Here is a 72,089-nt window from a genome sequence, read left to right as displayed (position 1 = left end):
CCTTTCAGCGTATAGATTCTCCAAGTGACGAACACTCTGATGACAAAATAATCGCCATTGGGTGGCAATGGGAGGCACTGGAAACGCAGGATGTAAATAAAGACGTATGTAGTGACGATAACTCCCCAAATGACAAATCACAATCTCTCGCTCTGGTGGTCTTCCATCGTCCGAACGCATCGGCAGTATAGTGCAACATCCTAATTGTTGTGTGGTAAAGAGGAAAATTACCGCGTTCAATACAGATGCAGCAACAAATAAGTCATCCGGACTCACCATCCAGTGGGACTCACCACAACCCGCTCCTGCCCATTTAATACGTGTGAGGGCAGCATCAAATCCGTTCCCGTACACTGACAGATACAGATCACGGTTTTCCCGCATCTCATTCTCTATGAGAACTCTCATCAGCTTCCACTCCTCTTGGTTAAAAATGATGGCATCGGCTAAAACACGAAATCCACAATTACCATCTACTACAACATCATGGAATCCAGTAATAAATGGTACGATGAGACCTTGAACCCGATGTAAATGGTGGTAACCGGCGATATCCGCATCAAATCCGACTGAAAATATTAATATATGAAATTTATCAATAAAAATATATTTACTTTAACTTCAACATATATATAAATGAAATAAAATATACCCGGCATCTGGCTGTTATGCACAGATGAGGATGAGGAACGGCCTCGACTACGACTACTCCTCGAACCTGAGGACCGTGCTCGACCTCGTGGTGACTGACTGTACTCCCATGCACTCGGATTTCGTTTTGTTGATGAATTTCCCTTTGGTCTACCCCTAACAGTGTCTTTGACCTCAGGTTCTTTAAAGCCACTTTGTTCCGGGTTTATCTGATCATGAATCATCATCGATATGCTACGCACCATTGAAGGATCTAATTTTTCAACCTTTTCCACAAGAGATTGAAAAAATCGGTGATCCTCAAACCCGTCAGCATATACTGGAGCAGTAACTGGTATGTCACTCAACCCTTCAAACGTAAGAGATCTCCAAAAAGGATGGATGCGGTCAACACGGACCGATTCATTTATGTCAATATATGTTTTAAGCTCACATGCGCACGGAATGCCATGAGTCATGGGCAACACGCATCCGCATTCACTTACCACATCCATACTCAATCTGTGCATACGCTTGAGCTCATCATTTAGTACAGCCAAACAGTAATGTGAAACGTGTAAGTCGAGATACGCGAAAGGTTCTCCACAGTGATTCACCGTAGATCTTCTTCTCGAGTCCTCGAGTGAGTATCTGATTATATACAGTGAAGGATTACAAAACTAATGTATTAAATTTTAAAAGATTAAAGCAAATAATAGAATAAATGTATTACTTGATCGCCTCGATCTGAGCCTCAATGTCCTTGTGCACCTTCGCCCACACTGTATCGAGTGCACCAGTAGATGAATTCAACCACTGTTTCAACTGTGCATGTGAACTCTCCACTCGGCAGGTTGTGGTGTTTCTTAAGTGCAACACCTTGTTCATCCATGCTCGATAAAACTTCTCTTTATGCACTAGCCACGTGGTCTCCACGTACTGAATCACACCAGGCCAGTTGCCAGTAGTATTCTTCATGGCTACCACTACCGCCTCATATTCGGCTTCTGTCGGGGCTTCAATTATACGTTTCCATTTGGAATTCTTAAAAATTTCACCAAACTTCTTCATTCCACTCAACGTCCCAACTCTATCCTCCACATCTTTATTAATATGCCATGTGCACAATAAATGATGAGAATGAGGAAATACCTCACGAACCGGCCGCATCAGTCCTAACTCCCGGTCTGTAGCAATGGTTGTCGGATGCATATCAGGTTGGAGCAAAAGCTTCAATTTTTGTAACAGCCACATATAACTACCCTCAGTTTCATCCTTCATGATTGCATAAGCGATCAAGAAGTTTTTGTTTGAAGGCGTCATTCTAATGATTTCAAAGAATGACATCTTATACTTGTTTGTTTTATATGTTGAATCCATACCAACAAACAAGTAATAAGATCGGAACAGTGTGATCGATGTTGGATGTGCCATAAATAAGTGAGTCACGACATTGCTGCCCGGCACCGCTTGCGTCCAATGTATGTAGTCCTTATCTATAGCAAGCCGATAAAACTGACCGATTACATCCCGACCCTCAAAGCTCTCAGTCCTGATTTTCTCCCTGTAATTATAGATATGTCTTTGTGTCGGGCAATCCTCCGGATGTTTTTCTTTGATTGCAGCAAAAATAGCACAAGGCTTAGCTTGAGCTGAACTCATTTCACGAACAAGTTTTTTGGAAGCCGGGCTTAGTCCGCTCATCTGTCTGTAGCCCTGACGATATACAGCCAACTGATGACAGTGCTGTCCTCTATCTCCTGGAATCCCATTCACCACCCAACTGCCCAATTCAGCGATTTCCATAACCTTTATCTGGAATTTGCAACCACAGTACTTTGTTTTTGTATTCTTCCGTAGTATAACATCCATATCCATATCCTTTTTCCTTTTATAATTCTTAACACCACGAGCACATTTAACCAATATCCACTTTGACTTGCGCCCCGTCTTGTGCGACGCTGTGGTTAACTCAAACCTGATACCAATTGCCGTCTGTTTTGCCCAGTTAACAGCTTCATGATATGTTTGAAGTGTTTGTTTGGGAAAAAACTGCGAGCTGTAATCTATGCCGTTTCCGTCAAATTCTTCCCACGAAACCTCCTGTAAATGATAAATAACAAACATTACATTCCAAAACGTGACATTTCTACAGCGTTTCGGTGTCTAAATCCGAAAAACAGCCACAAATATGCTCGGACGTGTGAGCATCACGCCCCACCTCATGGTGGGGCATATGAGTATCACGCCCCACCTCATGGTGAGGCGTGTGGCTATCACGCCCCACCACATGGTGGGACGTGATACTCATACGCCCCACCATGAGGTGGGGCGTGATGCTCACACGCCCGAGTGCCGAACCAGATTTTTTTTTCCAATTCAAATTACAGAAATGCAAGGAAGTTAAATCGGAAAAATACCTCGAATTCGGACGTAGCATCACTCCCGTCTACTCTCGGTGATAACGGATTGTCTTCCATCAAACGTGTTGTCTTTGATTCGGATGAAAATGACTTTGAGAGAGTTTGGGAGGGATTCAAATTTTCAGTTTTTGTTCAAAGGGCGGTTAGGTCTTTTTTCGGGGCTGGAAATGTGAATATGGGGCTGGGTTTAGTAACCCACTAAAAATCTCATAGTTTTTTTATGAGTTAGATTATTCAAAAGGTTTTTATGTTTTGGATGTAAGTAATCCAATCATAAATTCGGAGCAAAATTTTCTGATTGACTCGTTTAAGGCTAATGAAGATTTGGATATCCAATAGGGTATGATGGTATATCCTATTGAACTTCATTGTGTTTTTCAAATTAACTTAATTGATTCCACTGTGCAGGAAAATAGTAACCCGAACAATCTCAAAAACATATTCAGTTATGATTGAGATGGAAAGGAGGATGAATGATTACGAATGGAAGAATGTGAAATCACAAATGTCTTACTAAAGATGTTAAATAGAGGCGCTTCTGGAAGGCAACCCATTGTTTAGCCTTGATAGAGATAAATTGTTACTATTTAGATTTAAATTCTTGCATTTAGTTTTTCTTTTTATTCTTGTATTGTCTTCTTCTTTCCTAACAGGGCTGATTCTCTTTTAATTTTTTATTTTCCAGGTACTTTATGGATTACATTGCTTAAATATGGCGCTCTGTAGCATGGGAGATAGCGAACAGAGCTTTCTCGACATCAGAGTACCACAGCTTCGCGCCCTTAAGAATGCGACTTAAGAAGTAGATGGCGAAGACTTCGTTGTCCTTTGTTTGGACCAAGACTATCGCCATTGTTTCCTCGACGACCGTAAAATATAGATGAAGGTCTTTGGTTGGTGTGGGCGCTGTCAGGAGTGGTGGCGAAGCGAGAAAAACCTTGATTGCTTCGAAGGCTTTCTGGCATTATGTGTTCCATAGGAAAACGTGCTCTTTCTTAAGGACTTTGTAGAAAGGTATGCATCTTTGTGCTGAACGGAATATGAATCTTCCTAAGGCGATGAGTCGTCCGTTGAGCCTTTGTACCTCTTGTAGTGTTCTTGATGCAGTCATCGCTAGGATGGCGGCTACCTTATCTCAATTGGGCTCAATTGCTCGTTCGAAAACTATGTAGCCCAAGAATTTACTGGACCAAATGTCGAAGAAGCACTTCCCCGGGTTGAGCGCAAGGTTTTACGGGTGGTCTGCTTTGCTCATGCTGAGGATGATCATGACATCAATGTAGACTTGTACAGTCTTGCCCGTGAAGTTGGTGAACATTTTGTCGATCAGACGTTGATACGTGGCCCTGTTGTTTTTTAAATCGAATGGCATTAGGTTGTAGCATTAAATGCCTTCGTAGGTGACGAAAGATGTTTTCTCCGCGTCGGTCGGGTCCATCGGGATTTGTTGGAATCCAGTAATGGCGTCAAATTGTGATAAGATTTTTTGACCAACTTTCTGATCAACTAGTACAACATTAGAAAGCTAATCGGGATAATGTACCTTCCTAATAAAATTTACAATCAGGAGTGTGCCGATTTCTGCTTTGATCGCTAGCTGCTTGTCCTTGACATGTAGATGCTTCTTCTGCTTGATGAGGGTGTAGGTGGGGTATATGTCAAGCTTGTGTATGGTGTGTTTCGGGGAGATCCCAGTGATGTCCACGGTGCTCCAGGCCGAAAATTTTCGCATTATTGCTGAGCACCGTCTTGATCGAAGCCTCTAGCTCGGTTGGCAATTTAGTGCTGAACTTCATGACGTACCCATCAGAGACAAAGTAGTCCTCTATTGGCTCAATAGGGAGCGGATTGTATCCTTTCATGTCCATCAGGTCACCGTCGATGCACATAGTGGCCCAGGGGTGAGTGGTTTGCCAGTGAATCTTCTTTGCCAACTGCCTGTTGTCGGCATATTAATGACACCATCTGCACTTAGCACGGTAAGTTTCAGGCTCGCGATGTTTATCGAGGCCTCCGTCGCCGATAGTAGTGGCCACCCAAGGATGGCGTTATAGTCCAAAGGAATGTCGACCACCACCCATTCAGGTTCCAGCACTGTCTCCTTCACTCCTTTTGAGAAGATGATGGGTAGAGAGATCATTCCTTGGATGAAGACTTCGATGTCAGACAGACCGACCAAGGGGAAAGTTCCTTCCCAGATACCAGTCGTGTGGCCTTTCATGGCTGCCATTGCTCTCAGATTCAGAAGGTTGACAAAACTTCCGGTGTCCACCAGGATCCTGTGGACATTGAAATTTGCTATTGCTATGGTGACCACCAGAGCCTCTGAGTACGGTGTATGGAGCGGGGGTTGTACTGTCAATATCACGTTGGCGTCTTTTCTTTTGCTGGAGGAGGTGGAGGCTCCGCCATGGGCAGGAGCTCTCTCCATATATAACTTGGATTTTCCCTAGTATCGTGCCCTCTTGTTGTCTTCTTACATGGGTGCTGGGTCACATGGCCTGTGGGACGGCTCTGGTTGTCGGGCAGCTCTGGGCGGGGCCCCGAGCTCGAGGAGCTTCTCAATCTCTTTCTGCAGCTAGTTGCAGTTCTCTGTAGGTGCCCGGTGGATTTGTGATACTTGCAGTATTGTTCCTTGTCGATCTGAGGCCTTAACGCCTTTTCAAATGGAGGTTGTTGATGCCCTCTTCTGTGCGAGTGCTAGTGAGTGCCGCGATCAGTGTAATGCACTTCTCTTCATAGGGCTCTGTCGTGTTTGGGTGCGCTCCTACCTTCGGCATGGTCAGGCTCTCTCCGAGGTTGATATGGTGTTAGAGCTTCGTCTCTCCTGCTTCTTGTGTTGTCTCTTGGCTCTACGAAAGTTTCCCCTTATCCTCTCGCTTGGAGCCGCCCTTATCCTTGTCTTTTTCAGATTCTTCATACCCCGGAGGGCGGTCCCAGTCGTCATATCGAACGAAAGTTTGGGCCATAGCCATCAGCTCCTCAAAAGATTGAGGCATCTTGCGGAAACATTTTTGCTTGAGGGGTTCACAAGAGGTGCCATTTGCCAATGCGTCGTGGGCGACTTCCAAATTCAAACCTTTGACCTGAGAGGCCAGATGGTGAAATCTTGACAAGAAGTTTCTGAGTGGTTCCATCGCAGATAATTGAGGTCGGAGCTGATTTTTCTAACCTTCGCCGCCACTGCAAATCTTGACAAGAAAAGGCCTTTCAAGAGGTCAAAAGAGTCGATTGATTTAGGTGCGATCCACGGTACCATTCTTGTGTGCTTCCGAAGAGAGTTGTAGGGAACACCTTGCACATTATGTCATCATCTTTCAAGTATAGGTTAATGGTGCTCAGGAAGGAGGATACGTGATCATTGGGGTCTTCGATTCCCGAGTAGTATGCTAGGGGGCGCCTTCCAATCTCTTGAAAAACGAGTGCCAATGATCCGGTGAACTAGAGGTGTCTTGCTAGAGGTGGCGTTTCCTTCCGTGACCTCGCCCAAGGCTCGCTTACCGAGGAATCACTGGATTTTGGACTTCATCAAGTCTTCCACCTCCTAGGGTGCCATAGTTCGGGTAGCATGTCAGCTGATGGGCGCCAACTGCCCCGACGTGTTTGCAGTGATCTGGAGTGGGTCGGTGGCCGCATGGTTCCAAGCTCCGCCACGTCTAAAGAGCCAAGGGAGAAAAGTTGCTCCGCCACGCCGATTTTACTTTTGAGGAACTGCCAGATCTTTGCGTTTTCTTCCAGCAGGCTCCTTTGTTGCTTGATAATTTTCATTTGTGTTGCGGTTTGAACGACTTATGTAGTTTGAAAGCTTCGTATGAAATTAACCAACTGATCGGCAGTGCTAGCCTCTTCCTCCTCCGGCCCTACTTCTACGAGTAGGGGATTTAGGTTTAGTGGTGCAACCACGGGGCTTAGGAGCGGTTCCTCCTGCCTGCTGTTGGAGGTTCTGGCGCCCGTAACCAGCATCTATTTTACAGGAGTTATCGCTTGCGAGTCGCCCATTCTTAACGGTTGATTCTATTTCGTCCGAAGGTCACTTGCTCTCCACGTTCACTACACCAAATAATGGAGATGTGGGGTAGCATGTGATCTTCGAGGTTCTTTACGTCCATGCGCTGGGTGCGGTCTCTGGGAACACTCTGACGGCCAAATCAGTAAGCAAGAAAGAAAGTAAGTTCGAGTATTAAAGTAAAGAGGGAGTGTTCAGACATGTTCATTGGGGGTTAGGGGTCTCTTTATATAGTGATTATGTGATGCAGTGGGCTTATGGACCTGCAGGCCTTAGCTGATGCGTTTAGGTGGGTTTTGTTTAACCCATATTCCTAATCACCTAATATATAACCTCTTATCAATGGGGATTTTTAATTTCTACGAGTTTAGCTCATGAATTTTGAGAGTGTCACAACTCCTTCAAGTTTAGTTTGAGAATACCTTTGATAGTTTGCGATTGAAAACTATGCCTCAAACCCAATCTGTGTCAATTAGTCATCAATCTTCTCTCCTTCCATTTATTTTCATCGGTTACAACAGAAATGATGTCTCCTTCGAGAAAAGTATAACTAGATCTACTTGAAAAGGAAAGAGGAAACCAATTGTTTTCCCTCTTCCTCGTCTCATCTATATGTCCATCCTCACACTTCTTATGTATTTTTCTCTATTAGTGGTTTCATTTTGATTGAAATCCATATATCTCATCAGATTTCTTTTTATGCCTGATTTACATATGTTAGCTATAATTTTTTCATTTATAACTTTTTTGAGTTTAGTAAGAACAGAAACATTTTATTTTATTTGTAGATCACTAGATCTACATGATAGCAATAAAAAAAATAGAAAAAAAACTCAAATCCGATTGTACGAAAATACTCAAATGACGAAGATTGAATTACAGCAATAACGCTGCGAATTTGAATTTATGAAAGTATGTGATTTATAGTTTTTCTTTCGGATGTTCCTTTTATAACCTTTGTGATTCTTTTTCTTTCCTTCAACTTGTATGACTTTAGTATGTATTTAAGTGGAGTTTCACAGGTTAAATAATATTCTAAGCAATTTTAGTTATTGAAATTTCCTATTTTGAGGTTATTTAAGTGTTGAAAAAGAGAGCGATTTAAAGAGAAAACTCTAAAAACGATGATTTGAAAAATCGAAAGCGATGGTTCCATGAAGAATGTAGTTCTAAACAACTTTAATTCTTAAATTTTTGCATTTTGCAATTGTTTACTTTTACAATGGAGTTTTATATTAGTAAAAGGCAATGAAGGTAAGACCTAAGAGGCAATGAGTCTAGTTTACCTGTAAATATTTGTAACTCTAGTTGTAATAAGCCCTACGAGATATTTTAAGGGAAACCATTTTTCTCAAATTTTCAAAGATTTAAAATATATCATTATCACATACTAAGCTTTATAATCCACAATGATTACACGTCCAGGTTCAAATTTTCTTTGGGTTTCCAATTAAACAAACCAAACCCTCTTCAATTCTATTAATTTATTCTTGATTGTTCGTAAAGAAAGTTGTTCTTGCACTGAGATCAAACAATTGCAATACCTAAATATACAACTGATTGAGTACTCCATGTATCTAATTCTACAACAGCCAACCCTAAGCATCAGGAAGTAAAGCCAACTCCGTCAAAATTGACAAATAATGACAAGCTTCTTCCAATTCAAAAGAATAAGCTTGGTTTCTAACCTGTTGAAATCTGTGTTACTATTCATCATCTGCCACAATATCAGCAAGATTTATCTCTGATTTCAACAAGGTTTTTCTTCTTTAATCCATTATCCCTGGACATAGCCTAAACAAAACAAAAACAAGAGATTACAGCAACTGTTTCATCAGTAGACTGAAAATTCAATATTCACAGAAAAAAATAAGGCACTGACAATTACAATTGCGTTCGCCAAACCAGTTTTCAGATATCATACTTAGTATATAACCCTTCTGCTTTATTATGGTTCTCCAAGACTCCATTGCTAATGCCATACTTCAAGACCTAAGCCTTATACAGACTCCGCACATGATTTTAAATTGACAACTAAAACTATCAAGTTGCTTGCGACAATAAGGTCATCAGAAGCTTGACTGGAATACTGATCCCATATTATAAATCCTTCTCCACATACCAAGAATACATTAGTCCAACATCAACAAGTGCAGCACAATCATATTCTACTCTAATATACCAATATACCATAGTTATTAAAGGTGCAAGGCGCAAGGGGGGTCCTGGAGCCTTGGCGCAAGGCGCAACTTAAGGCGCACGCCCGAGCGACTCGAGGCGCACACAAAAAAAAAATATCATAAATTCATAATATTAGTCACAAATAATCACAAATAGTCAAATAACAACAATAAAACCACAAAATGCATGAGTTAAGTTCTAGTTAACTACTAAGGCATGAGTTAACTGTTGCGATATCTGGAGTAAAAACTGTCGATCTTTGTCTATCCATGCTTTTCTTTTATTTTCTGAACTTAAAAAACCCTAAAATACCCTAACCCTAAAATACCCTCAAAACCCTAAATACCCTCAACCCTAAAATACCCTAAGGTAGCTGAGGCGAGCCTGACTGACCGCACCCGCCTTTGGGCTCCAGAGGCGCTAAGGCTGGAGCCTTAGCCGAGGTGCGCCTTTAATAACTATGCAATATACACAGATTTTGAGAGGGTTGCTAAGAACATGAACCGTGACAAATTCAATGCTGGTTGCTGTCATAATGTGCAGCTAATAGTAAATTTTCATAACCAAAATTGGATATAAGAACAAAGTGAAATGGATAATCACTTCTTAATGTCCTTCTTGCAAGACTCAATTTCTTATTTTTGAATAATGTCCATGTTAAATAGTAGAGCCACAAATGTCAAGTTGTATCTCTCCATTCACTCAATTAGTTTAGGCCACTGTTATTAGAATCTTACAATTCGATTCGATTCCGCTTTATTTCAAGCCGAATAGATAGGGAGAATCTAAATTATAACATAATCTTACGATTCACTATTCGAATCATACAATTCAATTCAGCTCTATTTCGAGCCGGATTTTCATCACCGCTCATCAAAAACTTCAACAACAGTAACTACTAAACTCACTCTCCTCTAGTCCGATTATTATTTATCACATCATCAACTCAAACTAGCTCCATTCCATCATTATCAAGCTGACAACAAGGTGCGGTGAAACTCTTAGCCTAGTGGTTGAGAGCTTACCTATGCCTTGGGAGGTCATGGGTTCGAATCACATCCGGGTCTGGTGGAGATTTTTTTTTCTTCTTTAATGTAAGCGCATTGTGCGCAATTTTAAAAAAAAAAAAAAAAAAAGCTGACAACAAGGCAAAAAAAACAGAGTAGAAATTCAAACTCTCCATCTCCATTAAGTTATTACTAAACAGAATCCGATTTGTGAATTAGTTTTATTAGGATTGTATTTCCATTGGATTTAAATTGTAAGTACTTGGTTGATATAATTTCTTTTTTGATATTAAAATTGCATTTCTAGACTAGTATTTGATATTATTTTGAGTTCAACATGGTAAATATTTTATTTTTTATAATATTATGAATTTAAACAGAGGCTTACCATTCTATTCACGAGTCACAATTCACAAAATGAGGGTTTCGGTTCACAAAATGAGGGTTTCGGTTCCCGAGTCGAATTTCGATTTGACAACTATGATTTATGCTAATAGACATATACTAAAAGAAAATCTCCAGATGATAAAACTAGAGGTTGGTTACACTAGTCAATGTTCTCTCTCGTTCAGGTCTCCAAGTAACAAAATATCTCTGGTTCATGTCTCCAAGTAAGAGATAACGCAAGCTAATTAACAGCTAATTTCGCCATCAAATGAATGCAATCCTAAAGATGACTAAATTTTAAGATCAACTTGTAAATTTTTTCCACAGAACTTTATGCTTTGCGAATTTGATTGTTTGAAACCAAAATAAGGTAGACAAATACAGAAGACTCACCCCTCATTCCATGGAAACTTTGGCGCCAATCGCCTTCATTTTCTCAATAATCTTCTCTGCTTCCTCTTTAGTCACTCCTTTCTTCAAAAGGGTGGGAGCCTTCTCTACCAAGTCCTTTGCATCCTTCAGCCCCAAATCAGTAAACCCTCTCACTTCCTTAATCACCTTGATCTTCGCAGCTGCATCGAATCCTTCGAGCTTGACATCGAACGCCGTCTTCTCCACCTTCTCCTCTCCCTTGGCTGCCGCAGCACCAGCTCCCTTCCCGGCACCTTTCAGTCCACTAAATCCCATTCCAGGCATCATCATCGCCATTACAGGCATATCATTGATATCCAATTTGTTGCGTAGAACCTCGGTTAGGTCGGAGATTTCGATAAGTGTTAGTTGGGAAATTTCATCGACAAGACCACTAACTCTATCAGATGCGGGTGGTGTATTTGTTTCTTGAGCAGCGGAAGCACATTGACGAGTGAAATTAGGGGTTTTAAGTGTTGATTGAGGATGGAGGGAAGGGTTCTGAAGGAGGGTTTTGTGGATTCTTGACAGATGAGGAGAAATGGAACGTAAATGCCTCATTTTCGAATTGAATGCAAGAAGTTAGTACGTATTCAATTGCGTATTTAATTCAGATAGTGTTGTTCCTTATACGATCATAACAGGAAGTGGAAGAAGAGATCAGAACTTTCATGGCTTCCAAGCATTAAAAACAGAGTGTAGCATATGGTAAAAGCATAAACCCTACCACCCCCACCGGAATGAGGCTTTTGGTACACTCTGATAAATGTAATGGGCCAAGTTCTCTATGGCCCAGCTTATTTTTTGGGTCCAAATTTATAAATAGCATGGCTTTATATGCAAGTTCAAATTAGGGTTCTTTACATAAAAGTTATATATACTAATAATAATATTAGCATTTAATCAATATTGATAAACTAATTCTTAATATATCAAAAACATCAAAATTTATTTTACAAATATCAAACAGTTACTGATTCTTTTTATTTAAAAAAAAAACAGTTACTTATTTTCTACTTCAGATAAAAACGTGGGTGTTAGGATTTGACAAAATGAAAAGAAGATTTTTTCAATTGATAAAATTAAAAAATAAGGCTGATCTAAATACCTTTTAAAACTTGTAATTCCATGTAAATTTCTCTTCAAATTACTACTTAGATTGTTTTTCTTTTGGGTAACTAAAAAGCTCTTAAAAAAAAAAAAAACTAACAAGTAGGTTAAATTAAGCAAATAGAGATTTAACTCCTTACTGTCAAAGCCAACGCTAAGTTAGCCTTCAAATAGAGGTAACAATCATGTATAACATAGGATAACACCATATGGAATCTATATAAATTTGGTAAGTTAGTGTTTTAACCATTCATTTTTTTATAGACACAAAGTGAGATATAAATTTGTAGGTTGGTTAGTATTCATCTACTAATATAAAAATAATATAAATAATTCAAATTATTATTATATTTTTTCATATTTTTACACATGATTGTCATTTATAAAGGTAACAAAAATAATAAAATTAGATGTAATTTGTTATACAACGGACATAATATTAACGAATTAGAGATATTAAATAAATTTTAATTCAAACTTTTTAATAATCAGACTTAGATTATTAATCAAATAATAAATATTCAAAATTAGTATTATATTCTTTTCCTTTAAGAAGTATTATTATATAAGAATTAAACTTTATAGTAAATTTACATGGAATTCATTTGGATTGATACCAATATGATACACTATTTTTTTGAGTTAGGTTTAGAATCACGAATAGACACTAATCCGCCACCCATAATCAAATCTATATATATTATAAAACAGTAGTGATGGAGCTGAGGTATCACTTCATCCTTTTTAATGATTAAAAATATAATATAATTTATATTTTTTTAAACCAAATTCCATTAACGAGCCTCAAGTGGGCAATCAGTGCACATTACTAAGAAGCTCGAGTTTAAATGTCGATGTGTCATTTTTAGTAAAATTATTCTTAGAGTTTAAATGATGATATTAAGGTTATACACAGAATATTCATGTTAATATGCTTGAATTAACAGTATATCAACTAAGCAAGAATGCAGCCGCAGTCTTGTAATATCTAATATCAAATGAACACCAATTATGATTTTTATTGGGAGAAGTATTAAATCTATGAATAAAAAATTAAAACGAATGATTGTAATTTGATTCTAAAAGTAGTATGAGACTGCATATTGTTGGAAATTGGTGCATGTATGTTTTTATGTGCATAATAAATGAAGCATTTAATATCAAGAAGACGGAGGATTATGCTTTGAACCTAGTCAAGAAGTTAAAAGGTTACCTTGATCTCTATGACACATTAATTGAAGATGGAGATTACAAAGCATCACATTCTATTTATAGGGTTCTTTGTTTCCTATAAATAGACTCCATATTTCTGGAGAATGAAGAGAGAAGAGTTGTAAAAGGCTGAGAGTGTTTGCTTAGAAGTATTGCAGGAATTCTCACTCTGCACATCTGTGTAAATTGTGTGTGTGATCAAAACTGAGTAGGGTGTACTTGGGTTTTGGGTAGTGAGTGAGTGATTGAGTGTTGTAATACTTGTACTCCATTCTCATATAGTGCAAGGAGCTTCTTGCAGTAGCTCCAAGGATTAGCCATTGTTTTGTGGTGAACCTTGTAAGAATTCTTGTGTTCTTTCTTGTTTGTTTAGTTCTATATTCCGTGTTTTATTTTCGCGTTTTGCCGTTGTGTCCTAGAAGAGGAATTTGGTATTGTGATCGTTTTTTTTTTCAAATTCCTAACAACTGGTATCAGAGCTATCTGGTTTGGACAATGACAGGGTTAGACGGAATAAGTTCTGGAATAAACAAGTTTGATGGAACTGACTTTTCATTCTGGAGATTACAGATTATAGACTATATGTATAGCAAAAAGATGCACTTGCCGCTTTCAGAAGTGAAACCAGTAGACATGAGCCAAGAGGATTGGGAACTTCTCGATCGACAAGTGTTAGGCGTAATCAGATTGACGCTAACACGGAATGTATGATGAGACTTTTATCAGATATGTACGAGAAGCCTTCCGCAAATAACAAGGTACATCTGATGAAAAAGTTATTCAATTTAAGAATGGGTGATAGTTCTTCAGTTGCAGAACATATAAACGAGTTCAATACCATTGTTACTCAACTAACATCGGTTGATATTACCTTTGATGATGAGGTACATGCTTTAATTCTTTTGGCTTCATTACCTAATAGTTGGGAGCCTATGAGGGCTGCGGTTAGTAATTCTGTTGGCAAAGGAAAATTGTCATTTAGTGATGTAAGGGATCGAATTCTTGCTGAAAAAGTGCGAAGGATTGATTCCGGTGAAGGTACATCGACAAGTTCTGCCTTAAATGTTGAAAATAGAGGTAGAAGCAATGAAAGGAATTCTAATCGAGGACGAGGTAGATCGAAGTTGAGGCATGGTAGATCCAAATCAAGAAATGGATGGAAATTGGAGTGCTGGAATTATGGAAAGCCCGGACATGTGAAGGCTAAATGTAGACTTCCAAAGAAGGAAGACAATAAGAAAGCTGCAAATGTTGTAGTTGATGAGGTACAAGATGCCTTACTTTTATCTGTTGATTGTTCTATTGAATCTTGGGTATTAGATTCAGGTGCTTCTTTTCATACGACATCAAACCGTGAAAATCATGGAGAACTATTCAATTGGAAACTACGAGAAGGTGTATCTCACAGATGGTGAGCCATTGGAGATAGCCGGAATAGGTGATGTTCATTTGAAGCTAGAAAATGGAACGGTGTGGAAAATCAACCAAGTAAGACATGTGCCTAGGTTAACAAAGAACCTTATTTCAGTTGGACAGCTTGATGAAGCAGGTCACAGTGTGCACTTTACTAATGGATCTTGGAAAGTCAGCAAAGGAGCAATCGTTGTTGCTCGAGGTAATAAAACTGGTACTTTGTACATGACCACTAATTGCAAAGATACTCTGGCAGCTATTGATGCAGGTGTAAACTCAAGTCTATGGCACTGTAGACTTGGTCACATGAGTGAAAAAGGGATGAAGTTGATGCTATCAAAAGGTAAACTCCCTGACTTGAAAGGTGTAGAACATTGCATATGTGAAAGCTGCATCTTTGGCAAACAGAAAAAGGTGAGTTTTTTGAATGGTGGAAGAAAGCCTAGAGAAACAAAGTTGGAGTTGGTTCACACGGACGTTTGGGGGTCATCTCTTGTGCCATCCCTTGGAGGTTCAAAATACTATGTTACATTCATATATGACTCAAGCAGAAAGGTATGGGTTTACTTCCTCAAAAATAAATCTGATGTGTTTGATACCTTCAGGAAATGGAAAGCTTTAGTAGAAAATGAGATGAATTTAAAGGTGAAGTGCCTGAGATCTGATAATGGTGGAGAATAGGAAAATAGTGAATTCAAGAAGTATTGTGCACAGATGGGCATCAAGATGGAGAAAACTATCCCAAGCACACCTCAACAAAATGGGATAGCTGAGTGGATGAATAGAAGTATGAGGTTACATGCAAGTTTGCCAAAATACTTTTGGGCAGATGCAGTTAACACTGCAGCTTACTTGATAAACAGAGGTCCCTCAAGCCCGCTTGATTTCAAGATACCAGAAGAAGTATGGAGTGGGAAAGAGGTAAACCTTTCTTTTCTAAAAGTGTTTAGTTGTTTATCTTACATTCATGTGGATTCTGCAGATAGGTCTAAGCTTGATGCTAAATCAAAGAGGTGTTATTTTATTGGCTATAATGAAATTGAGTTTGTCTATCGCTTTTGGGATAACGAAAATCGGAAGATCATAACGAGCAAGGATGTGATCTTCAATGAGCAAGTCTTGTACAAGGACAGCTTGGCAGAAGTTGTACAAGCTGATTCTGAAGTTAAAAAGTCAGAAATAATTCTCCCTGAAATTCAAGTTAATATGCCAAGGCATGAAAATAAAGAGGTGATCATAGAAGAGGAGCCACGTACTCCTGAGGTTACCTTAAGAAGATCTTCTAGAAGCATCAGACCACCTCAGAGGTATTCTCCTGCACTTAATTACATTTTATTGACCGACAAAGGCGATCCAGAAACCTTTGATGAGGCAGTACATGTGGATGATTCTAGCAAGTGGGAGTTAGCCATGAAAGAAGAAATGAATTCTCTATTGTCTAATAATACGTGGGAGTTGACAAAACTACCACCAGGAAAGAAAGCCTTACAAAACAGATGGTTATTTCGGTTAAAAGAAGAACATGACGGCTCTACAAGGTACAAGGCAAGGCTTGTTGTGAAAGGATATCAGCAAAAGGAAGGTGTCAAGCTCCGAGACAGTGGTATAAGAAGTTTGACGGTTTTATGATTGATAATGGTTTTCTGAGATGTCAAGCTGATCACTGCTGTTATATTAAAAATTCTGGAAGTCATTACACAATTTTGCTATTGTATGTAGATGACATGTTAATTACAGGGGCAGATAAGAGGGAAACTGACAAGTTAAAAATGAAGATGTCAGAAACTTTTTCCATAAAGGATTTGGGAGCTGCAAAGCAAATCCTAGGAATGAAAATCTCAAGAGATAGGGTGCAAGGTACTTTGGAGTTATCTTAAGAAGAGTATGTGAAGAAAGTTTTGCGCAGATTCAATATGGATGGTGCAAAACCTGTCAGTACACCGCTGGCTTGTCACTTCAAATTATGCAAAGAACAGTCACCCTCAACAGAAGAAGAGAGAGCTCATATGGCAAAGGTTCCCTATGCCTCCACTATTAGAAGTCTCATGTATGCTATGGTAGGCACAAGGCCGGATTTAGCCCATGCATTGGGAGTTGTGAGCAGGTACATGAGTAATCCAGGGAAACAACATTGGGAAGCAGTGAAATTGATTTTGAGGTACTTGAAAGGTACTTATGATTATTGTCTATGTTTCAAGAAATCAGATATAGGTCTACAAGGATACACGGATGCAGATATGGCTGGTGATTTAGATAGCAGGAAAAGTACTTCTGGTGGTGTTTTCACACTTGGTGGCACAGCTGTGAGTTGGTTCTCAAAACTGCAGAAGATAGTTGCACTATCAACTACAGAAGCAGAGTATGTTGTTATTACGGAAGCTAGCAAGGAGATGATTGGTTAGAATCATTTCCTGAAGAGTTGGGGCAGAAACATGAGATAAATATTCTATATTACGACAGTCAAAGTGCTATTCATTTAGCAAAGAATCCAATTTTTCATGGAAGAACAAAGCACATTCAGGTTCGATACCATTTTATTAGATCAGCATTAGAAGATGGAGTTTTAATGCTCGATAAGATTCTTGGAAGTAAGAATCCTGCTGATATGTTAACAAAGACTGTGACTGTTGAGAAGTTGAAGCTGTGCGCAGCTTTGGTTGGCCTCAATGCATGAAGAGGTTGTTTGAGCTACTGCTTTGATTCGTTGACTTTGCACTGAAGTTGATGTGAAGACTAATTAAAATAAGTCTTCAAGTGGGAGATTCACTACAAGAAAAACGCGTTTTACCAGCGGAAAAATCCGTCGATAATCTGCCAATTTCCGTCGGTAATGGTGATTTTCGACGGATTACCAACGAACTTGATTCCGCTGGTAAAAGGCTCGTTGGTGCCGCATACCAACCAAAAAATTCTTTCCGTCGGAGATTTATTCCAGCGCAAATTTGGTTGGTAAATTCCGCTGCTAAATTTCGAATACCGACGATATATTTGCGATGCATTTTGGTTGGTGAAAATATTTTCCGACGAATATTTACCAACACATTCCGCTGGTAATATTATATTTTTTATTTTGTAATTAATTGCAGAAATATTACCAATGACTATTTACTAACGAAATTCTGTCGGAAAATTTATTTTCTTTACAATATGATAAATTATTATTATTATTGTTATTATATATTTTTAGAATGAAATTTACCATAATTGATAATATATATAAAGCAATATTACTAACTAATATCCATAAAACTATGTATAAAAAAATATATCCACAAAACTGTATATTCGATCTAGATAAAAATAAAAAACATCCTACTGCATCTATAATAAAATCTAAATGTAACTAGATTATGTTTAGTCTAAGATAAAAATATATACCTTAGCTACATAATCTAAGACAAAACCATATATATTAATTAAGTTATCTATTCTTCATCTTCATCTATAGACTCAACATGATTGGATGAATGCTGTCCATGGTACTCATGTAACTCGGCAAGATCCAACTCAAATCGGACTATAATACTCTGCAAAGATCCTAGTTGTTCTCGCATCTGCACCTCTAAATCATCTTGCTTCTTTTTAACTTGCTCAATCATTTGAGGCGTTACACCAAGATGAAGCTGGCGTGAAGCGCAATCGCCTTGTTGCATCCCCTCGTTAGGTTGCTCTTGACTCTGTGTCAGAACTTGTAAAATCTGATTCAACCTATCTAACTGTGATTGCAAATGGGAATGCACATCAGAAGATTCTGCTGAAGTGGATGCGCCATCTGTAGATGAACACTGGGATGAAGTAGATCCGTAATATCTATAAGAAGCATCACCCAATCCGTAAAGTCGACCCTTTTTGTTGCGTCCTCCAGCAACTTGATAGTAAGTGCTCAATAAGTTTTCTGCCTTATATCTTTCACTTTGAGCACTTGCAGCTAATGCACAGATATATTCTTCCTAAAAAATAATGAATTTCTGTTATAATAAGCATATATGTTGTATATACTAATTAATATCACAATTTAGTACGAACATGCAAAAACAGAGAGTTGTTTTCCTTCAAACATGGAAACAACCTTAAAGATAACTATAATTCAGGCAATTTAGATAATTACCCTAACAGCTTGTGCACGAGCATCTGACCAAGAAGTACCATCATGGCGCTTCGTGTGAGTGTATGCAAATAACTCACCCGCAGTAGGTACACATCCAAGGAGTGCTGTCTGTAAAAATAAGAGCGGCGTGTAAAAAAAATAGATATCATAATGTCCATATACTTCAAATAGCATGTAAACATTTGTTGTACACAAGATAACACAAATATAATTAAAATTTTGTTGTACACAAGAGCAGCCAAAAGCATGTAAAAATTTGCTGTAAGATAGGACAAATAGCATATAAAAATTAGCTATACATAAGAGCAACCAGGACCATGAAAAAATTTGTTGTAGACAAGATATCACAAATAGCATGTAAAAATTCACATTTAGGGGGAATTGCTAATAGTAGGCCATTCCATATTTAAAAATTCACATTTACAGTACCAAGCCCATAATTCTCCATTAACATGTGATAGGAACCCTTCTTCTCACCCATCCACCACCATTTATCATTGACTAGTATTCGAGTTAAAGGAACTTAATTGAAAAATATCTCATTAAAACATATGAAACGTAGCCAGGAAAAGATCTTCCTGTCAAGTGAAGAATTTACCAGGAAAAGATCTTCCTGTCAAGTGCATAGGTTAAACATACATTTTATGGTATGAAATACTAAAAGAAAATGCAATGTAAGCTCCTATGAACACCAACTCATGGAGGAAAAAAATAACATTAGGAAGATGGCATAGTAGATAGGAGTATAATATAATTTTCTTTTCAGTTATTTTTGCTGTGGTTCTTGTTTATACTCTCTCGCTATTGAAGCTCAGTTGTCAAGTTGGCCTTCTAAGCTATGAGCCAAGAAGGCATTGACCAGGTTCGTATTTCTGGTTTATCATTAGGGCCCTAGAGCTTATCAACTACTATCATTTAAGCTATTATCCCCAATTCAATTCATCACAAAATCACAGTTGGATAGTCAGCACAATTGATTGTTCCTTGCACAACTGAACTCTCACATATGTAGCATATATATGAACAAAACATCATTCTGTTATAATTTTGTAACAAACATGTCCATAGAATGACTTACCAAGCAACCTGTTATAATCATGTAACAAACAACATGTCCATATAATGACCATTTAATGAAAGGATAACAAATGAACACTTATGCATGTAGAAAACAGAACTAGAAACATTGTACAAGAAAGTAGTTACTTTAGTTTACAACACGCTTACCAGGTGCTCTAATGTTTCAGAATGTGAGATTGATCCTCCTGTATGTGTGGCTGCAGCAGGTTGTGTGACATCACCCCCATGTCTATTTAACGCATTTTGCTTACACTTCTCTATAAATTCTGGAGAATCCCATGCATTAGTCCATGCTTCCCATACTGCATCACTCACGAAACCAGGTTTCACAAAACCATGTTTTTTTCTTTTCAGCCGAATTTCACTCAAAACATTGCCATATCTCTTTTGAAGCCTCTTTCTAAAAGCATCGTACACTTGGTTGGTGTTATATCTATTGCTGTCCCAAGTGACATGTTTCTGAATAAGAAAAATATAAATCAGTAAAACTCAATTCCATATTAATAAAGATCAAATCCAGATAACATATTATAGCAGCCTTAAAATAATATAGGAATTTCCAAATGAAAAGAAAGCAAATACCTGAAACTCTTCCCACTACAATTGCACATAATTTGGAGGAACGTTCTTCCAAATATATCCCAATGGATGGACACGTGTCGTAAAAGCTTCCCGAATTTTTCGTGATGCTTTATTTAAGGGTTGTAAGCTAAAAATAACAACAATAGATTCAACTCCCATACATCAACAATAGCTGAAAAGCAAGTCTTTAAGTCTCATACATAGACTAAATTATATTTAAGTTTTTAATATAGTGATATTTCACTTACTTCCCTGCTGCATCAACTCTAATTAATAACATTCCATTATTTGCAGCTCCTATCGGATCTCCTTCTCCTATTGGATTTCCAGCTCCTATCGGATCACCTTCTCCTCTTGGATTTCCACCTCCTATTGGATTTCCAGCTCCTATCATATTTCCATCTCCTCTCGGATTGGGAGGTCATATGGGATCTCTTTCTCCTCTCGGATTTCCAGCACCTATCGGATTTCCAGCTCCTATCATATTTCCACCTCCTCTGGGATTGGGAGGTCCTATGGGATCTCTTTCTCCTCTCGGATTTGCAGCACCTATCGGATTTCCAGCTCCTATCATATTTCCATCTCCTCTCAGATTGGGAGGTCCTATGGGATCTCCTTCTCCTATCGGATTTCCAGTGCCTATCAGATTTCCAGCTCCTATCGGATTGGGAGGTCCTATGGAATCTCCTCCTCTCGGATTTCCAGCTCGTATCAGATTTCCAGCTCCTCGCCTAGGATTTCTTGCTCCTGCAATTAAAGATATATAAATTTTTCTAATTAGAACCATAATATCATTTTTTCTTGACCGAAGTAGTTTTCATCAGTAATCCAATTAAAAAAAACTTTATAAATTGAAACACCAATTTCTAGATTCCAATTAAACCTCTAATGATTAAATTACCATTTTGAATATGTTGTAATGACGGCTCTATAGCAGTAGCTGGAGGTGTTGAGTTTGGAGGAGAAGAAGCAGCTCGGGCTCTGATAGTTGGAGCTAATGACATTTTATAATAATGAGTACAATTATGTAATATATCCATAATTTTTAACACAAATTCAAGCAACAATATACAAACAAATTGTTTTTATTGTCTTGTAATACATCCAGTATGTACAGAAACATGACCATAATACCCACAAAATTAAATTACCATTCTGAATATGGTGTGATGACGGTTCTAGAGCAGTAGCTGGAGGTGTCTGGTTTGGAGGAGCAGAAGCAGTTGGAGCTCTACTTGATGAAGGGTCGGAACTAGGAGATGGTCTTTGAGCTAATTGCAGATTGCATGTCAATTTTATAATAATCAGAGCAATTTGATAATGAGTAAAAGAAAATAAAAAAAATTGAAAAATTATCCAAATAACAATACTTACATGCTCCTGGAGAACTTGTAGGAACAACCCTACCACTATCCAATATAGTCTCTACACCTTGTGTCAACCAGTCGGGTAGAACCATTTGACGATACAAAGGCGGTAAGCGTGGTCTATGAACTCTATGAGATGATCCAGGGCTATGTTCATCCGAGCTTTGATCACCAGATTGTGAAGATCCATGATCTGACATCCTGTATAGATCGATTAATAACATACTTTCACAAGTACATATGAACATAGCTCATTTCATCAATAATGTTAAAGTTCCAATAAAAGAACACTAATGCAAATCTAAAATACAATAATGCATTAAAATTGACAACATAATCCAAATCACTCATTCTTAATAATGAATGAGAATTTATATTATCACTTCTTTGAGTCTAAATTTGGGGAAAATGCATATGCAGAAGTGTATGCAAGAGCTTATCAGATTGATCCAAATACACGAATGTTTATGAATGAGTTTAATATGATTGAATATAGCGAAGATGAAGCTGCAAAACTGATCAATTACGTGAAGAAACTGACAGAAATTCTGTCATATCCAAGCAACAAAGGGATGTTAGCAGGAATTGGAGTTCAGGGACATTTTAGCTATGGAAAACCAAACCTTGTTTATATGAGGTCTGCTTTGGATTTTCTAGGAGCAACAAAAATTGCCTGTGTGGATAACAGAACTGGATATGGACATTGGACCCAATCATAGTAATAAATTTCAAGTCTTTACTGCTTAGAGGTTACTATAAGATATCAATGTTAAAATCTCAAAAATCACTCAATGAGAAAATGGAAAAGCAGAAGTCTATACTTGGGACTGAGTTTTTGCTATTATCATTTATTATGGCAAACCTAGCTTAGGAACATTTCTACAAACAATGTGAGTTACGGTATGAATGTAATCTTTTGATATTTTTTTCCAAATTTGGGAGATTAGCCTAACAAGACATTTGTTGAAGAGAACAAGTTAATTACCACCATTCAAACCATGCAATCTAACCTCAATTCAGGTTGGATTTTTTTTTATTGTCTTCATTTTCATAACAGTCTCATAAATATAGAATGCAATATCTTCTCCTCTCACCCTAGTCAATTATTTTTTATTTTATGTTTCATTTTCTTGATAGTGAACAATGATCGAAAGTTTGAAACCTTAATTGAGTTTTTCTCTGTTTTGGTTTTTCTGTTTATATGCAAAAAAAAATGAAGAATGATTATATATCCCGGGTTTTCGACTAGTTTATATATATAAAAGAAACAAGGTACAAGTGAAAGCGAAATGAGGAAAAACAAAAGAGTAAATTTGGGCACCTAACTCTTACAAGAGACAGAGTAAATTAATTAAGTAGAATTAGATGAAGAAAAAAGAGCTTGAATCTCTTAAATCAATAAAGGCCAAAATTTACAGTACATATTATAAATGGTATGTACAGATTAATTAAATATTTTGGCTGCTCTCAGTCACATCTCAATTAATGAATGTATCTATCTATCTATCCCTTTATATAAACAAATCCATTCATTCCTCCATATATATCATGCCATGCTTATTATCTTCTTTCTTTCTTCTCCTTAACATTGTTGTTATCTTGTATTGCTAATTTGTCATCTTAAATCTTGCATAAAGGAAGGAGAGTTGTGGTGCAGCCAAGGATGACTTCTGGCTCTATTCAGTTCATGATACTTAGATCGGGCAAGTCATCTCTGGCTAGGCAACAACCTCCTTCTTTCATGTTAGATTTATGATGATCATAACGAAGGAAGGGTTCAAGAAATTATTATCAACATATATGCCATTACATCTTTACTTTACTTTACTTTCCATACCAATTCCTTTTTCCCAAAGTAACTAAATATTAAAGCTTTAAACATATCAAATTTTATATGCCAACTACTAAGTTATTACATTTAGTCCAAAATCAAATAAAGCACAAGCAATCTTCTGTGTATTCAAATAAAGCACCAAAATCAAAAACCACAGAACTGTAAATATATTAAAAAAAACACATTAGGGAACAGAATTATAAAGATCTAAGACCTCAAGGTAGAACACTAAAATCATAATACAAGCTTCCAGGTCTGTGAACACACATGTCCCAAAAGAAAATGATGATACTAACTAAGAAATCATGCTTCATATTTACTAAATCTTGTGTAATAGCATCATCTTATTCAAATTACTTCATAGTCAAATATACTCTAAACCCTAAATCAGATTAATGGGGGAAATATCAAATTGAGGATGAAAACCCTAAACCTGTTAAGAATTAAATCGAATCGAAGTTAATAACTCACCTGTGAAGAACATCCAAAGCTTTCTAGCACACGCAGCTTCTTCCCTCTAACAGACAACCAGCTTCTTCCCTCTAACAAACAACAGGACCAAGAAAAACAAAAGAAACTAGAGCTGTAATTAACAAATAATGATAATAACGATTTGAGAAACAATGGGAGTGGAGAGAGAGAAGGGTAAGGGAAAGAGATCAAATCAAGGAAAGGAGAGAGTAGGTACCTGTTTCAGAGCAAGCATGGGTGAAAAAAATAGAGTCCGTAAGAAGGGGGAAAATGGAGAGTCTATAAGAGGGGGGAAATGGAGAGTCTGTAAAAGGGAGAACTGGAGAGTCGACTTGAGAGAAGGAGGAAAGGGGGGAAAAATTCCCGCTAATTAATATCAATTATTTTTTATTAAAATAATTATTTTTTAATTAATTTATACCCCAACGGAATTTCATTGGTGTTTAAAATATTGGCTGCTATCATCACCAGCGGATTTCAATTCGATGCTATTCTGTTGATGAAATTATAAATTACCAACCATATTTAATTTCGCTGCTGTTCCGCTAGTAATCACCAGCGGGTTTTGGTGCCGCTGCTATTCCGTTGGGATCAGAAGCGGAATTCATTCTGCTGGTAAATTCCGCTGGTAAAACGCGTTTTTCTTGTAGTGATTGTTGGAAATTGGTGCATGTATGTTTTTATGTGCATAATAAATGAAGCATTTAATATCAAGAAGACGGAGGATTATGCTTTGAACTTAGTCAATAAGTTAAAAGGTTACCTTAATCTCTACAACACATTAATTGAAGATGGAGATTACAAAGCATCACATTCTATTTATAGGGTTCTTTGTTTCCTATAAATAGAGACTCCATATTTCTGGAGAATGAAGAGAGAAGAGTTGTAAAAGGCTGAGAGTGTTTGCTTAGAAGTATTGCAGGAATTCTCACTCTGCACATCTATGTAAATTGTGTGTGTGATCAAAACTGAGTAGGGTGTACTTGGGTTTTGGGTAGTGAGTGAGTGATTGAGTGTTGTAATACTTGTACTACATTCTTCTATAGTGCAAAGAGCTTCTTGCAGTAGCTCCAAGGATTAGCCATTGTTGTATGGCGAACCTTGTAAAAATTCTTGTGTTCTTTCTTGTTTGTTTATTTCTATATTCTGTGTTTTATTTTCGCGTTTTGCCATTGTGTCCTAGAAGAGGAATTTGGTATTGTGATCGTTTTTTTTAATTCCTAACACATATGACGTATCCCTATATTACACAAACATCAAAATCAACCTAGTTAAACAGTTATATCAAGAGACGATAAATGAAAGAGATATGACGACCCAATTAAATAATTTTCATTTGAAATAAATAAAAATTTTATTAATAAATTTTAAGAATTGAAGATAGAAGTGAACATATGAAGATGCTACAGTTTAACTTATAAGTTCATATAAAACCGAAAATCAAAATTTTAGTTAGAGTTAATAATCGAAACGATTACACCTAGTAACCTATACTAAAAAGAATGCAAATATACATATTTTAGTCATTTTGAAAAAAAACAAATAAAAAAGAAAACATAGATAATTAGCTAGATGTGTAAAACAACGTAATTGAAAACAAAATAACTATTACATATGAAGAAAAACAAATCGAATAATTAACTTTGGAAACATAACGATTTTCTATAATTTTCGACACCTTTGCTTTTCCCGATTTCAGTTGTCAATGTCTTCTATGTCCATCGGATTTCAATTGGAGATGTCAAAGTCTAGATTCTCTAAATTCTTGAAGGAAATGGTGTTAATACAATTTATCAATGGAAACCTCTTCTAAATAAATCAGAATCTCTTAATGAATTAAGAACAAAATTATAAGACTATATTATTTGAAGTAAGAATAAAATTAGTAGATTATATTATAAAAGTATAAAGAACAAAATTAATACATAATCAAAATTAAAGGTCGATAAGTACTTTGATTTTCGGTGACCAATGAAATACTATTTATCATGCTTTATATATATATTTATTTATTTATTTTATAATTTTATTCGTTTTGTATTTTTTATCTTTCTATAATTTTATTTATTACTTTAGTAATTGATATAGGTTTAAAGTATTATTTGGCTCATGACCTATCCAAAATTGTGTTATTTGGTTTCTGATCTATTATTTGGTCACATTTGGCCCTTGACCTATCCCATTTAGTGAAATTTCACCCAATTTGTATCAATACTTAACGGAATCGTTATCTCATTGATAAGTAACGATATTTTGACACTTAAACTTGAAACATGATATTTCTTTAAAAAAAATTCCACATTATGTGGAAATAATTAATTAGATTAAAAAAAAACAAAAAACAAATCTTAAACTAAATCTATTAAGTTCAAGTGTCAAAATATCGTTACTTATCAATGAGATAATGATTCGGTTAAGTTTGAATCAAAATTTGGATGAAAGTTCACCAATTTGGGATAGATCATGGGCTAAATGTGACCAATAATAGGTCATGGGCCAAATGACAAAATTTTGGATGGATGAGGGGCCAAATAGTGCTTTAAGCCATTGATATATTAACATAGTACGGTACATCTCATTAACTTATTTTCTAACTAAAGTGTCGTTTGATAAAACTGAAAATTAAGTGTTGATGAATTTTAAATGTTGAATATTATAAGTGCTGAAATTATTAAATGATATAAATGTTTAATAAATATTAAAAATAAGTGCTAAATATTGTAAAATATTAGTTCATAATCTTTAACTTAAAATTTTAAATTAAATATTTTGACTCAACAAAATAAGTGATATATAATTTAATTAAATAATTTAAGTGGTTAATAAAAAACATTATCAAACATAACTAAATAAGTGTTTCAAAAGGCATTTGGCTGAGTCTGGAGCCTGTAGTAGATGCAGTGGTCATGTGGAAACCTTGTGCCATGCTTTGAAGGATTGCCCTAAGAGTAAGAAGATTTGGGAGGGGATTCTCCCTCGCCACACCCTGCCCTCTTTTATGGCTCATGCGGATGCTGACTAGTTCTCTGATGGAGCCAATGGGAAGTTGTTGGCTAATATGGAGTACGGTGACATTTTCTTCGCCATTATCTGTCACCAAATCTGGAAATGGAGGAACGAAGAGTTATTTTCTGAGAAGACTGTCCTTATTCCTGATTTACTTGGTTACTTCTCGGAAAAACTCTCTGTTATTACAAAGAGCTTTGAAGGGGAGCCCCTGGTTAGACCTGTCCCGGATAAAGTGGTCCAGTTAGTTGGTTGGATTAAGCCTAGAGAAGGGTTTGTGAAGTTGAACTCGGATGGCTCTTGCCTTAGCAATGGAAGAATTGCTGCTGGGGGAGTTCTTCGGGATGCTGGTGGCGCTTGGCTGGCTGGGTTCATCCATAACTTGGGGACGGGCTCTTCCTTTTCTGCGGAGCTCTGGGGAATCCTGTCGGGAGTTAAATTGGCCATTCGCATGGGTGTTAAAAGGCTTTTGGTGGATTCTGATAATTTGGAGGCGATCAACAGGATTTCTGATTGCCAGGCTGTTGGTCTGAAGAACCAGAATCTTATCAAGGCTATTTTGAGGCTTCGTCCTGCCTTTGATGTTCTTAGCTTCTCCCATATCTTTAGGGAGCAAAACCGCGTGACGGATCGCTTGGCAGTTGCTGGGCATGGAGGGATTTTAGGTGTTTCTACCCTTTCTGTTCCCCCTCCTTTCTGTTACCCATCCTTCTCGAGAATAGGGTTGGGGGTCAGCCATCCTAGACTGATCCCGGATTAGGTTTTTGTTTTGTTTGTTTTCTTTTCCTTCCTACTAAAAAAACTAAATAAGTGTTTAATGTATTAATTTAAGTAATTTTTGTCGAACGAATCCTTTAAAAAAAAAAAAAAAAACTCGTCCAAAGAGTCTTTAAAACATTTCTCTCTTCTTTATTATATATATATATATATAACATTTCTTTCTTCTGTTATTATACGTGGTCTGCTTCGGCTATCACAAAAGGTTATTTTTTTGTGATTTTCTGAAAAACAAATTAATAGCACACGACATCGTTTCAGTAGCACCTAATATGTAACCAGAGTTCTGCAGAAAAGGTAGCTGCAGGAAGAGCTTGCCTTTGACCGGGGACGAATTGGGATTATGGCGGCCAACGGAGATTGGTCTGAAATTCAGCTCAGTTTCTCTTCAAAAATGATTACTGAATCTAGTATCAGTCATTTCCTAAAAAAACAATATCCAACGTCAGCGGCTCAGGCACACTCTCAGTCTGAATCGAAGTGGCAATGGGAGAACGCCGTTGCCGGCGCTGCAGCTGGTTTTGCCACCGTCGCTGCCACCCACCCTCTCGATGTTGTCCGAACTAGGTTTCAAGGTCGTCTTTATCTTCCACATATGCAGCATTCTCACCCATATAAGCTGTATTTATATAATTCTTTTTTTACACATACAATTTCCCTTTTCAACTTCATTTTATGTGAGTGATTCTATAGTTAACGATGGCCGAGTTTCCAATCTTCCAACCTACAAGAATACTGCCCACGCAATTATGGCCATTGGTCGCTGCGAGGTATGTCTTCCAAAATTTATTGCTTTCGTCCTTTATGTTTTATAATATGACTTTTTTCAATTGATTTTCTACGGTTAGTTTGCATATTTAGTGTTTCTTAGTTGAAGAAAATTATGTGGGCATATAAAAACTGATTATTTAGAAGAAGAGAAGCTTGTTCCGTTCCATTATTATTTTCCATACAGCTTCTACATAGAACCTTCCTGTGAAGTGTGAACCTACTAGGAAGTTGAGGAATTATTAAGATGCAAATCGAGAGCTATAAAGTAATAAGAAATTGTTTCTTAATATATATCCTTCAAATTCTTCTTTTGACCAATTTCCTCTTGTTTACTCGAAGTATCAATCAAGTTGAGTTAGTATGTATCTTACTGTTGCCAATGTAATTATAACATAAGCTCTTGTTTGAGATAGTTGGAAACCTCCTTCATGCTAAGTTTGGTTCACTTAAACCTTCTTCCATGAAATCATAGTACAATTGATCTCTTTGTTATGGTTGAACTATGTAATGGGACTGTGACTAGAAAATCAAAGATAAATAGAAGAGGTGCTTGCTTTATTGTTCTATGACAAGGGCATTCTTCTTAAAAAAAAGTAGGACATATAAGTAACTATGAAAATGTAAATTATAAATTGGAAGATCAGAAAATGTTACATCTTAATTTTATGAGAAAGTTATATAATTAATGAGAAAAGTTGATCAGTGATGATCAATGAACCGAGGACTGATTTATGATTTTATTTATAGCTCAGTATCTATATGATAAATCTGTATCCTATGTATATTATTTATAGAGAACATCTCATATTTTATGACAACCAATTTAAGGATGCAAACAAGCATCAAAACCAAGGGAAAATTGTCTCCAGAAGCACAATGAAGCACGGGAGATTCCAGTATGCAATTGCCATTGGATTATGTATATATATATACCACAAAGTAGTTGACCAAGGTTATATTCCTAAAGCCGCTGGACAGTGGACTGCATATAGGGCAGTTTGAAGTCTAAAGCTAAACTGTCATAATTCTTGCTATGGATTGCTCATTTCTTCATCATTATTTATTGTAGTATCATATACAAATGACATGCCTACTTTAGCAATCTGATTATCTCAAAACATTTTGAGCTTACAAATCTAGAGTGAAGTTACTTGTCAATATTGGACTGGTCTTACAGCAATCTACATACAAGTATATATTTTGTATCTTATAATTTGATATTTGAGATTTGAGCAGTCAGCAGTTTATTTCGATATTATTGCATAGTATCATGTCTTCCCGTTCTGATGGTTGTTGTCGGAAAACTATGCTATGTGGAGTCTGTAATGAAACTGCGCCATTTGTATGTTTTAGACATATGGTGCTTAGCAAATCAAATGTTTTCTTTATTGATTAAATATGAGACATGCTATCTTAAAACAGATTTAGACTGCATTTTTCATTGATCTTTTGTATTTGGTTAGCATGTTCCTATTTGAGTTTTCTGCATGTTTGCTTGAAACATTTCCAATTTTGAGTAGAAGAGAATATAGAGGATTGAAAGTTGAAACTCTGTTTCAAGAAAATGGTTTTGCAGTGAGATCCCTTGGGTGCAATTTCTTTCTATTTTTGGTCAAACCACGAGGTAATCCTGGAGGGTCCGAACCATCTAGGCGGCACCTTTAAGCCATGTCCACATCCAGACTAATCCCTTGGGTGCAATAGATAAAGCTAATTTTCACCCTTATTATTGGGAGGGTGTCGCTAATTTGTAGTGGATAGAGCTTCCACACCTGTCTAATCCCTGTTAGTACACGCTTGACAGAATGTTGTCAACAACCTGATGCTTTTCGTTGCAGGGTTTCAAAGGGCTTTATGCAGGATTCCTTCCTTCAGTGCTTGGCTCAACAGTTTCATGGAGTTTATATTTTTTCTTGTAAGTCTCAATTTTGATAGACTTACTGATTGAGCTAGGAATTATGATGAATTGTTTTGTTGTCAGTTTTTAACTTATTTGGGCTGTGTGCTTGTCTGGTTTTAAAATGGTTTTGGAGATTGCCATTGCTATATTTATTTTATTTTTCAATTGGAATTGGATGTGGTTTTTTTTTTTTTTTTCAAACAGAGTTATTGCAATGAACCAGAAATTCAAGGCCTGGTAAAGCGATTTCAGCCTTAGCACCAATTCAATATAAAGTGAAACTCGTCATAAATTTCATTCAACACAAGACCTAGAAACTCTGTTATAGAAATGCTAAAATTCTACAACCTACACAGATTTCATGTTAACATTGTGTTGTTTTCTGGTATATTTGACACCACAATACATATTTTCTGGTTGCATTCCAGTTTTTTTTTTTTTTTTTTCTTATGCAGTAGGAATTGTTTCTTCTGATTAGTTTATCAGCATCATATTAAGATGTTTCCCTTTTTTATTAGTCTGGTTCTTACTGAGTGCCCATGCTTTCCAAATTATTGGCCTAACTGCCTCTGATGTAACCATTTCTTTATTCATAGTAGTCTAGGAGGTTCATTTGGTCAATTGCAGGCAAAGAGTCTGATCCACATCCTTTATTGTACTGTCAGTCCATTATGAATTATTAAGGGTTTTTTTTTTTTGTTATTCTTTTAGTTATGGAAGAGCTAAAAAGAGGTATTCCCAGAACATGGATGCGAAGTTGAGCCCTGGTCTTCATCTTCTGTCTGCTGCAGAAGCTGGAGCATTAGTAAGTGTTTGAATCTTCAATAACATGAATTAGCAAGAGTATTAATACTTTGCCCTTCACACCAGCATAAAAATGTATATTACTGAAGATAGTGCAAAAGAAAATCAGTGTGGAGATAGTTCAGGAATAATTTAGGAACACATGGAACCTGTAAGTGTTGACACAGAGTTGATCGGAAATTAAACCTGCATATATTTAGGTGTAAAATGTACCCAAAATTCAAAGAACAAAAGGCTAATGCTAACCGGTATCCCTCTCTTCAATCACTTCCTTTATAAAGAACTAGAGAAAAAATTGACATCTAATCTACAGTGATGAAAAGTTGTAATGGAGAAGTCTTGGGCCGGCACCATTGAAGCATTAATGCTTCTGTTCTCTCATGGATTTAATGGACTTGTGAGATTCACCCATTAAGATATTCCCCTTGGTCGAACTGAGATAGTTGTATTCAACTTCTGCTTATTAAATATCAAATCATGTCTTCTTTATTCCTTTTTTTTTATGATTATCAAGCAATAGCGTTGCGCCAACCAATTATTGCTACCTTTTTCAGGTTTGCCTATGTACAAATCCTATTTGGCTTGTAAAAACAAGGTTGCAGCTTCAGACTCCTCTGCATCGAACTCAACCATATGCTGGGCTTTATGGTTTGCTCTGCATCTTATAACTTGCTATTAATGTGCTCTCTGAGATATCCTTTTCGTAGTGAGTCATATCAACTTTGTTTCAAAATATTATTAGTTATCAAGTTTCATTTTATGTCATATTCCTAAAAATAGTTTGTTTTGATGATCTTTTGATATGTAGTGCACCGGGCCTCTCTTTAGATTCATTTTGTTTAAATTGGTTCATACACCTGTAGTCTTATTTTATAAGGTTTGTTTGGAAGGATGGATAGGAAGAGGGATCTATATTTTGCCAAAAAAGCAATGTTTAAGTTACTAAATAGGAGGGATACGTGTGTAGTAGACTAACACCAAGGCCAAGCTCATTCCTTTCCTCCTCTCTAGCCAAATATGGCCTAAATATGTTCAGATATTTAAATGATATTTTAGACCCAATGACATGATTGACTGCATTAACTCATCAATTAGCATTCTTGTGGATGAAAGAATGTGTATATTGTTGTGCTCTTACAACTAGTTAATTTAGGACACCTATTGTATTGGTATACCATGAATTTCAATCATGCTTCATCTTCTTTCGATATTTTCTGATTTCATCTCCACAGAAATCTTTGTCAAAGGTGCTTATATTTGTACTTCCGATATCATTAATTTAATCTGATGTTTAATAAAATTTCAGATGCCTTAAGAACCATAATGAGAGAGGAAGGATGGAGTGCACTTTATAAAGGTCTCGTTCCTAGTCTTTTTCTGGTTAGTTACTGAAATTTCTCTTCACATTTTTGCTTGTTTATCTTGTCTTCGTTACTTTATATTGTAAATTAATACATGTAGCTAGTGTCCGAGATTAATATAAGATATATGATTGGACCTTAACTATTAGCTTGAGCTTCTAGTTCAAATGGTTCCATGACATGGTATCAGAGCCAGTTTGACCAAATGGTCGAGGGTTCGAGTCCTGACACCCTCATCAATTAACTAAAATAATTTTCTCTTTCAGTCATGAAAAAATGAGGGCGAGCCTTGGCGCAACGGTAAACGTCGTTGTCGTGTGACCAAGAGGTCACGGGTTCGATTCTTAGGAGCGGCCTCTTGCCAAATAAATTGGCAGGGGAAGGCTTGCCCCCAGTACACCCTTGTGGTGGGACCCCTCCCCGGACCCTCGCTCAGCGGGGACGCGTAGTGCACCGGGCCGCTCTTTATCAGTCATGAAAATATCACTTTCTCAGCGTGGGAGTGTTCTGATTCTGGATAGTCATAACTATGTTTATTGTTGAAAATTACCTAAGCTTTTTTACTTCAATTGCTTGCTTGAAAGTGTTCAACAGCCTCTTATCCGTCTTTATGATTTACCATATTTATCTGGGTTATACTTAAAAGGTAATTAGTGAGGCAAATAAGCAACTCAAAATTATTTACCAAAGAAGAAAATGTTTGAACTTTGTTATTGATGTATGATGCTAATACAATTGAATGCAAATGGCCCAAGCAAAAATGCATGCGAACGTGGACGCACATATATTAAATTAACACAGACTCGGATAAGATAGATTTATAAGTTCATGTATTTTATTGGTGGCAACTATGGAGATTATCATAAAAAGTGAATTCAGAGAAGTACCAGTAACGTGCATGGACTTTTTGAATATACATTAACTTATCTCGGTGCTTCTTTCTTTAATCATTTTTTGATGAATTTGTACTTCTGTTGCTTCAGCAGGTTTCTCATGGTGCTATTCAGTTTACTGCATATGAAGAACTTCGAAAAGTTGTTGTTGACTATAGATCAAAACAAAAGAATTATGGAAGTTCTGATATTCATGTATTGGTAGGTATTTCTCTTGATATTCATTTGAATTTTAGGAGTTCTTCAGAATAGTATAAAGAAGTGTGTGATCATTGAATAGGTCTTTTTATGGGTTGTTTTGGTAGCCTAGGGAATTGTTTTTGCTTACAGGCTGGCCACTCTTGGTTGAGTCTGTTGAAGTTCCCCTCTCCTGTTGATGGAGACAACATCATTCATCTGATGTAATGTTGATATTAGAGTGTTTGCCCCTAATTGAGACGTGCTTTTCATGAATCGTGCTTGAGCAGCCAACACATATATTTGGAGGAGAGAGAATCTTGAGAAATACTAAATGGAAGCAAAATAATTGTTGAGATGCTTCGTAGCCTAGGACATACATGACTGGAAGTTCAATTTTACTGAAAGTTAACTTCAGTGCAATGCTAGTTTGCAGAAGTTGTGTTCATATGATGATTGACCAGGGTATTACTGATTATAAACGAAAGGATCGATTTTTGTCTGATACTTGATGCTATATCATCTTCATCCTAATATTACGGCTTCTTTTGTTAAACTTGCTAAATTTACTCTCTTTTTAGTGTTTTTTTTTTCCTGTTGTATAATGTAAAAGCAAAAAAAGGACTTAATTTAGCGTGTTAACCAATTGAAGTACATATTTATGTTTTTTTTTTCATGAACTAATTAGTGATATGCAAGTTTGTTGTCATTGTCCATACAAGTAAGTCTACTTAAATGAAGGGTAAAGAAAACCGTGAATTAGGAGGTGTTTTCTTTATATATTATTTTCTTTCACAGTTCTAAATAAAAATAATACAAGCATTGGAGTTTTAGCCTCAATTCCTTCTTGAGAAGAACAAATTCTTTCTCTTTTCTTTCGCATATACAACTTTCACTATTAACTACCATTTCCCTGTGCAGAATTCATTTGATTATGCTGTACTTGGAGGTTCTTCGAAAGTTGCTGCCATGATTGTGACATACCCTTTTCAGGTTTCATTCTTGTTGATGGTTAATATGGAGCATTGGTTGTCAATTTTCATTAAGGTGTTAAATCTAATGCATTGGGTTGACCCCTTTTTTTCTTTCGTTCCTCAGGTTATTCGTGCTCGGTTGCAGGTATGACTATTAAATCTAATTCTGTCCCCTTCCCACAACTTTCTGTCCCTTAAAACTCTACCTATAGTATTTGGATTTGAGAAGTCCCTAGCGTTTCTTTTGGGTTCTCCTGTTAGGGACAAATCCTATGCTCTTCCCCTGTTTTCAAGAATTGGAATTTTTGAAAGCAAACCAAGCTTTTCTAATCTTCCCCTGTTTTCAAGAATTGGAATTTTTGAAAGCAAACCAAGCTTTTCTAATGCATGCAGTGTTGCAAGACAACTATATTGAACTCAACACTGATGCATCCACATTTTCGGAAGAGTGATTACATTGTTCCTTTGAGTTTTAGTAGAACATGCTAATTGTCTTCTTTCTTATGAATGACCTTAATATAGGTTTGACTTTTGCAGCAACGACCTAGTATGGATGGAGTTCCAAAATATATGGATAGCTGGCATGTCGTGAAGGAAACTGTCAGGTCAGAATAAACTTTTTTTGGCCACTGATAAATATACTCGTAATCCCACTTCACCTCTGGGTTTCATTCATAGGAGGAGTTAGGTTTTATTGAGTTGAAAGGCCCTAACTTCTCTGTGGCAGTAAATTCAGCACTAAATATGGCTATCATGTTCTGGCTAAAAAGACATTGAACTGTATGACACATGGCACTTTCTCAAGTTTTTTTTTTTTTTTTGGTAGAAAAACAATAAAAGAACAAAAACGAACAGACAAGATAAAGAAAAAAGAAACTAAGAGGCAAGAAGCCTCTAACAGGGCCTGCCTGCAAGATCTTCATGAAGAAGAGGAGAAATCAAAGTAGGAGCTGCCTGTAAAACTGAAATGCCAGGCACAAGACTGAGGGCTGAATGGGCAAGGAAATCCGCACACTTATTGCACTCCCTGTAAATGTGGCACACCACAACTTTCTCGAAACAAGACATAAGAGACTTGATACCACGAATTAAAGCACGAGCCAGGTGGTGCAAAGGCGTACTCGAGTTAACAAGATTAACCGCCGAAAGACTATCAGATTCCACAATCAACGGACTGCAATTAGAGTCAAGCGCTAAACTCAGACTGGTATGGATACCCCACAGCTCCGCTGTCAAAATATCACCCTGACCCACATTTTGAGTAAACCCCGAATCCATTCCCCTGAACTGTCCCGAATCACGCCTCCTGAGGCAATGTTTCCTGTCGAAACAGCAGACGTTCCATCCACATTAAGCTTAAACCAGCCCCTCTCCGGTTTCTTCCACTGAGTATAAATCGTCCGCCTAATGCCCGGCCAGTCAACCTTGGCCAGACATCCCAAGCCGCAACAGCTCCTTCCAAAGCCCTATGAATCGAGCCGATATGATCCCCCGGGATACCCACCCCATTACAAAAGACACCTAATTTCCGCCAAGCCCATAGTTTATGAACCATAACTGCAAACAAAATCTCCCAATCCCGAATCCCAAACTTCTTTGACATGCTTGATTCTGTATACTTTTTTTTTTTTTTGTATTTTTTTTAATTAAAGAGGCTGGAAGCCGTTACCAATGATCCCGGGGCAACCTAACGAGGTCAGCACCTCCCCAAAACCGAGAACAACGGGCCCAAATATTATTAAGAAGAAAATAATGTCACGAAAAGTAAAACAAAAGAATAGAAAAATAGAAAGAATGAACTGAATATAAAGTTAAGAATAAAACTCCAAGCAGAACCGATGTTGCGGAAAACCCGCAAAATCTGCAGAAATGAAAGATGAGATAAAAGGAGGAGATTGCGGCCAGATGGTTGGATCAGTAGCTAGTCGGCCAAAATTTGCCAAAGCAAAACTGTGAAAATGAATGTATGGTAAGTTGGATTCCTTCAATTTGGGGAGCTATAAAGTGGCTTTAGCAGCAGCAAGTACTGAATTAACTGAGACCTTTCAATCCCGAAGCATCAAGCAAAACTTAGAAAAACAGATTTACTAAGTACTGAAGCACATATGATGATTCCAATTCAAACTTAATTAAATTTGTCATGAATAGAAGAGTTGGAAATGCTGCTTGTAGCACATGAATTGCTAATGATGACCTTATTGTAATGTATTCGTGTTAAATTTTAGTGGTAAAATTGGTATTTTTTTTTATCTGCTTGCTTTCTGTTGACACTTTCAGGTTTGAAGGTTTTCGAGGTTTCTACAAGGGCATCATTCCAAACCTTTTAAAAAATGCTCCTGCTGCTTCAATAACGTTTATTGTGTATGAGAATGTCGTGAAGTCACTGAAATTGATGAGAAGCAACGACTAACTTCCTTTAAACATCACTTTTATTTATGATACTCTGCAGAGGAAAGGGGCAAGAGTTCAAATGTTGACGAGTCCCCGAGAATTATGTTACAAATATTGGGATATGCATTCCATCATTTTGTTTTAGACATTAGATGGCGGATTGCTTGTTGGTGCTCGGTCAATGGAGATGGAGAAAAAAATGAAGAAACAATTCATATTCATTAAGAAAAAGGGAGGATTTGCAAACTGCACCTTTCATGGTATACAATTTTGATGGGACTAATAAAGTATCTGCTAAGAAATGAATAACTGTTGAACAGCTCCTAACTGATTCGCCATGAGTCGGACAGCTAAAAGTGAAGGGGGCTTCATCACCAGCAAAGAAAAGTTGGATGTCAATTGACAAATCCTTACTACAGTCAGGTATTGCCTTGTTATTTGTTTTCCCATCTGATGCAAAGCCCCAATAGAGAACCTATTTGCATATGTTATACAATATTCTGAACTTTGGAGTCTGATCTTCATGTTGTACAATGGGAATGAAGAATAAGGAACACAATTGTTTCTTTTGCTGTGTATGAAATATGAAGTTTGCAGTATAATGTTGGTGTGTTGGTTAAAGAATGTGGAAATGTGAAAATAATAATCTCTAGTGGTTCTGCTCATATGCAAATTGAAGATTGTGATTGATTCTTCTTCTTGTGACCAAAAAAGGGTGCATGGTTTAAGCATTTTGTAAATCAAACGTGTTAAAATTTTACTAACATGTGTTTAGTTTATGGATGAGATATGTTGATTTATTGATGTGATATGTTAATGAATTGTTGAGATGTATTAAATATGATCTATCAAATTAAAATCCAATTTGAGAAGTTCCAAATCATAAAAGTACATCGAAATACATCATAAAACTCCTATTATAGGCGTGTGTTGTTGCTTAATTGCTTGATTTTTTTTATGCAAACTTTAATTCTAAAAGGAGTTACTATTATTGTTATGTTACTATTATGGAGTTGCTTATACTTAAGTTATTTGTTGCTTGTCAAATAGAATAACTTCTAACTAACTAGCATCCTAATTTCATCAGTAAGAAGCCGTAAAGTGGCTGTAAACAACATTCATATTTCTTATTAACAAAAAAAAAAAAAAAAAGGCAGCAAACAATACCAAAAACAGTATAAGCAAATAGAAAACGTTTCAGTCTAGTTGTACTAATCAATTTGAAGTAAATTGGCTTAGAAATGCAAGAATTTGTTGCGAAACTTGCAGAGGCTTTTCTTGCTGGATAAAATGATGACCATCTAAGATGACAACTTCAAGATTTGGAACAATCTTCTTGAAACTCTCTCCTTTTACATATTCCTTTACGCCATATGTCTCAAACCCAATGTCTTTGTCGCCGATTATCAATTTTGTAGGAATTGTAACCTTTGATCCTTGCCATGCTCCACTAAGCTCCCAATTCCTATGATAATTTGCAATATATATCATTAGTATAAGGTAATTAAAAAATGAAAGGCTGAATATGTCATAAGCTCCTCTGTATTGATGTAAAATACAGATTGGTCCTTTGTCATTAACATTCTAAACTTGATTTATTCAGCTAAAACGAAATTAAAAAGCGCTGACGAGTAATTACAGGTCCATAGCACGGTAGTAGTTGAGTGGAGCAGTGAAACCAGTTTCTTGAAACTTATCAGCGTAGACCTGTAACTCTTGTTCAGTAATCCATGGTGGAAGCATGGATGGTGTGTGTAAATAGTCAATTATCTCCATACCGGGAGGAGCTACCAGTGCATCAGTCTTTGTTATCAGCAGAAATTTCTTCATCACTGTCAAGTAATCATATCTGGCAAATGCTTTCTCTGCTCTCCCACCTTCCTATTGATTAAGTAAGTATATAAAAATTCAGTTGAAAACGGTCCAACACTAATCTAAATATGTAATATGTTAATGGTGGATCTAGTGGTACCTGAAATTGAGATATGTAAAAGCCATCTCCATAGATTTTTGTAAAGAAATCAGTAACTTTGGCATCAGGATTTCTTGGGTAGTAAGGAACTGAAATTGCAACAAAGGCTTTGATTCTATCTGGCCTAAAAAGGCTCAGATGCCAACCAATATTTGCTCCCCAGTCATGTCCAACCACAAATGCCTAATTAACCCATGGAACATTCAATATAAGTTTACACATATTTTAACAGATTGTATTAGATAAGAATAGTAAATATAATTTTGACCTGGTGTTGATGAAAATGGTCAAGAATTCCTAAGATGTCAGCAGCAAGATGAAAGAGAGTATAGGAAGAGGGGGAGAGTGGAGAATCAGAATCACCGTAGCCTCTCAAATCAGGAGCAATAACATGGTATCCATTATTAGCAAGGAAATGCATCTGGTGACGCCATGAATACCAAAGCTCTGGGAATCCATGAAGGAGAACAACAAAATTAGGTCCTCTTCCTTTCTCTGCAATATGCATCCATATTCCGTTGGTCTTTATTCTATGGTGTTTTATCTCCTCTTCCATATTCTTCAGCACAATCAAATCAATCAAGACTTGTCAATATACTGATGATCACTAATTATATTTATATATACTACTTGTCAAGTTCAACTTGTCATTAGATTTCTAGAAAGTGTTTGTCAAACACGCAACTTAGGTAATTATATATTTCAAACTTTGACTTCCTCATTACTATACCCTGGGCTGTCTTAAAGATGTGTTGGAGGCTCCGGTGCGAAATGGAAGAAAAATCTGTTGTTTCTATTTCAGTATGTCCTTCTATGTCTCTTTCACAAAAATTGGTCCATTTCTATTGTGTAGGTCCCTTTGATTCACAAAATATATTATTTTAATTAAATGAGGATCACTTCTTGTGAAAGGAACGTAGAAGGGAACACTGAAATGAGAACAACAGATTTTCTTCAATGCAAAATATAAAAACACAATTCTGAATTTTCAAGTTGATCTGATTGAATAATAGCAATGACTGCGTGGATCATTCTGAGTAGTTGTTACATTTTCACTAATAACCTTTTGATTTTCAAGATGAACTTATAATTCTTTTGTAATGAACTTATCAAGAGCTCATCTTTGGGACTGAATTAACACTTGAATTTTGTTTTCCATATGTTTTTCACATCCATATTCATATATATTTTTTTTAGTTAAGGTATAATCGAAAAACTCAAAGCTCATATCCAATTTATTTGGTAAACTCAATAATCAAATAAGAAGTCAATAAAAACATGCAAAACTATATATATTGAATTAAACCAAAATTAAATAAATATTGAATAACTAATGTATAGTAATAATACTTGAATCATATTCAACCAATTATTATATTCAATAAACTTATATTCTTTGCAAATAACAATAAAATTTCAGAAAAGAAAATGTACAATAAAATTTCATACACTTATATGCCTTCGTCGTGAGAAATATATATAATTTATTTCTTTTCAATTACATAATGATAAAAAAAAATTGGGGACCCTTTCAAATTGGGAGCTTGTGCAGTTGGGTACCTTGAACACCCTCTACTTCGAACCTGTATACACTCAACTGACATGTTGGGATTAGGGTTGCAACTGGAACATGATTCTCAATTTCTGTAGAGGGATTCACTTATGCCATATTCATTCTTCAATTGAAGAAGAGTTGTATATGTTTATGTTATAAAGTGTCCTACATCAATTATGGATATTGGCGTATTGGCTATTTTAATTTAATAAGATTATACATTATTATAAACGTTTGCATGTTAGTTTTATAGTGAACAATTAGTTATTTTAAATGTACCTAGTCGCTTATTATCTTGTGAATGATAATAAATTAAGACTAGTGTAAGGGTTAATTTATGATCATGAGATGACCATGTCTATAGAGGTACAAATCAAACCCATGAGTATATGTTAGAGAATATAGTATTGGACTAATCCACTATGAGATCACAACATGGGTTTATGTCATAAGTGATCTCTATAATAGTTATGTTATTGAATCCTTAGACGGTCACCATATATATGAGGAATACTAAGCTTTGACACCAAACATTGTCTTTAACCAGATAATTATAAAGGTTGTTATTGAGCATAGTACGATTCATGTAGAAGAAGTTGAGTCATAAATATAGGATTTGTCCATCTTAATATGAGAGCGACAATAGGCCTCTCGACACGTGAGACTAAAAAATGCATGGTCATACTCAAATAAATTGACAATGATATCAATTTGATTTGTTTTACAATCTACTTCTAGATTGAGAAACAATATGATTGAATAATATAAGGGTGGCAAGGAACATGCCTAAATATCAAGAGACAAAAAAAATTGTGATATAAACAGTAAAATATGTTATATTAGATTTATTTCCTTCATATAAATTGGGTAGTCATAATGCATGCTTTTTTTAGAGAACATTGTGAATTGTAGAAAAAAATGATATTCGTCTTAGGTGGCCTTTGATAAAATTTAAAATTAAGTGCTGAAAAATAAGTATTGAATTTTAAGTGGTGAATATTATAAATGCTGAAAGTATTAAATGGTATAATTGTTTGATTTTTTTTTATATAGGAATGCTCATATTTCATTAAGTGATATGTTGCAAGTACAATATGACAATAGTAGCCTTAGTCAAATAAGGGGGTTTAGAACAAGTTTTTGAATAGCGTAGTTTCGATCTTCTCCAACTCTGCTTAATACATGATCCACTAGGATAAGAAAACGACTACAAAAAGCAACAACAAAAGCCATTAAAGGTAAATCTAATATAAGCAACATTTGAAACATATATTTAACGCAACTCTAAATTCGTAGTGAAGCAATTGTAGTCAAATCTTTATCATCTGAACTATTCTGAACCTTCGTATCTAAGTCATTTCTTTTGCAATCTCGTAGATCCAGTGATCCGCGGATAAGATCTACCGTTTCTGCCCTTGCTAAAATAGAAAGGGTTACAAAAGCAAAGATTATAACCAGCAGTGTTCCAACGGATTCAGAGATCCGATAAAATATATAGTATCCAACTAAAATAAAATGACAAAAATAAGAGGGAAACAACTAGGAAAAAAGAAAAACGGTGGGAGGAGGAAGAAGGAAGACCTCCTCCACTAGATAGTAGCTAGCCACCCGAATCGAACAAAGATGAAGACCAAAAACAAGAAAATGGCAGCCAATTGGCGTATCTGTACATTGACTGCGGTTTTCTTCTACTTTTGTAAATAACTGAAGAGCAAGTGAGAGGGAAAGAGAGCTCGGCCGGAGTGAACAGAGGGGGTTGTGTAGAAGAAGAAAGGGGAGGTGGTTTTGGGGACGAAGAAGGGGGGGGGGGGGGGGGGGGGGGGCGGGGGCGGGGCTAGGTCTAGATAGAAAAGGTGGCTAGGTCTAGATAGAAAAGGTCTCTTCCTTTGGTATATAGTATAACTATTTGATAAATACTAAAAATAAGTACTGAATTTAAAAATATTAGTTAATAATGTTCAACTTAAAATTTTAAGTTAAATCTTTTAGTTGTGTTTGATTATGTGACTTAACTAAACTATTTAAATTGTGTTATCAATCAAACTAAAACCCAATGAGCACTTAATGTATTAGTTTTAAGTGCGGAAACTGGTTATCAAATATGGTCTTACTGTCAATCTCACATGGACCTATAAATTCACACATAGAGAACAAACTAAGGTATAAAGAAAATTCTTATATCTATTGTATTTTGATACTGACAAGATATGATGAATACTATTTGGATTCAGAATCTAAAACAGAAGAAATTCATAATTAAATAAAATATAAAATATTTTATTTAATATTTTTTATGTGAATTGGGATTCTAATTAGATTAAAATTTGAAATAATAAATAAACATTAGATATTTTAATTATTATTATTTATGTATATATATGGTGGAAAATTTGTTAATTAAGGAATTTGGAACCTATCCCACATTGCTAGATTGTGGAGACCTAATATAGTTAATAAGCTAAGGTCATTTAGAGGATCTTAACTAATAACTAACCAGAAGGCTCTCTCACTTTCAGGGTGAAAATCCAATCCCAATGGGTTTGGAGGAGTACCATCATGTCATGGACGGCACGAATGCCCGATCAAATTGGACCCTCTCAGACCTCAGAGTTTAGATTGTCATTAAATATAATTAATTGGATTAGTTACATTTTAGTCAAGAAAGTGAAAATTATTTCCAAATAGGAATAATGGTGAATTATAGAATTTGTTTTGTTGTTTCTGAATATTTTTATGTCAGCAAAAACTGACAATCCACCATTGTAAAATCGTTCATTGTAAAATGAACTGTAGAAGCAAAACTTCATGAATGAAGAAACAGAAAACAATTCTGATTTTGCCTTAAATAAATGAACTTGATTTATGTAAAAACAACAATAAATAAATGAAATTGGGAATAAAAGAAATTAACAAGAAAATGAGAGGTTCAAATGTAAATGAATTTTCTTTCTAATTGAATTATAAAAAATGGTTACCATTAAAAATAAAAGTTTTAGAAAAAACAGAAAATGATAAAAGTAGAAAAAAAGATTTATAAAATTGTAAAATAAAAATGAGAAGTGATTTAATATGTAATTTCCTTTAAAAAATAATCCATCTATTTTCTTATATAAGTCATTTTAGCAAATTAATTTTTTTTTCCAAATATAAGTCATTCTAGTTTTTCAAAAATTTTAGTTTTTCCCAAACAGACACCAATATTGAATGTTTGGACCATATGTTATCCACTAAAAACATTTATTGCAATTCTTTCATTACAAATACGTCTAAAGTGTAAGTTTTGACTTGTGTCTTCTAACTTTTCCTAAAAATTGGGTGTTATTCATTTAGAAATACGCCTAAAATACGATCTTGAGGGGTGACACGAAGTGAGAAAACCGAAAGAATTGATGTACAAATTTCTACTGACTAATACCAATACGAGAATTTAAGCAAAATCTAATATTTTTTACTATAATATTGAATTTTATTATTAGTGTCGTGTAAAGTACTTATGTTAATAATACAAGCTACTAATGATTTTTATTAAAACAAAAATAGGAAAAAAATATAAAAATAAACATTGTGGTTTGACTGATTTCCAAATACAATTTTGTGGTTTAATGTTTACAAACAGGAGAGATTTGTGCAGTTTGTAGTTAAAGAATTTGTGAGTCAATTTTTCGGTCAAACAACACTTGTGCTTTAGTTAATTTACAAAGTCATGCTTTATATATGAAGTAATTTGCAAATTCATTCTTTTTTTAATTGTTCCAAATTGCTCAATTTTAGAAAAATAGTCATGGCATCAATTTTTGAGGAATTCTCTATTTTGCAAACTGCACAAAGCATAAATCCATGTTTGCAACCGTTTAAACCATATAATTTATTTTTATACTTTTCCTTTAAAAATTATTTTAAACAATTTATTTAAAATATTAAAATTATATCTTTATTAAAATAATAAAGAACAAAGGAGATGAGAGAAGAAGAAAAACTAAAAATTAAAAATATAAGTGTATTTTTTAATATTTAAAATAATACTAGTATTTTAGGTATAAAATTAAAGTTCAAGATCAAGTTTAAAATATGCTAAATTTTAAGTATCATAGATGTAATTTAGCTCTAACAAACAAGGGCAACTTAATCTTTTTAAATGGACTGAGAGACTAAACTATTAAATAAAACAAAAGCTAAAAACTTAATAATGTATTATTGTAAATATAAGGACTAAACTTGTTTGGTAAAAACCGAGAGACTATTAAATTATTTACCCATTCAAATAAATCCATCTATTGTTAGCATCTACCTAATGAATATATACACATACAAAATAGGAAAAAGTACAAATAAAACCTTTGTGGTTTCATCGAAAGTTGTATTTTTTTTTCTTTTAAAATTAGCATGTGTTTTACAAAGTTGACAAAAAAAAAGCCTAATAACCTTTTATGACATTATATATTAACTTCAATATGTCACATTGACTTATTGATTTTAATGTATGTCATATTGACTTGTTGATTTTAACGCTTGATAACGTAACAACTAGTATTAGTGAAATTGTTTTATGCGGTAACTTTATAAAACACATGCCCCTTCTTTAGAAGAAAAAGTATCACATTCTTCTATTTGTCAACTGATGTAAATACAGGAATTTTATTTATACTTTTCTCCATAAAATAAAACTCCAAAAGCATATAAATACAATTAGTGTTGATGAATTTCATATATATATATATATATATATATATATATATATATATATATATATATATATATATATAATTATTATTGTTTTTATAATAAGGATAGAGATGAAATTGATTCCTCAATTAATGATGATGATGAATATAATGACAAGGAAAAGTAATGGGAAGTTAATTGGTCAAGGAGATAATTAAATAGTAAGATACATATGTCGAAAAGAAAGAAAAAAATGATAATTAAAAAATAGAAAGTTAAAGAAACTGGATTTTTGAAACGATAGAAGATAGGCACTGGAATATCCTTCTAAATATGACATTTTTTTTTTTTGTAATTTCCCTATTTTTTATATTGTCTGGAATTATCACAGTTTATTAACATTATACTTTCAATTTTATTGTTTTGACAGTAAAAATAAATTGCTCTTAATTGTCAATTGTGATTGTTAGGAGTATTTTTTTTGTACATCATCCCAAAGATACACATCAACATAGTCTAAATATAACACGGCTGCAACGTAATTACTCCGTTGAAGACTTGGCTGGTAAATATTGTGTAGAGATGTTATCAGATCACTTCTAAGATTTGAAACCGTAACATCTTGATCACACGACAACAACGTTTACCGCTGCACTAAGGTTCACAGCAATTAATTTCATCCCAATTCGAATGTCTAATATTGTTCCCCACTCTCCATTTGCAACTCAAGTGCCAAAACACACTATGAACTTTTAGCTTGAAGTCAGAAGACAAATATGGTAAGTTGACATAGCAGTAGCTAAACAAATATGTCAAAAACTGAAACCAAATGAACAGACTCAAGTCTGCTTTCGACTCATTCGTTAAGCAAAGAACCCGAGCAGGTGGCCGGTCAAAGGCTACAAAGCCAGGCAACAAACACAATGTAGTCAAATAGTCCCTTCAAAACAGCAGCATCGCCTCTCAATATTGTATACAATTCACATATTCGACCACTCGATCACAAATATTAAAATAGTCTATATAGGAAGAGAATAGGGAAGAATCACAACTCTCATTGTTACAGCTTAAGGAACATAATAGAAACACTTTTATGAGGAACATGTAAGTTCGAAACTGCATGTGCACAAAGCTATCTGACTAAATAAATTTTTAAAAGGTTTTAAGAACAACTGAGAAAAGGGTTATAACTTTTAAGAGTTTAGATCAGTTGCTGTTTTACAATGCACCAATAATTCACCTCGCAAGGTTGCCAGAGAATCAAGTTCATTTTTCATATGTAACTACAAACATAGTTCCTCTTTCTTTTTACACACCAGAAATTGCCATTTCCGGGAGATAATGGGGCCTTCTGAATATTTTATTTTCAGAATGCACAACTCTCCTTAGGCTTTTCATTGTCATTTCAAACAAAAAGGTCATCTAACATAATTATTTGACCTAATGTGCAGGGAGATGCCTCAGTTACTACACTTTATCATCATGGAACCACCACCTAGTCTCCTTCGGAGATCTGCCATTTCTACAGTTCTTTACATAACGGTCATTGTCTTCAGGGCGTTGCTGCATGCCAAAATGAATTTAAATATGAACTCAAACAAAGATTGGCAATAGATTTCTTTTTCAGATGAAAGTACAATTCCCACCCTCAAGTTGGTATGGATGGACAAATAGCTCCAATTTAACTTTTATAGACAAATTAAACATCTAGGTTCCAATTTCTGGTCATTAAACCCCTATATAGCTATTACACACTTGCTGAATTAAAGGAAGAATGGGACTTAACGGCTACAGATTGAAACTTTGGGGTTTAATTTGTCAACTAAAAGTAAGATCAGGACTATTTGTCCATCAATGCCAAATTCAGGGTGGAAATTGCATTTTCATTCAAATTTTTCACAACCATATAGTTTACCATCTCATTTGTCATATAACCATAAAGCATACATGACACTCTTATAGTAGAATGAAATGAAGCTTTATTTCAACAATAAAATGATTTTAACTTGTAATAAGCACAAAGGAAGTAAATGAATCACGAGACTAACCTTGACAGTAGAGCTTGACAGCATCGAGAGAATGCTGATACATACAGAACTCACGGTCATGGCTGGGGACCATGAATCATATAATATATCTGCACTTGGTGATATTTAAACTGTTAGTTGCTGAAATAATAAACTGCAAATTCTGGACTCGAGCAACCGAAATATATGATACAAGATAATTGACCATCAAACCATATAACTAAGACAAATCCCCAAAGTAAAGTTAGTTCAAACTCGGTAACGAAATGTTTTATCCCTATGTTGCGAAAACAGAGACACCAAAATGCACCAACACATCATTGCTTGTTATATAATTTCAAATGATTCTCATTTTCTGGTGAAGAAAAAAGAGTTGAAGGTATCATTTTATTGTTAAAATGTCTACATTTATCATCTAATACGATTAACTCTCACAATGCCCAGGAGTTAGACTACTTTTCTAGGTGATGATCAATTATTTAGCAAATATCTACCACAGGATAAACAAAAATCTTTTTCTGCAGCTATTATCATCAGTATCAATTTCTGCTAAAATTGAGGCAAATCCTTTACGCTTCAACACTTATTATTTTCCCAAAGCTAATTCCCATCTACAACACCTAACCATTGTCGATAAGGTAACAACAAACATGTTATTTTCTTACCAAAAAAATAAACAACAATTTATCATAACTATACTTATATATGTTTAACTAGAACAGGCAGGTATAGGTGCAGAATTAAAACACCTTCCAAAGCTATCTGCAATACATATTTTATATTTATATTCAGAATTACTTAAACTAAATCCTCAGTAAAGAATAACTACTGAGAGAGGTACCTTGTTAATTACTTGGAAAATACTTGATAATTTGCAGTGCAGATAAAAATAAATAAAGTAGGTGCATAACAAAATGGGAAAGATGGACATGGAATCGGAAATGGACAATCCCCTCAGATGTCAGTCTCTAATGCTTACAAGATTACGAACTTGGAGAAAATGATTTTCTATTTAGATACTGACTCAAAAAGAAAGCATAGCAATTTAAAATAAAAAAGAGGCTCTAATTTAAAACATATATGCTTAAGGATTTCAAATTACCCAAAAACGCTAGGAGAAAAAACAAATGTTCGGGTCTAGTGATCCCTATAATGAGAAAACAAGAAAACTTGCCTTAGATTTAGGTATTGTAAATATCAAGCAACTAAAAAGAAGAATAATTTAAGTGGTAAAGTGAAGTCAATCATGTTTGACACTTTTCATTTCATTCCACTATCTTGTCCAATGATCGGAGTAGCTGCCAGTAGTACTAGCTGAAAGGCAATTTTGGTTTACCAGTCTCTTTAAGATTTTTAGGGTCTAGGCTCTGCTTGTTACATGGAATAAGTTTTATGTTTTTTCTTCAAATAACTTTATATGGGAACATAATTTTTTATGCCTTAATAATTTAACTTAGCTGAACAACCATGTGTTACTAGCACTAATAATTGACAATCTTCTGTCTCACTTAAAAGTTAAGGGAATCAAGGAACTAAAAAAATGTAAATCTCTTACAAGGAAAAAAAATCTAAATAAATAATCAAAATGAAGGAATAATAAGAATCATGAAGTCACTTTCAACAAACAAGTGAACAGAATGAATTCAGCCAAAGAAATGAACTTTATCATTCATGCCTCAACATCAGACAGATAAAAATCATCCTATGTAACCTCCAAGCAACCGTGGGCCACAGTTAACAGCAACTGTGGGACAAAATACAGCTAACGAAATCAATTACAGAATTGTAGAAGTATAGCAAAAAATGACAACAGTTTACATCCCCTACAATTACCTAAACAAATATGGCCGTTGCTATAGATATGTGGGTGCAGTGGAGCCGGATGAAGAAAAACAACCTGTTTAACCCAAAAAAAGTTACAAAAAGGATAAAAATAAAATCAATCCAACAAAATCTAGAGAGATAGTTATGCAATTAAGCAAACCTGAGGAGCTTCCATAGGGTAATGCTCAGGGAAGTCAACTTGAAGTTGATAGATCTCATTAGCATAAAGGGTTCCAGGAGCTCCAATCACTTCTATTACCCACCTATAGTTGAAAATCCAAACAAGCCACAATACCACAAGAAGAAGAAGAAGAGTATGAATTAATAGGAACTCAATTAACAATATGAACATAGAGAAAAAAAAAAAAAAAATCTACTAATTTATGTGGGTTCCCCTTCTCACGGTTTTCTCAGGAAACAAAACGGAAGCCAGTTAAAATAGTAAAGGAGAAGAGAAAGAAAACCTTTGAAGATTATCCGTGACTTTATGCTTAAAACCAGCGGGAGGGTTGACCTGCCACTCAACAAGCTCTTTCTGGAGGCGATTGCAAGCGATCTTACTAAGTGCCTAAGACAATAAAATTGGTAAAAATCAGGAATCGGCCTAGAAATTAGAAAATCCAAGTTGTTGTTGTTAAACCTCAATGAATGGATCAAGATGATATGTGAATAAGGAAATGAATAACAGTAGAAAAGAGGGAATTAAACCTTGCGAGTGGTGGCTGAGGAGCTGGTCATGTTAAATTAGAAAGCACTGTCAGAAGCAGCAGAGGCAGAGGTAGAGGTAGAGGTAGAGGGAGGGAGAAGAAAGGTTGAAGAAATTGAAAGGGACAAAGAGAAGCAGCGACGGTTTATGAGGGAGGGAGGGCGAGACCTTCTTTGTGTCCCCACCACTTCATCTCTTTTCTTTTATTTATTTTCGGCTTAAATAAACAAGTTGGATTCGCCATAAACTTTTAAAATGTCTTCATGGACCCTTAATTTTGTTTAAAATATTATTATGGTCTCTCGATTTATTTAAAATGTATTTTTTTTTTTTGAAGAATATTTAAAATTAAACCCGAATGACTCGCGAAGAAACACTTCCCCTAATATCTGTAAGGAGAAAATCATGGACACCTATAGGAGCATATCACATTCGTAATAATCTAAAAAACTCGGCCCTACGAAATTAGCCATCCAATCTGTTACCTTATTTCCCTCTCTGAAGAAATGGACTATCTGTACCTCCCATTGTTCCTCCCTGAACTTCAGACAACGCACGATTATCCACCTGAGGCGAGACTGGGCAGATGTATTCTTATTCATAAAATTAACGAGGAGGGAATCAAGTTCAACAACAATTCTTCGGAAACCTTTCCTCCAAGCGATTTCCAACCCAAAATAAAGTCCCCACAACTCGGCAAGGACAAACATGCAGATCCCAATATTAGCTGCAAATCCTCCTAGCCACCGTCCCTTATTATTTCTAATCACTCCTCTGGTGGTAGCATACCCAGGATTCCCTTTACAGGCTCCGTCACAATTAATCTTCACCCAACCCATTTCAGGTGGTTTCCAACCCACAAACACCAAACTCTGACATTGTCTCGTACCCAGAATAGTAGTTCTGAAAGCTCTCCCAAACTCAGCAGCCTGGGAACTAAGAAAATCTCTATAAGACGCCACCCGTGGAGAGTCCGATGCAAAAACACGAACATTCCGCCATTTCCAACACCACCAAATGATTGTTGCAAACAGGACCGGCCACTCAATACCATTTAAGGACGTATTGGAGGTCAGGTTCACAATCAGCCAAGGTTTCAAATTAGTAGCAAAGAAAGAATTATATCAGTTAATCGGAATAAATTCATACCAGATGGTCTTCGCCTTATTGCAGTCACGCAAAATTTGCAGAGTAGATTCCGTCAAGCTACAGCTAACACAATTAACTGAACCAGGTAGATGTTGATTCTGTCTATTTACATTGGAGAGTATCTTATTCAACGCCACAAGCCAGACAAAATACGGAATACGCTCCAGGACTTCCAGCTTCCATATGTGCTGCCAGAGCAGATCAAAAGTAGCCGAAGACTCATTAAGGCCCCGGTCGATAGCACGCTGCAACTGATAAGCGCTCCGTACCGAGAAGAGCCCACTCGAAGAGGGATTCCAAATTAGGCAATCCTCCTCGATGCTCTCCGGAAATAAAACTACAGATGCAATTCGGTATAAGGCGGCCTCCGGAAGTAAGTTTTGCAGATGATCCCAATTCCACCTCTCTTCAGGCAGCCAGTAAAAATTGACAGAGACGTAAACCTCATGATCTTGTATGATCCCCAGGATGTCATCTGCCAACCTCTTATCCCCCAGCCAGTTGTCTATCCAAAAACGTGTTTTATCCCTCGATGAACAACCATACCCAATCCACGTTTGAATAAATTGGCAGCTTTTAGAATATTGGACCAGACAGGGCTCTATTTCGAGCTAGTAGAGAAAATATCCATACCTTCGTTATTCCAAACATGACGCCTTTTAAGCACACGGACCCATAGGGAATCCTAATCCACCACCAGCCTCCAGCAAAGCTTACTCAACATTGCAACATTTGTATCCTTGGCACTTCGTAACCCAACACCCCCTTCCCTACGCGGCATGCATAGCTGATCCCACTTAACCAGGTGGATTTTATTCACACCTTCCTATCCACCCCAAATAAAACGACGATTAATTGAATCAAGGCAACTTAACATGTAAATGGGCAGCCAAGTAGTTTGTATTGTCTACATAAGAATGGTGGACAACACAACTTTCACTAGGGTCATGCGACCAGCCAATGAGAGATTCCTAGCTTTCCAACCACTCAATCTAGCCTTAACCCAGTCAATGATACCCTTATACGTCTCTTTCATACTCCTATTATACAGGACCGGCACCCCTAGATACACTCCCAAATCCCGAGTGATAGGGATAGCAAGCTCGTCTCCAATGGCTCTATGTACTGCCTTAGGAGTATTAGGGGAGAAAAAAAAATATGGGATTTAAGGAGGCTCACCTGTTGTCCGGAGGAGTCACAGAAGTCTCGGAGGATGTGTTTTAAGAGGCACTCCTGCCCAAGGGTGGCTTCAGACATCAGTATAATGTCGTTAACAAAGAAAAAATGGGATAAGGGCATCCCATCTCTTGAAACCCGAATCGGCTTCCAAACATTTCCATCAACGGTTTATAATTAAGTGGCTCAATCTTTCCAAACAAAGCATGAAGAGGTACGGGGAGAGCGGGTCCCCTTGCCGAAGACCCCTAGAGGGTGTGAACTCTTGGAGACGATCCCCATTCCATAACACACTCATCTTGGGAGAAGCAACACACTTAAGAATCAACTAAACCCATCTCGATGGGAATCCCAAGGACCGAAGAGTGTCAACAAGGAAACCCCAGCTAATTCTATCATATGCTTTTTCTAAGTTGAGTTTCAGCAGCATGAACCTCTTCCTACCTTTCCTATCTCGGAGAAAAGAAGTGACTTCCTGCATCAAAATAATGTTATCCATAATCTATCTTCCTGGGATGAAGCTGCTTTGCATAGGGCTGACGATGTTTCCCAAGAGAGGTTTTTGCCTATTCACAATACACTTAGTAATGGATTTGTAGCGTATCATTGATACCATCCTCGAAGCTCCCTTCGTTCAAGGCGTGTAAAACACTTCGAACCACGTTATTGCCCATCATACCCCACATATGCTAATAGAAAATGGCTTGAAAACCATCGAGCCCCAGATGTTTCATCGAGGTTATTAAAAAAATAGCCGCATAAACCTCCTTGAGTGTAAATGGCAGTGTCAGACGGTCAAAATCCTCCTGCTCTAGTGCGGATACGAGATACCACAATGAAGGCTTGGACGATTATCTTCCTCCTCCGTGTAAAGCTTGCAGCGTAGAACTGTATTGCCATCCTCTTCAGCTCGACACTATCCCAAACCCAAATATCATTCCCATCCCGAAGTCCCTCAACCTCGTTCATGCGTCTCTGAAGGATCATCGACAAGTGGAAGAATCTGGTATTCCGTTCCCCACACGTAATCCATTGAATTCTCGACTTTTGATACCAAACTACTTCCTCCTGATGATGAAATTTATTTAACTCCCCAATGAGCTTCTGATCAAGTTTAAGCAGGCCCATGGTGACTTGGGAGGACAGCCGATTCTGAACTCCAGTAAGTCTATCATGTAGCCTTCTTTTTTTTCTGAAAAATGTTTCCAAAAATTGAAAAATTCTAGTAATTAAACGAGATAGCAGTTTCCTAAAGGCCTACCACCATACCATTATCCCCCTGCCAACAGGAGTTGAAGAAAGGGGTGAACCCAGGGTGAAGAAGTCAGGTCGCTTGAAACCTGAAGGGCTAATTCACCACATGATCGATAAAAAAATTTAAGTCCACGAGAACCGGAACATAGTCTGGCTTATTACGGGGGAGGTGTCTCACCACAGCTTCCAGAAACTTATGCCTCCAAGTATCATTAGCTAGGGCCCTATCCAGGCGGCACACAACCTGAGTACGAACCGAGTGTCCCCTATACCAAGTAAACCCCGACTGCTGAATCCCAAATCAATTAATGCCGAGTCATTGATCCAATTAGCAAAACTAGCACATCTATTGAACACACATCCTCCCATTTTTCTTCTCAGTTGACTTAATACAATTAAAGTCACCAACAATAATAAGCCAAGGATTCGTCATTGATTCACTTATCTCACGTAAAGCATCGAAGAATTGATGTTTAAAAGACATTTGAGGGCGGACGTACACACAAGTGAGAATCCAAGTTGAACCATGTGATGCACCTCCGATCATCGTAACTTATGAGTGAATAAACTGCTCGTTAGTACAAATAGTGGATAAAGTAACCCGGGTGCAGTTCCAAGAAAGCCAAATCCCACCACGGAAACCATTAGTATCTACAACCTCCATAGAAGAGAAATTTAGCATTTTCTTAATTTCATTTGCTTGATCCTTATGTAAGTGAGGTTCAAGTAGGACGAGAATATCGAGGTCATGAGTCTGAACCATATGGCGTAAGCCACGTTGGAAGAAGCTCCCCCTCAGCTCCAAACATAGTAAAAATGAAATTCTTACTCATTCAATGGTAAAACATGTCCTTTTTACCGACCTTGGTCGTTTGACTTTTTACAAGGTATGTGAGCACACGTTCTATATACAGTTTACTTCTTTACAACCGAATGATTAATTGACTATACTTTAAACAAATTCAAAGGCTATCAAGATATTTTAAGCAAATTGTTGGCTATTGGAATACTTTAAAATTTTAAAAGGTCAATTAAGTTTTTAAGATAAATCTGAGGAGCAAATAATGTATTATACTTTCATTTTCTCTCTTTCTTTCTTTCTTTCTTTTAGGCATGATACATCCCCAACCCCCCGAAATTGTCCAAAAGCTATAACTGGCCCATGAACTTCAAATGGTTACAACTAACCCCCTCAAGTTGCTTATTTGGAACAAATAACCCCCTCAAATGTCACGTGGTGGTAACGTGTGATTGGAACTTCAAAAAGTTACAACTAACTTTCACTATCAATCATGCATTATCATGTGTCATTTGAATAGTTATTTGTTCTAAATAAGCAAATTAAGAGGGTTAGTTATAACGTTTTGAAGTTCGGGGGTCAATTGCAGTTTTTGGACAATTTCGGAGGGTTGGAATATATTAGACTTTTTGTATGAACATTTTCTCTTTCTTTTCTCCATTTCACCTACATTTTTTCATTTTGGTTTTTAAAAATTCAATCTAAATTAACTATTTTATCTCAACATTTCTTTATTTTAAATTTATTTTATAAAATAATATTTTTATACATATTCCTTATGTTTAAAAATAATTAAATTAATCATGTAATTTAAGTGTTGAAAAAAGTATTGGAAATACTGAAAATATTAAATGGTATAATTGTTTGATAAATATAAAAATAAGTGTTGAATTTGAAAATATTAATTAATAATATTTAACTTAAATTTTTAAATTAAATATTTTGATGTACAGTAATTTTTTTTACTTAGCTAAAAATTAAGTAGTGTTAGGCACTGTTGGTTTGATAGAAAATGTAGGATAATATGTTCTTGATTTTTAGGTATTTATTTGTTTAGGAAATTAAGTCAACAAAAAATTTTAAGTGAGTGAATAGAAAATATATAAAGATAATGAGAAAAAAAAAATTACCCTTTTGAAAAGAGAAGCATTTTTCTAAACTATTTGGAACTTTATTCCTTTCTTCTTACCTATTTAGCAGTCACTCGCCACTTTTACTTGTTTTTGGTGTTGTAGCCAAATATCGAAAAATATTTTATTTTCCAACAAAAAAAATTTTTACTCAATATTTCCCGTCAAACAAATGAGGCCCTATCCAATAAACTAAAAACTAATAAACACTTAGGGGGTGTTTGGTTCGGGGCCTTTAGAAATGGGAATGAGAATGAGAGGGTTTCATTCCCTTTGTTCTTGTTTGTTTAAAAAAACTCATTCCATTTATCCATTTTAGATTATGAGTTTATCCCACTTTAGGTTAAGCTCATTACCCCAGGCCCTGTAAGGCATTGGATTCTCTTTCCCACAAAAAACATGCCTCTTTTTGACAACAGAAAACACGTCTCCAATCCTTGAAACGCGATCCCTGAATCTGTTCTCCTCCAATATCCGATCGCCTCTTCTCCGTTCTCCGGTCGCCTCTCACGCCGGCACGGGTAAGTTAAAGCCTCTTTCATAAAAAAAACCAACATTACAACTTTGATTCAATTTTTTTGCAATTTGTGATTAAAAATGGGTGTAAAATTTTGGGTATGAGTTAGCTATGACTACCATGGCTTCCATTTTTTTTTATGGAGCTTCGAAAATATTTTTTTATATGTTTGCTTTGTTGTTTGATTTTTTAAGGCATTTTCTTATGACCAATGATCTTTGGAAACTATTTGATGATGTTTGTAGGTGAATTTATTTTTGGATTTGGGTTTTTATGATTTTTGTTAATGGTTAATTCATGATGTTCTCTGTTAGGTGGCGTGGGTCTTTATTTCTGCTTTTATAATTGATGTCTATCCATTTGATTCCCTATTTGAACCAAACATCCACAAAGAGAATGGGGTGGAATTGCATTCCCTTTCCTAAATATATCCAAACACATAGGGAAATTAATATTTATTCCTTTCCTTTCCTTTAGATTCCCTTTCTTGATTCATTTTCTCTTACCCTTTGTGAACCAAACGCCCCCTTAATGTATTAATTTAAGTGCTAAAAATTGTTATTAAACAAACCCTACTTAAAGATAGAAAAGGTCTGACTCCTCTTAGCTTTTGAAACCAAATGCCTCTTATATTCTTAGTACACCTGTTCATGGGCCCGGATCTCCACCAACCAGGCATGTGTCCCGTGGGATGAGCTTGGACAAGGAAAATGAATTTTAAGCCCATGTCCCCTAAAGTCCGTCTATTTTTAGTAGATTTAGAATTTTTAAAAATAGTATGGGACGGTCCGGCCCGGCCTATTAATATTATTTAATAGATTTATATATTTATATATTAAATATTGACTTCTAAGTATAAATTTTATTTTTTATTATTAAAAATCATATTTTTTGTAGGTGGGCTGAGATTAGAATTTGATTTTTGCATTTGAGCTCAGTCGGGTTCGAACCTATCTAAATTAACAATGGGATGTGCTTACTTGGGTTGAGCATTTTTAGACAAAAGCCTGGCACAGCTTAACCCATGAACTGGTCTAATTCTTAGTGGGGTTTTACTTTAACTTTCACTACGCCAAAACCCCCTTCAGACGACGGTTAAAAACCGTCATCCCGCGAAATGTAAATCTGTCACAGGGCTCGCTTCCGTCTATTGCACCTTCAGACGGCGGTTAGGTTCTGTCATTTGAAGATACTATACATGACATCAGCCTAGTTTCGTACTGTCATATGAACATTGTTACGATGCATCTTTTTATTTACTAACGTCACTTTTAATGTCATCATATGACATACTAATAATTAAAAATGTCAAGTCGCTATATGGGAAATTGGCATATTGGTATTCGCAGTGACAGTTTTTATAATAATTTTTGTCGTAGTAACTTATATCAGATGACATAGGTCTTAATCAATTATGTCAAGAGATTTGTTTTAGATGACAGATTCTTTTAATTTAATGTCTTTTTATTGTTGTTTAGATGATATTTTTTTAAAACGTAAATATCACTCTTTGCCTTCTTCTTCGAATGATTCTAGAAATGAACAATAATTATCAAATGAACAAGAATTTCTGTATATCAATGATTTTAATTTTACTGGAGACTAATGCTCATAATCTGTTTACATTTGAACTACACAAATAACTGAATGAATGTAGGGTAAAAAATAAGCAACTAATGTACATCTCCAAATCTGGATATATAGTCAGAGGCGTGGTGGTGTTGATTGGAAAGCCAAATCCAACTTGAACTAAAGCATATCTAAGGCATCATCTCCTAGAATCCCCAAAGTCTTGATATCTGCAAAACCAATTGATGATGCTCATTAATTACATACCGTATACAGATAGACCTAATTAATCTCCTTTTACCCTTTCTCCATTCTGAGACCCTTCACTTACCCACCCACATTATAAATAGGAAGCGTTTACCAATTCTCAATAGTCGCCCAGGGCAACCTAACATTATACTTACAGTTTGTTATTTCGAGCATGGATAGAAGGAACCTCTATCGTAATGTTGAGTTTCAGATTGACCAACTCCGATATGAGGCACCTAGGTGGCTTGTCAATGTACATGGTCTTGGCCGGCAGCAATGGACTGCCGTGATGAATGGCCCTCCAAATACCCCTTATGAAGGAGGTGTATTCATAGTCCAAATGGACTTCCCTGTCGATTTCCCCTCCACACCTCCAGTTGTAAGAACATGCATAAACTTGTTAACACACATAAATCAGTTCATATCTTTGTAAATACACTCATGATATTACTATTGTTCGCAGGTCATATTCAGGACCAAAATTTACCATCCTAATATCGGTCCCTTGGGGCATGTTTCTATGCCCCAGCTACTTGATCGCCCTGCCCATAGTATTGCCACGGTAAGATGTAAATCTATGTATTTTTTACCCGTAAATTTATCTATTCATGTTTGGGGTCTAGTTTATCTACTTATGTTTGGGGTCTAATTTAATTTATCTATGCACTTTATAGCTGCTGTGGAATATTTATGGACTGCTGGTAGAGCCCTTCATTGAGGGGCCATTTCCTAGCCGAGAGCGAATTGCTGAACGATACATCAGCAACAGGGCATGTTACATAGCAACTGCCAGGAGATGGACTGAAGAGCATGCAGTGGATATATAATGTGCAAATAGCAAGTAAGGGGGCATTATGATGTGATGTGAGAATAGAATACAAGGGGGGGCGTGATGTGCGAATAGCAAGGAAATTTGGATGCTGGGCAACCATTGAGTTAGATGGTGTGGACTACTAGATGGGCATAGAGCCAATCTTGAAGAACAGAATGATTACTGATTACAAATGTACTTGGTAATCAATCTGATCTTCTATGTTGGCTCCATGCCCCTCCAGTATTCGACGCCATTTAACTCTAATGGTTCCCCATCATCCCGATATCCTTCTTTACCATCTACACATTCTTGAAGAAAGGAGATTTGGATGCCAAAGAAACACTGAGCTGGATGGTGTGGACTACTGGATGGGCATAGAGCCATTCTTGAAGAACAGAATGATTATTGATTACAAATGTACTTGGTAATCAATCTGATCTTCAATGTTGTCTCTATGCCCCTCCAGTACTCCACTCCATCCATTCAGCTCCAGTGTTTCTTTAGCATCAAAATCTCCTTTCTAATCGCGCATCATGCCCCCCCTTGTACGCTATTCGCACGTCACATCATAATGCCCCCCTTGCACGCTATCCTTTTTTTATAGGCAATACAAAGTAGACAACTTATTCAAGTAGACATATATATGTATATTAAAGTGGATCATAACATGCTATAACAAAGTAGTCAACTTATTCGTTTATGTCTATTAAATTGAATCAGTTATACTTCCTAACACATAACATACTAAATTGATATGAAACATATGTTTATTCCTGAATCAGCTACTTCATAAACAAAACATAAAACAAGCCAACATGCTTCATGCATAGACACATAACATGCTAAATTGACATGAAACATATGTCTCATCAGCATAACTCATGTTAAAATAGTATCAAGTTCATAACTTATGCTGATAGCATCGAAAACCCATCAACATCCTGAATGGTTTCAATCAGATAACAAGCCAAGTGGAAGGTATATTGTAAACTTATCTCATCACCATCCTGAATGGTTTTATAACATTTTCAGCTTTAAGAGTATGCCTAACATGTTATAACAAATAGACAACTTATTCGTGCATGTCTAAAACTTGTTCTCATATCATCATAAAGCCACCACTATGTACCTGCCACTTGGATTGTACAGTTCATGATGAAGTTAGCATGGTGATGAAGTGTATGATACTGTCACCATAAGCTTAGTCATAAACTTGTGTTGTTAGAATCATACAACTTCATCACCATGTTAAACACATTTCCATAAGCATAACAAGCCAAGTGACATGATACATAGTAATGGAGATTTAGGAGTATGCCTAACATGCTATAACAAGTAGACAACTTATTCAAGCAGACATGTATATTCAAGTGAACATGCTATAACAAGCATACAACTTATTCCTTACTTATCATCATAGGTCATGTTCAAATAAAAAAGAGAATGATGATATCTTATCATTTGCAAGCCATATCAGTACATGCAATTAGCCTAAATTTACCCTTTAATACATGCTTCATAAACGAATTGCATTCAGAATCCTTACTTATCATTTCAAATAAAAATGAGTCAGTTGAGTTCATAACATTTTCAGCTTTAAGAGTATGCCTAACATGTTATAACAAGTAGACAACTTATTCAAGTAGACATGTATATTCAAGTGAACATGCTATAACAAGTAGACAACTTATTCAAGTAGACATGTATATTCAAGTGAACATGATATAACAAGTAGACAACTTATTCGTCCATGTCTATTCCTTACTTATTCAAGACAACTTATTCCTTACTTATTCAAGACAACTTATTCCTTACTTATTCAAGACAACTTATTCCTTACTTATCATCATAGGTCATGTTCAAATAAAAAAGAGTATGGTGATATCTTATCATTTGCAAGCCATATCAGTACATGCAATTAGCCTAAATTTACCTTTTAATACATGCTTCATACATGCTCAATGAACCTTTTACAATGTTCCTCTAATACTTGATGCATGACTCATAAGCTACATGCCCAAATGAACAATCGTACACATACTCGTACAGAACCTCAAACATAAACATCAACATAACATCATACATAAACATGTTTCATACACATACACATACTCAATCACTTCTAGCAGTATTGTAAGAGTAGTGCCAATCTCAATGAACATTCAAAGCTTTAGAGTATGCCTAATTAGCCACATGCTTAATGATCATTCATACATAAACTCTATGAGTCTTAGCTTCCTAAACAGTTATATGTAACCAATCAGTTCATACCAATCATTTCATCATCACCCAAAACAGCATACATATATGTAATCGTTCAGTTCAAACCCACATAACAATATATATACTAAATCAGGCTAGTTTCCTAAATCAATGAATTCTAGGTTCCAAAACAGTACATCAAACATACACAAGCTCTTCTAAAGGCATGACCAATCAGTTCAAACCAACTTAACATTAATATATATTCAGTAAGTTAAAGAAATCTTCCCATATGCTAAAGGCATGAACCGATTGATAATCTCTTCAGGCAGCCTTCGCATGTAGCATTCTTACGATCCCTGCAAATATTATGTTCAAATAAAAAGAAATCGGAACATCTTCAGCAACCGGCAATGTATTGCCCTAGGTTAAAAAAGATAATGACCCAAGAATTTCAGTGGTGAATCTAACAATGAATACAATAAAATCAGTATCTAAGTGAGAGATCTAACCCTTTAAATCATAGCTCTGAAAATCAATAGATCTTTATTCCAGCTGCTGAAATCGACATACACAAAAGTAAATCGGATGAGGAAAAGAGAGAGTAAGGAACAATGAAAATCAATAGATACTTACTAGTACCGTGTTTATAGCTCACCCAGTGATTACATGTTCAAATCAGCCATGACGATAGAGAGGGATGAGAGGGATGAGAGGGATGAAGCTCTTGCGTAACCTAAACTGGAGTTTGGGATTAGAGAGAGGGTTTATATATCAATTGATATTTCAGTCAAATAAGAGCGCCTAAAATTTGGGGATTGACCGCGAAAGTGAAATTTCATTTGCCGCTTTTTTGTTTTCGGCAAACAATGACATTCATTTATTAGAAGTGTCATATGTTGAGTAAGTGAAATTTAATGAAAACGCGCGTTTTCTTTGGATGACAGGATTATGTAATCGTAATGTCATCTGAGAATCGAGCGCATTTTTTATTTCACTTTCAGATGACATATAGTTAAAATACTGTCACGAAAAATATTCAGACGACACGAAAACAAATGTTTGTCATGTATCTTGTGTCATGTGAAAGGGAAAATGGCATAGTGTTTAAGTGTTTTTCCTGCACTCTAGGTGTTTTGCGTTCCTGATGTTTTATCCCTAGTTTGTATGATGAAATTTACAGTGAGAATAGATCTGGCAACTTCAAATAGAGGGTAGATCGGGTGTTTTCAAACACTTGAGGAGAAATTTCGTCTCTGACCAGTCTGACAGAATCATGGAAGGTTAAAGATCATGGGAGGAGAAGATAACTACTTCACCTACTTCAACAGTAGATGCATTTTTATTTAAAATACCTCTGATCTACCATGGGTCGCATCCATCTAACCTTTGACTGAAATATAACTTTAGTATTACATGTCTCTCAATCATTTCAATTTTTGGGTGGGTGTGTCTTTAGAGATGACTATGGTTGTTTTGAGTGTGCTTTTTTAATACTTTTTCCTAGATTTCTCCATAGATTTACTACATCAATCTAAGATCTAGAGGCTCTTTTTTAGTTCAATGATCTGGTTTGTACTTTTAAAAAAAAGATGTGGTTTGTATATTTTATTGATACTACCAAGTATTTTTTAGACGTTTAGTGAATCGGGTTGCCCTTTCTATGTCGTCTTTTATTTCGATCGTCACCTGTACGGGTTACTCTCTTACCTCTTATCAATATTATTATATTATATCTTTATTAATGAACCGAATTACTTTTATTTTTCAAAAAATTAAATTAAAATAATTTTATATATATAGCAAACTCTAATAAGAAGAATGTCACTTCAAAAATGCATGGTCAACCTTGAACTCAATCAAATTTAATATTAAAAAAAATAATACTTCTGCTAATTTACTATTGATAACAAAAGGGAAAAACATTCTTCAGATAACTTCGTGGAAGATCTTGTTGAGAGCTACATGTGAATCCTTGCAAGACAAAGACAAAGGTTGTTCGGGTCTTGGTGGATGGCTATTCGACACTCATATCAGCTCTAACTTAGAAAATAAGCGATATAAAAGAAGTAGCACAAGAAAGAGAGGGAAAATAAATTTGGTGTCTTAGAGGTATTGGAGAGTGAGAACCTTTATAAAGGAGTGAGACTTTTACTCTAAATAGGAATAACCGACTCTTATTTGTTTAAGAAAGAACCCTAAAAAGGATAGGATTCCATGAAAGTAGGAGAATAACATGCTTGGCAGAGATTGCTAATTAGATAAGGATTGAAGAGTCCTGGCCAGGAAGAATCGCGTCCCTAGAGGACGGATCTAAATTCCAGTAAAGATAATGAGGATCTGGTTAGTTATTATCTAAGCTAAATCACCATGTCTCATTTCAGATATAAAAAATATTCACTTCTGTTATTAGAAACCCTTTATAAGCATAGTCTCATCTTTTAAGGCTAGTAGGTGTTGAGAATTGATTTGATTTGATTCAAACTGACTTGGTCCTTGTTATCAGTTGTTATCTGAGATTTGATTTTCCTTGATTTACTGAATTATAGTGCTGCTAGAATATCTTAGTTAGTTGAGTTTTTTTAGCTAATCAGTTTCTTTGTAAGCTTTATATATAAGCATCGTATTTCTCCTCTTTTAAACACAGCAAATAAAGATCAAAAGTTTCTCATAATCCTCTCAATTTCCTTTATCATTTGTTCTGTGTCTATTTGCAATTTCGGGTAAATTTCATCTATGGTGTACAACCTTTGGCCTATTTCACACTTTGGTGTACAACCTTCAATTTGTCTCACTAATATGTACGAACTTATAGGTGACCTCCCACTTTGGTATATGGCCGGTTAAAATGACCGGTCAACCCAAAGTCAACATGCCACCTCATCATTTTTTGTCTTATCCATTTATAAAAAGGACCCACACATAATGTAATTACAAAAATACCCCTATTCATAAATAAAAAACATTATCTCTTCTCCATCTTTCCATTTCTCTCTCTATCTCTCAATTTTTTTCTGCAAATCTTTTCTCTCTCTAACTCCTCTCTCTCTCTCTCTAATCCCACATACTTTGCACCTTAATCCTTGTGTTCTCTATTCCCACCTGAATTCATGAAAGTCAGGAAAAGCATACACTATAAATCCATCAATGTTAGAGTTTGATTTTCCATTCATCATAATCAGAATTTATCTGGGGTCTTCTCGTCTTCTGTTTGCTCTTTTCATCTTCGTGCTTGACACTAAATTAGTTGTTTGGTTTATATCCGGAGCCGCCGATATTTGCAATCTATGTATTGAGCAAGAGAGACAAATCTTACTCAAAATCAAACAAGACCTAGTAAATGAATTCGATCATCTTTCTTCTTGGCGACAAGATGATGAAGATTGTTGCAATTAGAGAGAAATTATCTGCAGCAACACAATCATTACATATATCTTCATTTCATGGAGCATGGGAGTGATAACACATCTTTGAGAGCTAAAATTAATCTTAAAATCAATCCATAAAACCAGATTGATTTAATTTAATTCATTAAAATCATAAACAACTAATTACTTCAATTAATTAAAACTAAAAGCAGTTCATCCTTACCTGGGTAAATTGCAAGAAAATGGCAGCCATCTGCCATCAAATCCTTTGCAATTCTCGTGCCAATTCCAAGCCATATTTGTCGATTCCGGTTCTAAATCTCCTTCCTTTTCTAATCTTAGTCCACATTCTTTGCAACACTCAATCCTCGAAAAATTGTTCAAAATGAACTACTAAAGTCCCCAATGCGGTAGTTGTTCCAGTAATTTCACTGTGTCTGTCAGTTTAGTTTAGACTCGTAGCTTTCAACGTCCATAAATTATGATTTTTACAGTCCATAGCTTTGCAAGTTTATTATCCTAGAGAGAGAAAGAAAGAGAGGAGAGAGTGTAAGAAAGAGAAAGTAAAATGCAAAGAGAGAACAAGAAAATTAATAAAGAAAAGAAATCTTAAATAAGGGTATATAAGTAATTTATGATTTTTTTTACTTTTTGACCGGTCAAAGCTGAGGTGGCGCGTTGACCGAGCGTTGACCGTTCATTTTAACCTGCTGTACACCATAGTGGGAGGTCACCTATAAGTTCGTATATATTAGTGAGACAAATTGAAGGTTGTACACCACAGTGTGAAATGGGACAAAGGTTGTACACCATTGATGAAATTTACCCTTGCAATTTCTATCAAAGTGGTATCAGAGCCTTTAGGACCAAACGGTCGAGGGTTCGAGTCCCGGCAACCTCATTAATTTGTGGTATTAAAAACACATGGCAGGATGGGCCTGTGTTGTGCACGCTGCAAGCCCAAGGGGCATTTGCGTGTGGGGGTGTGTCAGAGATGAACATAAGATATATGATTGGGCCTTAACTATCAGCTTGAGATTGACAATAGGGCTGTACCAGAGCAGGTTCGGTTTTTTTACTGGGCGTGCTAATGGCAAACAACAATGTCCTTAATATCTCTCAACCAGCAATTCCTGTTTTCAAAGGGGACTGTTATGAATTCTGGAGCATCAAAATGAAAACTCTGTTCAGGTCCCAAGATTTATGGGATTTAGTAGAAAATGGCTACCCAGATCCAGATGATGAGGTGAAATTAAAGGAGAACAAGAAGAAGGATGCAAAATCTTTGTTCTTTATTCAACAGGTTGTTCATGAATCAATCTTCACAAAGATTTCAGCAGCAAACACTGCTAAAGAGGCATGGATGTCACTGCAGACAGCCTTCCAAGGCTCCTCGAAGGTAATCACGGTGAAACTCCAGTCTCTTCGTCGTGATTTTGAAACCTTACAAATGAAAAGTGGAGAATCAGTACAAGATTATCTTACAAGAGTACATGCTATTGTCAATCAAATGAGGTCATATGGAGAAGAGATTAAAGATCAAACAGTTGTTGCCAAGGTATTGAGAAGTTTGAATCCGAAATTTGATCACATTATCGCAGCTATAGAGGAGTCCAAAGACCTAGAAACCTACTCATTTGATAAGCTAATGGGATCCTTGTAATCTCATGAAGTAAGATTAACAAAACAGTATGAACCAGATGAAGAAAAAGCCTTTCATGTGAAAGGGGAGATGTCCAGCAGAGGACGTGGCGGAGGAGGCTATCGTGGAAGAGGAGGTCGTGGTAGAGGACGTGAAAGATACAAAAGTAATGTCCAATGTTACTATTGTCATTAATATGGGCATGTACAAGCTGAATGTTGGCAGCGACAGAGAGAAAGACAAGCAAACTATGTTGTTCATGAAGAAGAAGTGGAAGATGAAGAAGAGGCCAAGTTGTTCATGGCCTATCATGATAATGCAAAAATCATGAGTGACATTTGGTGCTTGGATAGCGGCTGTTCCAATCATATGACGAATGATAGGTCCTTATTCAAGGAGTTTGATGATTCTTACAAGTTGAAGGTGAGAATCGGTGACAATAAGCAGATGCAGGTCGAAGGCAAAGGCATTGTGACAGTAAATAATGGCCATGGTAACATCAAACTACTTTATGATGTTTATTTTATTCCTTCATTGTCACATAATCTGCTGAGTGTTGGGCAGTTAATGGGGAGTGGTTATTCTCTTTTATTTGATGATGATTCATGTGTGATTAGAGAAAAAACATCAGGTCATGTTATAGCTAATGTTTCTATGACTAGAAACAAATTGTTTCCTCTTAAAATTTCTAGTGTAGAGAGTCATGCTCTCGTTGCCAAAAAAACAAGATGAATCCACTCTATGGCACTTGAGATATGGGCATTTGCATGTTCAAGGTCTAAAATTATCGAGAGAAAAAGAAATGGTGAGTGGGCTGCCTCAAATAAATTCAATTGAGTTGTGTGAGGGGTGTATTTATGGAAAGCAAAACAAACGTCCTTTTCCTGTAGGCAAGTCATGGAGGGCATCTAAAACACTTGAATTGGTGCATGCTGATTTATGTGGTCCAATGAAAACTGCATCATTTAGTGGCAGTCGATATTTTCTTCTTTTTACTGATGATTACAACCGTATGAGTTGGGTGTTCTTTCAAGAACTCAAGTCAGAAACGTTTGGTAATTTTAAAAAGTTTAAAGCCTATGTTGAGAAGCAAAGTGGCACACTAATTAAGGCTCTTCGAACTGACAGAGGTGGTGAGTTTTTATCCAAAGAATTCTCTGTATTTTGTGAAGAAAATGGTATTCACAGGGAATTGACGGCGCCCTATACACCATAACAAAACGGTATTGCCGAGCGCAAGAATCGCACTGTTGTAGAAATGGTGAGAAGCATGATATCAGCCCAAGGTCTTTCAGATAATTTTTGGGCAGAAGCAGTTGCAACATCAGTTTATCTTCTGAATTTATCTCCAACAAAAGTAGTCATGAATCAGACCCCGTATGAAGCTTGGAGAGGAAGAAGACCTTCGGTAAGCCACTTACGTATATTCGGTTGTATTGCCTATGCTTTAATTGACTCTCACAATCGTAGCAAGCTTGATGATAAATCAACTAAGTGTATTTTTGTTGGTTATTGTAAACAATCTAAAGCATATAGGCTATATAACCCGGTTAGTGGCAAAGTCATTATTAGCAGGAGTGTAATTTTCGATGAGGATGCAAGATGGGTGTGGAAAGAAGAAGCAGCAGATGGTTTTGAGATTGCTGTTACAATAGAAAATGCAGCTCCAAAGAACACTCCTAATTCAGTCAATTCTACATCAACAACTTCCATATCCTCTAGCTCTAGCACTAACAACCTATCAGATGGTTCAGTCGGATCAACTTCAACAATATCTAGACCATCTAGCTCCAGTGAAAACACCTCATCAGATGATGAAACTCACCCGCACAAGTTCAGATCAGTAGCTGACATCTATGAGGCTTCACACGCCTTACTTGTTGTTGATCCTAAGAATTTCAAAGAGGCTGTAGGCAAAGAGGAATGGTGGAAGGCCATGAATGAAGAAATGGAGGCAATAAAGAAAAATGAAACATGGGAGTTAGTGGAACTGCCAGAAGGAAAAAATGTCATTGGAGTCAAATGGGTATTTAAAACTAAATACAATTCAGATGGAGAAATTCAGAAGCACAAAGTACGACTTGTGGCCAAGGGGTACTCGCAACAACAAGGTGTCGACTATGATGATACATTCTCTCCTGTAGCACGCTTTGAAACTGTGAGAATTCTTTTAGCCTTGGCTGCACAATTTAGATTGCCTGTTTATCAATTTGATGTTAAATCTGCCTTCTTAAATGGTGAGCTAAAAGAAGAAGTTTATGTTATCCAACCGGAAGGTTTTGTTGTTCATGGTCAAGAAGAAAAAGTGTACAGGTTAAGGAAAGCTCTTTATGGCTTAAAGCAAGCCCCACGTGCCTGGTACAGCAAGATCGATTCGTACTTTGAAGAGAGTGGCTTTGAAAGAAGCAAAAACGAGCCCACACTCTATTTGAAGAAATCTGGTAACAACTTTCTCATTGTCTGCTTATATGTCGATGATATCATTTATCTGGGTTCTTCTTCTTCCATTGTTGAAGAGTTTAAAGTATGTATGAGGGAAAAATTTGAGATGTCAGATTTGGGTGAGCTGCACTATTTTCTTAGTCTGGAAGTGAAACAAGCTGCTGATGGAATATTTGTTTTTCAAAATAAATATGCTACTGACCTTCTTAAAAGGTTTAACATGCTTAATTGCAAAGTTGCAGCTACACCAATGAATTTGAATGAAAAATTGCAGCTTAAAGATGGGACTGAATCAGCTGATGAAGCATATTTCAGAAGTTTAGTGGGAGGTCTGATATACTTAACTCATACCCGACCAGACATTGCCTATTCGGTAGGGGTTGTCTCGAGGTTTATGCATTCTCCCTCAAGGCATCATCTTGGAGCAGCAAAAAGAATCTTGCGCTATATTGCTGGAACAATTAAGTATGGTTTATGGTACAACCCTGTTGTCAATTTCAAGCTGATTGGATTCACTGACAGTGATTGGGCCGGGTGTATCGATGATCGGAAGAGCACGTCAGGATACACTTTCAATCTTGGTTCAGCTACAATCTCTTGGAGCTCAAAAAAGCAAGCAACAACAGCTCTGTCATCATCAAAAGGTGAATATGTTGCTGCAACTTCAGCTGCGTGTCAGGCGGTATGGATGCGAAGAGTACTTGAGGAACTTGGTCATGAATAAAAGAGAAGCAACTCAGATTTTTTGTGATAATAAAGCGGCAATTTTTATGACTAGAAATCCAGCTTTCCATAATAGAACCAAACATATCGAAATTCGTGTTCACTTCATCAGAGATCTTACAGCTGAAGGGAAAATTGGTTTATTATATTGCAACACAGAGCAGCAAGTAGCAGACATCTTCACTAAGCCCCTTCCTCGTGAGAAACATGTTTATTTCAGATCTCGTCTTGGTGTTTGCAGGTTTGAATCAAGGGGGGCTGTTGAGAATTGATTTGATTTGATTCAAACTGACTTGGTCCTTGTTATTAGTTGTTATCTGAGATTTGATTTTCCTTGATTTACTGAATTATAGTGCTGCTAGAATATCTTAGTTAGTTGAGTTTTTTTAGCTAATCAGTTTCTTTGTAAGCTTTATATATGAGCATCGTATTTCTCCTCTTTTAAACACAGAAAATAAAGATAAAAAGTTTCTCATAATCCTCTCAATTTCCTTTATCATTTGTTCTGTGTCTATTTGCAATTTCTATCAGTAGGGATACTTGTGATTTTCAAAAGATACAGCTCCCTTGAATGATGTTTTGCACCCTCTTAGACCATGCAACATGTGACACGTAATTTATAAGAAGTGTACGTTAATCATGACATTCTATTGAATACATTTATACTTGCACGGATTTCTAAAAAAGCACCAGTACATCTTCTATTCACTTGTCACCATGGTTGCTCCAGCTATTTCTGGAAGGGAAGTCGTCTCATTTTTCCTTCAAATTGAAATTTCAATTGTGTGCAGTTTATACTTTGAATTCCTTGTTATTTCACCATCGTCGTCTTCTGCTTCCGCTGCCAGATGATCTATTAGAAGTTGATACCAAGCACACTTCTTCTTCTCTTCTTCATGTTCAATGGTTGACATTTTTCGAGGATCAACTACATATAAAGAATTTCCAACTGTAATAAGTGAAACCAAGCTTTCCAGTTAATGCAACTCATATAACATGACCACTTACCTCAAACATTGATTAGATTTCAAACAATGTTACAACCTTTAAGAATTTCCAACGAAGCATTCGGGGAATGATATCCCTATTGATTCTTGTATAAAATACATTAGTTGCATTCCATATCTCCAAAATCCAAACCTGTCAAGCAAGCATGATACGATCAAATACTTAGAAAATTTAAGGTTCTGTCGCATTACCATATAATGCGACAAACTTCAGTAGTTATCAGACTGTTGTGTTGCTGCGTTATATTATAGCGCGACAAACTTCATTACACAACTGACTGTCACGTTTTGTCGCGTTATATTATAACGCAACAAACTTCATTACATAACTGACTGTCGCGTTGTCACATTACATTATAACGCGGCAAACTTCATTACACAACTAACACATACAGTTGATATTGCACAAGCAAGAAATAGGTATATACAGATAGATAGATATTAAGAAAAATTCATACCTGGAATGCATGACTAAAACCATATAGTTGATATGAGATGCGTTTCGTCCTATTCCTCTTAGCCATCTCCCTGAACATATCGACTCTCCCTCTTATTGCATCCTTCAAAGTCCTCAAGCTCTCATCAAAAGCAACCACACCCCATGGAAACTTATGGAACAACTCAGGAAAATCAATGAGCTCCATGATGTAATTACGGACATTTTTTTGGCGCATTTTCCATGATATTGCCATGTATGAAATACAGCATGGCCATCAACACAACATCCCCCTCATCCTGTTTTTTCCAATCTGTACCAGTGAATTTCGCAGCAATGTCTTTGTGTTTTAATTGACTTGTGGTACCAAAATACCTCTTTCTAAACCCTCCATTGTTCTTCATCTTCTTCATCTCTTTCATAATTACCTTTGTGCTTCCAAAAGGTAACCCCGTAATCAATCCAAATTCCTTTACAATATATTTCAATTTCACACCCCTAACGTTGAAACATATCCTTATCACGTTGTTCAACCGGACTTATCTGCCTAGTTAATATAGTGTGTACAAACAAACCGGACAAAGGGGCCACTGATTTATCCAAATAAGGTCTGAAACATGATTCACTAAACAATTCGTATTGTTTGGGGGTCAATATTTTACTGATAACCGTATGCAATGCCAAATTATACCTGTTAGATACTTGCATTATCGAATTTATGGCATACGGGTACATGAAGTTTATATCTGTCTTCCTCTTTTTGTTCTTTTCTGTTGCCTTCTGATCATGCTGCATATATAACGTTGTAACGTTAACAATTAAGAAGACAAATATTAAGGATTAAAATATGTCGCAATGTCGCGTTTTCATATAAGGCAACCGTTTTCTTAAGCTAAAACATATCGTGTTTTATTATAACACGACAAAATATATAAATTATTATTTGTCGAAATTTCTGTATAACGTGATAGATAACATAAGTTAACTATATTGGGTGACATAGTTTAGCTTATGTTATATGTTGCGATGTCGCGTTAAATGTAACAGACACCATTATTGTCGCAACAATAACAGCTGACGCCTATAAATCCATCCATTTCCACATATAACCATCTCAAAATGGGTTTTCATAACCTAAACCGTAAATTTTCAGTCAAATCATATAAATATACAACAATGTTCTGTATGAAATGAAACGAGGAAGATTATTTACCTTTCTTTTATTACGGTCTTCATTTTTCCTCCTAATGTCTTCATTTTTCTTCCTACTCATGATAATGACGTTGTAAATTACTTGTTTTTAGTGGAGAAAAGTGGTCGAAGGTTCTTTTTTTTTTTGAAACAAGTACCCGGATGGATTATATTAAAGAAGACATGAAACGATCCTTACAAACAGCGGCTGATAGCCAAATAGGAATAGTAAAGCAGGAAAACTCGTTAGCATTGGAAAGGGCATGTCGTGCAATGACATGTGCAACCCCATTCGCTGAACGAGGAGAGAACGACACCCAACAATCGGTTCTGTAAGAAAGAAGAAATTGACAATCTCTTATAATGGTTCCAAAATCTGATAGATCATCTTTATGAGTA

General features: G+C 36.0%; 4 protein-coding genes across 5 annotated transcripts; 1 reads left to right on the top strand and 3 right to left on the bottom strand.

The window, feature by feature from the left end:
* Positions 1-8,509: 8,509 nt before the first annotated feature.
* Positions 8,510-11,769, bottom strand: LOC136203938 (uncharacterized). The gene is made up of 2 exons (XM_065995154.1): positions 11,028-11,769; positions 8,510-8,853 (listed from the first exon to the last, which is right to left on the bottom strand). Exon 1 carries the CDS (start codon positions 11,604-11,606, stop codon positions 11,031-11,033), a length of 576 nt encoding a protein of 191 aa, XP_065851226.1. The 5' UTR covers positions 11,607-11,769; the 3' UTR covers positions 8,510-8,853; positions 11,028-11,030.
* A 16,428-nt stretch (positions 11,770-28,197) lies between these two features.
* LOC136203928 (folate transporter 1, chloroplastic) lies at positions 28,198-38,077 on the top strand. 2 transcript variants are annotated; one of them, XM_065995151.1, is made up of 11 exons: positions 28,198-28,580; positions 28,699-28,775; positions 30,615-30,691; positions 31,388-31,481; positions 32,035-32,128; positions 32,787-32,860; positions 33,828-33,935; positions 34,833-34,904; positions 35,010-35,030; positions 35,423-35,490; positions 37,163-38,077. In XM_065995151.1, exons 1-11 carry the CDS (start codon positions 28,349-28,351, stop codon positions 37,293-37,295), a joined length of 1,050 nt encoding a protein of 349 aa, XP_065851223.1. In that variant the 5' UTR covers positions 28,198-28,348; the 3' UTR covers positions 37,296-38,077. The 2 variants fall into 2 exon arrangements, with proteins under 2 accessions (XP_065851223.1, XP_065851220.1); XM_065995148.1 differs by having other exon boundaries at positions 33,825-33,935.
* Positions 38,078-38,356: 279 nt separating this feature from the next.
* On the bottom strand, positions 38,357-39,827 carry LOC136210865 (uncharacterized). Its single transcript, XM_066002289.1, has 4 exons — positions 39,517-39,827; positions 39,249-39,431; positions 38,916-39,157; positions 38,357-38,741 (listed from the first exon to the last, which is right to left on the bottom strand). Exons 1-4 carry the CDS (start codon positions 39,802-39,804, stop codon positions 38,492-38,494), a joined length of 963 nt encoding a protein of 320 aa, XP_065858361.1. The 5' UTR covers positions 39,805-39,827; the 3' UTR covers positions 38,357-38,491.
* A 6,811-nt stretch (positions 39,828-46,638) lies between these two features.
* LOC136203919 (probable ubiquitin-conjugating enzyme E2 16) lies at positions 46,639-50,217 on the bottom strand. Its single transcript, XM_065995143.1, has 6 exons — positions 50,025-50,217; positions 49,781-49,884; positions 49,477-49,579; positions 49,326-49,389; positions 47,514-47,602; positions 46,639-47,028 (listed from the first exon to the last, which is right to left on the bottom strand). Exons 1-6 carry the CDS (start codon positions 50,052-50,054, stop codon positions 46,933-46,935), a joined length of 486 nt encoding a protein of 161 aa, XP_065851215.1. The 5' UTR covers positions 50,055-50,217; the 3' UTR covers positions 46,639-46,932.
* Positions 50,218-72,089: the final 21,872 nt, after the last annotated feature.

This window comes from Euphorbia lathyris, chromosome 1 (genome assembly GCF_963576675.1).
Source record: "Euphorbia lathyris chromosome 1, ddEupLath1.1, whole genome shotgun sequence".
NCBI lineage: Eukaryota > Viridiplantae > Streptophyta > Magnoliopsida > Malpighiales > Euphorbiaceae > Euphorbia > Euphorbia lathyris.
Note: the sequence above shows the minus strand (reverse complement) of the source record. Positions and strands in the feature narration are given on the sequence as shown.

Coding starts and splice junctions, on each gene's coding strand:
- LOC136203938 (XM_065995154.1), bottom strand. CDS start 11,606: ATGAGGCATTTACGTTCCATTTCTCCTCATCTGTCAAGAATCCACAAA.
- LOC136203928 (XM_065995148.1), top strand. CDS start 28,349: ATGGCGGCCAACGGAGATTGGTCTGAAATTCAGCTCAGTTTCTCTTCA. Junction 30,692..31,387: donor TGGAGTTTATATTTTTTCTT/GTAAGTCTCAAT, acceptor TTATTCTTTTAG/TTATGGAAGAGCTAAAAAGA. Junction 32,861..33,824: donor TCGTTCCTAGTCTTTTTCTG/GTTAGTTACTGA, acceptor CTGTTGCTTCAG/CAGGTTTCTCATGGTGCTAT.
- LOC136210865 (XM_066002289.1), bottom strand. CDS start 39,804: ATGGAAGAGGAGATAAAACACCATAGAATAAAGACCAACGGAATATGG. Junction 39,158..39,248: donor TTTACATATCTCAATTTCAG/GTACCACTAGAT, acceptor CTTAATCAATAG/GAAGGTGGGAGAGCAGAGAA. Junction 38,742..38,915: donor TACTACCGTGCTATGGACCT/GTAATTACTCGT, acceptor AAATTATCATAG/GAATTGGGAGCTTAGTGGAG.
- LOC136203919 (XM_065995143.1), bottom strand. CDS start 50,054: ATGACCAGCTCCTCAGCCACCACTCGCAAG. Junction 49,885..50,024: donor CCTCAGCCACCACTCGCAAG/GTTTAATTCCCT, acceptor TTATTGTCTTAG/GCACTTAGTAAGATCGCTTG. Junction 47,603..49,325: donor CAACGGCCATATTTGTTTAG/GTAATTGTAGGG, acceptor CACCAAGTGCAG/ATATATTATATGATTCATGG.